The sequence below is a fragment of the Coffea arabica genome, chromosome 9c (genome assembly GCF_036785885.1).
Source record: "Coffea arabica cultivar ET-39 chromosome 9c, Coffea Arabica ET-39 HiFi, whole genome shotgun sequence".
Classification (NCBI taxonomy): Eukaryota; Viridiplantae; Streptophyta; class Magnoliopsida; order Gentianales; family Rubiaceae; genus Coffea; species Coffea arabica.
The window spans coordinates 41,431,202-41,492,149 of NC_092326.1; the positions used below are offsets into that span (position 1 = coordinate 41,431,202).

General features: G+C 35.9%; 7 protein-coding genes across 10 annotated transcripts; 4 read left to right on the forward strand and 3 right to left on the reverse strand.

The window, feature by feature from the left end:
• Positions 1-1,725: 1,725 nt before the first annotated feature.
• On the forward strand, positions 1,726-3,672 carry LOC113708532 (caffeoylshikimate esterase-like). The gene is made up of 2 exons (XM_027230996.2): positions 1,726-2,518; positions 3,155-3,672. The coding sequence occupies exons 1-2, from the start codon at positions 1,880-1,882 to the stop codon at positions 3,506-3,508; spliced, it is 993 nt and encodes a 330-aa protein (XP_027086797.2). The 5' UTR covers positions 1,726-1,879; the 3' UTR covers positions 3,509-3,672.
• Positions 3,673-13,511: 9,839 nt separating this feature from the next.
• LOC113708531 (caffeoylshikimate esterase-like) lies at positions 13,512-17,541 on the forward strand. Of its 2 annotated transcripts, none has more exons than XM_072065301.1 (2): positions 13,512-14,636; positions 16,971-17,541. In XM_072065301.1, exons 1-2 carry the CDS (start codon positions 13,998-14,000, stop codon positions 17,358-17,360), a joined length of 1,029 nt encoding a protein of 342 aa, XP_071921402.1. In that variant the 5' UTR covers positions 13,512-13,997; the 3' UTR covers positions 17,361-17,541. The 2 variants fall into 2 exon arrangements, with proteins under 2 accessions (XP_071921402.1, XP_027086796.1); XM_027230995.2 differs by lacking the exon at positions 16,971-17,541 and adding an exon at positions 15,187-15,753 and having other exon boundaries at positions 13,534-14,636.
• Positions 17,542-19,715: 2,174 nt separating this feature from the next.
• Positions 19,716-23,187, reverse strand: LOC113709028 (uncharacterized). The gene is made up of 4 exons (XM_072064695.1): positions 23,045-23,187; positions 22,323-22,848; positions 20,556-20,649; positions 19,716-19,849 (listed from the first exon to the last, which is right to left on the reverse strand). The coding sequence occupies exons 1-4, from the start codon at positions 23,185-23,187 to the stop codon at positions 19,716-19,718; spliced, it is 897 nt and encodes a 298-aa protein (XP_071920796.1).
• A 16,929-nt stretch (positions 23,188-40,116) lies between these two features.
• On the forward strand, positions 40,117-44,909 carry LOC113708575 (protein disulfide isomerase-like 1-4). The gene is made up of 12 exons (XM_027231053.2): positions 40,117-40,822; positions 41,377-41,506; positions 41,951-42,116; positions 42,192-42,310; positions 42,394-42,474; positions 43,076-43,162; positions 43,247-43,321; positions 43,461-43,529; positions 43,613-43,693; positions 43,801-43,935; positions 44,294-44,350; positions 44,464-44,909. Exons 1-12 carry the CDS (start codon positions 40,251-40,253, stop codon positions 44,629-44,631), a joined length of 1,740 nt encoding a protein of 579 aa, XP_027086854.2. The 5' UTR covers positions 40,117-40,250; the 3' UTR covers positions 44,632-44,909.
• Positions 44,910-45,060: 151 nt separating this feature from the next.
• LOC113708574 (uncharacterized) lies at positions 45,061-49,847 on the reverse strand. Its single transcript, XM_027231049.2, has 5 exons — positions 49,428-49,847; positions 46,715-49,334; positions 46,557-46,623; positions 45,938-46,202; positions 45,061-45,712 (listed from the first exon to the last, which is right to left on the reverse strand). Exon 2 carries the CDS (start codon positions 49,008-49,010, stop codon positions 46,842-46,844), a length of 2,169 nt encoding a protein of 722 aa, XP_027086850.2. The 5' UTR covers positions 49,011-49,334; positions 49,428-49,847; the 3' UTR covers positions 45,061-45,712; positions 45,938-46,202; positions 46,557-46,623; positions 46,715-46,841.
• A 622-nt stretch (positions 49,848-50,469) lies between these two features.
• LOC113707931 (mediator of RNA polymerase II transcription subunit 7a) lies at positions 50,470-53,373 on the reverse strand. Of its 2 annotated transcripts, none has more exons than XM_027230332.2 (5): positions 53,074-53,373; positions 52,816-52,885; positions 51,806-51,972; positions 51,622-51,717; positions 50,470-50,888 (listed from the first exon to the last, which is right to left on the reverse strand). In XM_027230332.2, exons 1-4 carry the CDS (start codon positions 53,206-53,208, stop codon positions 51,646-51,648), a joined length of 444 nt encoding a protein of 147 aa, XP_027086133.1. In that variant the 5' UTR covers positions 53,209-53,373; the 3' UTR covers positions 50,470-50,888; positions 51,622-51,645. The 2 variants fall into 2 exon arrangements, with proteins under 2 accessions (XP_027086133.1, XP_027086132.1); XM_027230331.2 differs by having other exon boundaries at positions 51,622-51,695; positions 53,074-53,358.
• Positions 53,374-54,217: 844 nt separating this feature from the next.
• On the forward strand, positions 54,218-58,242 carry LOC113708850 (uncharacterized). Of its 2 annotated transcripts, none has more exons than XM_027231507.2 (3): positions 54,218-54,748; positions 55,704-56,635; positions 57,354-58,242. In XM_027231507.2, exons 2-3 carry the CDS (start codon positions 55,712-55,714, stop codon positions 57,816-57,818), a joined length of 1,389 nt encoding a protein of 462 aa, XP_027087308.1. In that variant the 5' UTR covers positions 54,218-54,748; positions 55,704-55,711; the 3' UTR covers positions 57,819-58,242. The 2 variants fall into 2 exon arrangements, with proteins under 2 accessions (XP_027087308.1, XP_027087307.1); XM_027231506.2 differs by having other exon boundaries at positions 54,218-54,514.
• Positions 58,243-60,948: the final 2,706 nt, after the last annotated feature.

Below are 60,948 nucleotides of genomic sequence, written 5' to 3' on the forward strand. Positions count from 1 at the left end.
GCTTCTTGTTCCGTTTCTTCTTGGTAGTACTGGAAAGAGCACCAGATTTATCTCTTTTTCCTTTTGAAAACTGGACTGTTGCTGAGATCGGTGGATGGTTTAAGGTTATCAGCTTTATTCACTTCACCATTGCTTCCCACCTTGCAGCCTCAGTGCATCTTTGACAAAAAAATTTAGCCTCCACAACAGAAAAAAGTTCTGTTAATTGTGAAACATGAAGGAACAGAATGCTCGAGGGGGAAAAACAAGTGTCAAATTCAGTAGTCACCAAGGCATCTACATCAAGCTCCAAGTCCTCATCTCTCAGCACAAAGTTCAGAGTGAATCTTAACCACATTATGTCTTTTTTTTTTAAGATTGACAGAGTTATGTGTCAATGTCATAATGATAAGTGGCGTTGAGGATAAACAAGAATCATGTGCTTTTCACATGTAAGCAGAGATATATCTTCTACAGAAAACTCGTGGTGCATTTTGTCCAATCAGCATTTCCAAATTGACGGAGAACTAGCACCATTTTCAGGGTTATGAGACCAAATCCCTGTCGTAGTCTTTGCCTTGTACTCTCAAAATGCATTCTTTTGTTCTTGCATTGCCTAAAACTGCCTACGGACACACAGCATTTCTTGAGGAATATGAGTCCATTCCGAAGACTTTTGTATTGTTTAAAGAAAACAGCATAAAAAGAAAGCATGAAGTCTAATGACACAGGCTGCAAAATGTTTATAAAAAAAAAAACAAAAAGCATGAATCTGTAGGGGGGAAAAAAAAAGGGCATTTGCAGCAGAGTTTTATAAAGGCGAGAGACAGAGCGAGGGGCGTTGGCGGGTAAGAACCTTTTCTATTTTGGTCAACCAATAGGCAATAAAATTGGTGGATCCTCATTATTTCCAGGTAGGCTCCAAAACACCAGATCTGACCCTTCCCCCTCAACAGCTAGCATATCGTAGAGGAACTATTCGTCCAGTCCCTAAATTATTCATTTTGCAAGATTTTTACCACTCAATCATAAATTGTCTCAAACAATTCCTTAAACAAAAGAAAATGTCAAGTTTAAGGGCTTCTGTCAATTTTCTATGCTACTGGTGGCTGAATGAGGGGCAAAATCGACTGAACACAAAAATCAATAGTACTCCAAAAATAATACTTTTTCTATTCTATTGAAAGTGTCATACTTTTCTTTTTTGACTGTTACAAAATATTTGTTATGTTTGACATTTCTAATTATTTTATACTTTAAAATTTTCCCTATACCCTTCATTAATGACGCATAAAGACAAATGTAACGGAATTATTTTTTATTTTTTACTTTGATCAACACATGATTAAAGGTAAAAGTGGAACAAAAGAAAAAAATTTTTGATAGAGTGTACTATGCATAATATTTTCAAATATGACTAAATATATGGAACCGAGTATAAGGACTACAACAGTGCTATAGCATTAGTTTAGGAGCTACAATAATGCTCTAAAAATATTTGACTCATTTCTTGGGTTGCCTTCTTCTATTCGGTCGAGTTTCCCCCTTATTCCGTCACCACTAGTGCATAAATTTGACAAAAGTTGTAAACTTAAACTTAGCTTCTTCTTTTTTTTTTTGTTCAAGAGCATTTTAAAGACAATTCATGGTTGAGGGGCCAAATCGTGTAAAGCAAAAAATTTAAGGGCTGGCTGATTGTTTCCTCCTTATAGTAAGCAATAATTATACAACTATAAGTAGTGGCAAATAATGCCTGAGCTGATCACACCGATTCTGCCCATCCCCAACTCCCTAAGTTCCCCACCAGCTTAGCATATAATACTCCACGCCCCACGCTCAACGCCCAGAAACCTCCGTCCCCTACAAAATAATCATCAAAAGAAAGCAAGAAACTAAGATAATGTCCTTGCACCCAGTTGCGGAAGCTAACGAGAAGAGCCCATTTGGGTCGTTGACTCCGGAGGAATTCTACGCTCGCCATAAGGTCACTCATGGCACCGAGTTCATCACGAATCCTCGTGGCCTTAAACTATTTACTCAATGGTGGATCCCACTTCCCGATTCTGGCGAGCCCCTGATCGGCGTCGTCTGCGTCGTCCATGGCTTCACCGGCGAGTCCAGTTGGTTCGTGCAGCTCACCTCCGTCCATCTCGCCAAACAGGGATTCGCGGTCTGCGCTATCGACCACCAGGGCCACGGTTTCTCTGAGGGTCTCCAGGCTCACATTCCCGACATCAATCCCGTCGTCGACGACTGCGTAGCCTTCTTTGATGACTTCCGTGAACGCCACGTGCCTCCCAATTTGCCGGCGTTTCTGTACTCGGAGTCGCTTGGTGGGGCGATTGCGCTCTTGATTACCCTCCGGAAGGACTTGAAACGGCCGTACGACGGCGTCGTTTTAAATGGAGCTATGTGTGGCGTCAGCGACAAGTTTAAGCCGCCGTGGCCGCTGGAGCATTTTCTTTCCATCGTTGCCGCTGTGGTTCCCACTTGGCAAGTGATCCCCACTCGCGGGAGGATTCCTGAGGTCTCCTTCAAGGTCGGATTCTTACGTGAAAACTTTTTAGAGCAACTGTTTAACTACTCCCTAGTAATTTTGATGCCTTTTCAGCAATTCTTTTCTAGCAACTATTTCTCTTTTACCTCATCGGAGTAATTATTGTTAGTTTTTGGCATGATATATTGTGTTCCTTTTGGTGATTAGGTACATTGATCATTTCTGTGCAAGAAAAAAAAATAGACGCATGCTATTACGAGTACAAAGTGATATTTTATGAATTAGACCTGCATAATTAGGCTATAAACAACTCCAAATTATAACGTTAAAGCTTGATTTGATTCTGTTAATGATTTTTTTTAAGCGCATCGGAGTCTGACTTAATTGTCGTTCCAACGAGTCTTAACAAGTCGAACACACCCAATCGAGAGTAGCTTCATTCGTTTCCCAATTGAGTGGCTTCATTCGTTTGTAGGTAAATTTGAAACTTATTTAGTACCCTTTTTATGAAGTTAATAACTTTAACAAATCTTGTTCGGCATGCTCTGATTGGTTCATATGATCGTACGAGCTATATGAAAAAGAAATGGGTTTCATTGAAAATGCCGATTTGGCATGAAATTTTTCAAGTAATCGAATTATTCATCACCTATTTCTTGTTCATTTTGGTTATCAAAGGTGGAGTGGAAGAGGAAGTTAGCAATGGCAAGCCCAAGAAGGCCATTGGCTAGGCCGCGCGCTGCCACTGCGCAGGGACTGCTGAGGTTGAGCGGGGAATTGCAAGACAGGTTTGGGGAGGTGACGGTGCCACTTCTGATAGTGCACGGTGGTGATGACGTAATATGCGACCCGGCGTCTGCGGAGGATTTGTACAAACGCGCTGCCAGTAAGGATAAGACCATCCACATATATCCCGGCATGTGGCACCAGCTGGTTGGTGAGTCTGATGAGGATGTCGAGCGCGTGTTTGGAGACATTGTGGAGTGGCTTCGGACTAGAGCTGAACGCGCCGCCTCTTCTTCCTATTCCTAGTTAGATGACGAGAAATGAGAGGGGCGGAATGCCGCCGGAGAATGGTGGTTAGAGTAAATAATAATAAAGCGGTAGAAAACCCAGTCGGTGGGTGGTACTGGATGTAACGTGTGGGTACGCATTAATGATTGAACGCAGGTAGCTGCTAACCACTGCATTACTCACATCTGCAATTGCAAAGTTTACGTGCGTCTAAAAATTGAGGCTATTTAGTGTTTGGATTTTGACAAGAGGGGACTGTGTGGTTGAGTGACGATGAGGGCAATGTGCAGTCGCACGTAACAGCCCAGCCAATGTGGCCCTTAACCTGAATTTGGACAATAGCGACGGTTCGTGAAGGGTTCACCGTCTTGATTGACGGACAAAAAAAAATGTATGATTTAGTTTACAAGATACATATTGATTTTAATATATGCCGTGCATATTAAAAATAAAGGCAAAATGGCCGGTGACCCTCAAATTATTAAGAAATTCAACTTTTAACCCTCAAATTATTAACTAATAAGTTTTAGTTCTCAAACTAATTAAAATATATAACTATAATCCTTCCATCAACTTGAGTGGCTATGTTGAGTGGTTATGTTTAACAGAGAAAAAGGATTTATGAGATGCTAATGGCTCTCAAACTATTATAAAACTCAACTTTTGACCCTACAATTATTAATGGATAAGTTCTAACCCTCCAACTAATTAAAACGTATAATTCTAGTCTTTTCCGTCAACTTGAGTTGTTATGTCGAATAGAAATATCTATTAATAAAGAATTTGGGATGTGTCTAACCGAGTGTTTGATAAATTAAGAAAGTTTAGATATAGTGATGTAAAGTTTGGAGGAATTTTACTAGAGAATTGATTATTTGAGAGATTTAAAATGTTCAAACTTGGAGGTGAACCAAGACTTGATGGAATATTCCTAGAAAATGAATTGTGTGCCATATTTATGTCATTAAGAGAAGCAAGTGAATCCAATGAATTTGGAACAATACCGAAAAATGAGTTAATTTCCCTATCAACTCAATTAATTCAAGTTGCCTATCCTTAATAAAATTTCTCTATTTAGGGTTTTGGGTTTCAATTGATTTTGGTCATGTTCAGCAATTGGAGATTTGGTAAATTAATTTTTTCAGTCAAAAAAATAATTTTACCCTAGTACATGTCCTGCGAAAACGAAAACATCCCTCAATTATTGCCTTACCATGCATGTGGTGATGTTTCTGCATGATATAACGATTCAAATTGATGGAAGGGTTAAAATTATATGTTTTAATTAGTTGGAGGCATAAAATTGATCAGTTAATAATTGGAGGGTCAAAAGTTAAATTTTATAATAGTTTGAGGGCTATTGCTGCGCATGTCCTACTATTTTTGTTAAACATAATGGCTTAAGTTGACAGAAAGGTTAGAATTATATGTTTTAATAAATTGGAGGGCTAAAACTTATCAATTAATAATTAGAAGGTCAAAAATTTAATTTTATAATAGTTTTAGGGCTGCTAGGACATTTTGCCCAAAAAACGTGCTACTAATTTGTATTGTTTTCGAGTTGATTTACATGTTGCTGTACCATCCCACCCTCAAATTCCATTAATCTGGGCCATTAATGACACCTTTTCATGCCAAAGCTTGCTGCAATCTAAAAAATTCTGACTCCGTTTGGATTAGCTGCTTTTGGGAGTATTTTTGAAATATTTTACTGTAATAATATATGTGAAAAACTTTTACTATAGATGTTTTTAATGGTGTTTTTGGGGTGCTTTTGAAAATATATTTTGGGTATTTTTAAGATTTAAAATTTAAATGAGGTATTTTTAAAATTGCATAAAATCTTACCACACCCCCTCCCCCCTCCCTCCTCATCCCTCATCCCTTCCCCTATTTTTGGTGGTATTTTTTTGATGTTTTTTGGGGATATTTGGGATGTATTTTAGGATATTTTTATAATTTAAAACATGTTTGGATATTTTTAAAAAAATTTACACCACTCACCACCATCCCTCATCTCCACCAGGGCCTCCCTCCTTCCTTTTCCCTTTCTTTCTCCTTCATCCCCTCCCCTTCCATTCTCCCCCTCCTTATCCCTCTCTTTCTCCTCCTTCCCTACTTCTCTTCCACTCCCCGTAGATCCATCCTGAAATTGCTGACTTGACCTTCCTCCGGATCAAGTTGCGATCAGAAGGTTGCGACTAGTGCGACCAAAAGGTCACAGCTGGAGCTACTGCTAATTCTTGGGGGAGAAGAGGAGAGGAAGGAGGAAGGAGGAGGAAAACAAGGAAGAGAAGGAAGGAGGGGGAAAAAGGGAGGGGGAGGAGCAACGGTGGGGAAGGGAGGGAGTGGTAGATGATGGTGATGGGTAGTGGTGATTAGAGGAAGAAGAAAAGGTGATTAGATTTATTCTTATTTTTTAAGTTGTATTTGAAATATAAGGAGTGTTTTTTAATGGTATTTTTGGAGTGTACTATTGTAGATTTGTATATGAAAAACAAGTATTTTAAAAACTCTCAAATCTATATTATGGTGAATAGGTGATATTCAACCATTTCAAGTATGTCAAAATAGGAGTGATTTGATTTTCCATTCCTAGTGTATTAGGAAACTGACCTCACAACCCTTGGTACATGGTAGATTATTTGAAATAATTGGTATAATACTTTCTATGATGCGATACATCTGAAAAAATATGTGATTGAAAAGATAAAAGAATTCTTGTAAAGCGTATTTGTGGCACAAGCAAATAATTATTTACAAATAAAATCCAAATATAATTATTAAACTCGTCCGGTTAATCACTCAACCCGATGAACCAATCACCAGGCCAGATCGGGTCACTAATTTGATTGGATAAGAAGCCAAACCAGTCAAATCTGGTGCAATCCACTTGATTCAGTAGTTCACCGAGGAATCCAAATGGATTCTCAATAATTGGTTGATTTTTTTTTTTTTCATTTTTGGGCCAAATGTCAAAGTTTGATCCTTGAATCTCATCCTTATTGACGAAACGTTCGTTCAGATGTATTTATTTACTTTTTTATTGTATAACGAATCCAACTTTCATACTAAAAGTGTTCGTATTATTATGTAAAAATGGTTGATAATTAAAGAAATAATTTTTTAGGTAAAGTATTAAAATTTTTTTAATTCTATTTCATTCAAAGTTTGTTATTTTACTAAATAAAATAATTTTTTTGAATACATGTTTTTGTTTGTAAAGGATGATATAAGAAAATTGAATCATTTATTAATGTTTATATATTTCTAATACATCTTTCTAGATGTAATAATTAGTAATATTCATAAGTTCTACATATATTAAGCTAACTAATATATTACAAGTATTTATAAATATTGTTTTAGCGATCCATTGGTTTAACCACCAACTTGCCTATTGAACCAATGACTCATCCATCCGCTCAGTCCTTTTGCAGTGTTCCTTGCCATGCAAAGTTCAATAAATATGCTCAATATGCCAAAAAAACATTGGAAAGATTTTATTTTCTTCATCCAAAAGAAAAATAGGGAAGAAAAAGGAAAAGTTGAGCTGAAGCCAAACCATAATAACCCATTGGTAGCCATTGATTCTAATGGAATAAGAAATGGTTTTCCTACAATTTTTTTTATGGTGATAGTATGCATTGAAGTTATTTTTACTAGTATTAGAGATTTATCTCATTATCTTTAAAATACCATAACAAGTGAATGTGTATGAGCCCTCAAACACCCCAAATGTTGGAGTAGGAACCTGAACCTAGAGTTAGCACAATGAACACTACAGGCAATTTGGTAAGCTAGAACTAGTTTCCCAGAAAATGTATTAATAACAATATCCCTCTTCTTCTTCTTCTTCCTACTTTTTCTTTGACTTCTTGGATTTTTTAGACATAAAACAGAAGAGACCGAAGGGGATAATGCCAAATCGTGTGCAGTAGTACATGTCATCCTCCAAAAAATGTCAAGTGGCTCAGTCCCTTGGCCCTTGTAACAGGCAAGAACAGGTCCTCCTCAAGTCTCCATCTTTTTTGGAGACTAACCAAGTTAAACACTCTTCTCTTCCTCACTCTATGTTTCTTAGCCCACAAAGTGATACTACAAGATTTGTTTCTTCTTTTGGAGACCTATTTAATTGTCCTTGTACTATTCAATTTTAACATATAATATATTTTATATACCGTGCTAATGAAATAATTAATGTAGTTGTGAACTTGGTCAAGAATTATTCCGGTCCCTTTTTCTAATTTTAAGAATGGATGTCCTCTTTGAAGAAATCAATTGCAGGTCGAAGTCAAACTCAATAGTGATGAGGCTTTTGAGATCTGCTATGGATGAAGCACATGAAAAAGTTCAATCTCAAAATGGACCTATTGAATTTCTTCAGAGATCAAAATTTTATGAATTGGCAGCAATTCTAGTGGATGGTAGTCTCAACATTGTTGAAGAAGAGGAAGATATTCAAGAAACAAACCGCAAGAAAATGCTCTCTGACTTGACAGAAATCAAACACTGGCTCCAGAGACGCATTGCAGAAATGAGGATTTTGATAATTGAGAAAGACAAGGAACTAATGGAGAGGGTAGAGAATGAGTTGAAGCTTCGGCGTGCAGCGGAGTTAAATGCAAGAGACTTGGCTTATTTACGGGAGAAACTAGAGACTGAGAGAACAAAGGGTGCAGACCTATGTTTTCAGACTCGGACCGGGTATAGAGTCGGTCGAGTTCAGGGGTCAATGGGTTCGACCGAATTTGATCGGGTCGAGCTCATAATTTTATATTGTATATAAAATACCTAAAAGTATGGTAATATTAATAAAAGTATATTCATATATATATTTGATGTTTTAAATATATTTAACAAGAAAATACAAAGAAATTAGAATGATCAAGTTGTAATTTATATTATTTAATGAACATTAACAAGTTTAGAATTAAAATTATGGATTTGATTGAAAAATAACATCAAATTTTAGGACAACATTTATAAAGTATGAAATATTTGAGATATATTAATAAGTTTTAATAATTTAGGAGTCAAAACATAATATTGAAAAAGTTTGATCTTTTTTTAAAAAATGCTCTGGTTGAACCGATTTTCCGATTTTTTTCTGGCCAAACCTGGTTTTTGACTAGATTTGACTGGATTTTTAGTTTTTCGGTTTTGAAGAACAACTCGGACCGAATGCCTGACCGATTTTCGGTTCGATCGGTCAGACCAGCCGATCCAGTCCGATTTTAAAAACAGAGGTGCTGACCTCCCGGATTATATTCCAAGCAGTGAAGAAATTGAGGATGACCGAGCCCAAGGTGGTGATATTTGTGAATTGAAGAGTTCCGTGGATCAGCAAGTTTTGAATATCAAGCAAAAATTGGAGGATGAGCACCAAATTTTGACAAGAAGGATTAGAGGTAGAAGTTCCAGGTATTTCGATAATGAACTTTATTCCAAACTCTTCGACGAGGATACACATACAGGTTCTGGATGGATAGAAGACAAGGTTTTGGGCACGACCATGTTTCAAGATTCAAGTTTATGGGGAGAAACATCTCGAAAGAATCCATCAAAGAGTTCAATATGTAAGTTCGGGACTCAATCATGACCCAAAAATTTAAATTATTATGTTTCAGATCCTTACTTACATATTATCCGATCTACCTTTATCTTTTGGACCAATGTAGGACATTATCTTTTACTCATGAATCTAACAAATCTTGCATTCATACGTAACCCCTCACATTAAACGAAAATTTATAAGTCCTTCTTCGAACCCACTTTAATACTTAACACAAGGTCACGTAATGTCATATCTTATTCCAAACATAAGAATCGAAATTAATTTTAGTTAATTTTGTTTTAATATTTCTTCTTAACTAAACGGTTTCCTTTAGAGGTTATATCTAATGATACAACTCATACAACCATTAAGTGTCTATTCATTTTAAAAAGGTGTCTATTCATGAAGAAATATGTTTCCAAAAGACATGACATTTCTTTTAGGCTCTTTTTCAACATCCAAACTGTATTTTGGACCCTTACCAACCTTTGGCTCTTTGATCTAACACCAACTGGACCCCTGCCAAATCCATGGCGTACCTAGTCCAGTACTAGCCAAACTCCTTAACACTTTGACACTTCGATCCATCATCAAGAAGAGAATTTTTATCTGTCCAACTCCTAAAAGAATCCACTTGTCCATGAGTAGCTCAATCTTGCAATCTGAAACTCTGATATCAATTTGATGGAGAAAAACACCTCGTAAGAATCCACCAAAGAGCCCAATATATAAGTCAGAAACCCAACTCTTTTCCAAAAGTTTAAACTATTAAGTTTCGGATCATTACTTACATATTAACTGCTCTATCTCTATCTTTTGGATCAATATGAGACATAATCCTTTAATTATGAACCTAACACAAGTCGCTGAAAAATTTAATAAACCCTAGAAAGAACAATGTGATGATTTAGCAGATGAGTTTTGAGATAGATATTCTGAAAGGAACATTAGATCTCGCCTTTAAGATGTTGCAAAGTGCTGAGGTGTTTCCATTAGAGAAGCAGTGGACGTGAAGCATTGAGAAAGATGTAATGTGATTTCAGTTAAGGGCTTCATAAATGACATTCAAAAAAATTTTAAAATAGGATTTGAGAAGAGAGGCTAGTCTCCTCCTGTTGGCTTCAGCAGGGAGAAATGGACAGAATTGATCAATGATGCAAGAGCCTTGCACGATGAACTAAGTGCCTTGTGCAGCCAGGGTAAGATAGAGGAGAAAAGATTCGAAATGCATGAGCTTTCCCGTTTCCCATCATCAATCAAGCGAACAACCAGTAAGCCTTTACCAGAAGTTTTGTGTAAGGTTCCTGAGAAGGATTCAGATCAAGGAGGAAGCCACTATGTTTCAAAGATGGTAAAGAATCATGAGTCCTTTATTCAGAAACAGCGTGAATGTGAAGAGTGGAATTGGCTAGCAAGAGAAGTTCTTCGAAGGAAGGGGACCTCATCTATTAAGAGAGACAAGGATCCTGATGAACTGGAAAGTAGAATACGGAAAGTTATTGAGAGACTGGACAATCTTATGATGTGGGACGGTTATCTAGGATATAATAAAGGATTTTGTGATAAGACAACTGTTTTGGAGGCAAGTTTGACAAAGATTGATAGAACAGCTAATGAGAACATAAATGCAGGAAGTGGTGTAGACTTGAGTAATAAAATAAGGAAACTCGAGCAAGAAAGGGATGATCTGAAATTGCAGAGCTTCTTCATTGACGAAATCTACTTATTAATTCTTGTATGTTTTGCAAAAAGCTTAGACCTTGCTCTCTTGAATGAAAACAACAAGAGCCTCATTAGAGGTGATAGTCATAATCTGTCATTGAATGATTCCGAAGATCATCATGGAGTCAAAATAGACGATCTTCAAATTCAGAAGGTAGGCGAATCTGAAGAAGAAACTGCATGCGAAATTTTGCAGGATTACCCGGAAAGCTCTATTAGGGAGAATGTATATTCAGTCTACTTTCAGGAAACAGTTATTGAATTGGATACGAACATTAAACAAAATGCTGATGATTACCTTCTGAAGCAAGAGCTGATGGAAGTCGTCTTTGGTGAGACATTGCAATGTATTGAGAGGAGCGGCAATTTGGTTATAAGGCAACTTCAAATAGAAATTGAAGGTTTTGAAACCTTGATTGATAACCTCCACAGCAGTGACATGGTACCAGAGACTGTAGGCAGCCTATTAAAAGAGGACTTTATATAGTGTACTTTGGAGAGCTTTTCAATACATTGAGAACAGGAAGAGATGCTTATAACATTGAGATACTAGTAAAAGAGGAGATATATCAGTTTGTCTTGGTTGAATTGGTGAAAGAATTTTGTGTTACCATTGGACAATCCAAAACATGGAACCGGATGCAAATTTCTAAAGATTTTCCTTCTACAAAATTGGATATGTATGAAGAGCAAAACCTAATTGAAAAGCCTGACTCCTATTTTAGGAACTGCAATAAAGAGGAAATTGTGAACACAAGTAATCAGACAAAGGAACTCAGAGATCGCTGTGTTGAGGTGGCTGAGCATTACAGTATGGAATTACTGTCATATGATGTTGAGAGAACTTTCAGTACAGAGAGCGAATTATTATAAATATCATCAGATAAACTGCTTGAAAGCAAGGCATCGGTACTACATATGGAGAATAGTTCAGGCTTGATAGCTAAAGACCAAAAAGAAGATGATCATCAAGCCCTGATATATCCTACAAAGGTGGTTGACTCCACAGGACAATACGCCTATGAAGTTGAAGAAAATGAAGTGCTTCAACAAAATCGATCTGTTTTCTCCCCTGTCGTGGGATTTCAGCAACTAGTAGTGGATTTTGAGCAAATGGTGTACCAAAAGTTAGAATCGTATTGTTTGAGGTATCGAACTCTTATCTTTAAAATTTTCAACCAGTATCCCGGTACTCTACTATATAGAGTTATTGCTAGCAGTTGGGTGGTTGCAGCAGCGGCGGAGTCAGAAAAAATTCTTAATGGGGACAAAAGCAACTTTAAAATTTTTTGCCTATTTTTTTTTCTAATCTTTTAAGCCAAAAAAAAATTTCACGAACAAGTGCAAATGATGTATATATTCCATAAAAGACTTAAAAAGACAAACTCAAAATTATTAATATAATAATAATTTTATTTCAAAAAGTAAACTAAACCATTTACAATTGTTCACGACGAATTTTCATATTTTAATAACGGTTTACAACCTTCTCATTTTAAACTTCACAAAATACATTTTATCAATATAAGCAACTAAACAATCGTTAATACAAGTGTCTCCCTTTCTATTTTATAACAGATTCTTCACTATATTTATAATTGAAAAAGTCCTTTCTACGGTAACTGTAGCAACAAGCAAAATCAAAACCAACTTTAGGAACATATAAACCAAAGGATACACAAAATTTCAGGAGATACACTTGAAATTATATTAAAGTTCTATGGCTACTATAGAAATTTAAGGGCCCCCAGTGCCCCCACCGTAGACCCGCCCCTGGGTTGCATGCGGTGATAAATAATTATACCAAAACAGCGTGTTTATTTATCTGAACAAAGAATTCTAAAACTTGTGCATTGTTGCACCCTTCCCTTTGAGCCAAGGAAGAAGGATCAATCTCTTATTTGGTGTCTGCAAATATTTTTGTCTTTAGGTAAATTGATTCTTCTGCTGGAAAGCATTTGTATCTTAGGATCATAAGAAAGCTTATGAGACTTTAAAAACCCGTTTCCAGGGTGGTGAAGCTGAAGCATCAAACAAATGGATTAGCTCAGTAAGAAAAAAGAAGCCGCTTTACAAGAAGGCTTTCATAACTAGGTCCCACAATTTGCAATTAACTGAAACTGAGGTAGCTGAAAGCACAAGTGAATTTTTCATAACCAGCTGCTACTTGACTTGAAACAGAACTTACTTCCTGCTCACTAGGTTTTGGACATGTTAAAATTGATCAAGAAGGAGTCAGCTGAATTGCCAAATGTGGTTTCATAGCTGGTGATTTTGTGTGATGTGTCACACGTATATATGTTGTGGAATTCGTTTTCTTTGACAAAGTCTATACCGTCGTCAGCAACATGCATATGGGAACAATATAAATTAAATAATTAATTAACCAGTTAAAAAACTAATTAATCAGTTTAACTGATTAAAATTTTTTTGAAATAATACTGCAATAATTCTTTTTCCAAGTCATAGAGGTGGTTAAAATTTTTTCCAAGTCAAGTGCTAAAGTCCTTCAAGAATATTGAAAATGACCAATTGGCCCTGGCGATGGAGCTAAAGCTTAGATTCAAGCTCGATGATGAGTTAAACTGGGTCTGGGGTATAGAAATTATTGCCTTTTTCTTTAGAAAACTCTACAACACTGGCTTATCAACTTTAAGATGTTCTCAAGGGTCCACCCACACAAAGCTGTACTATTTATTACCAGGGCATCTTTATCTTTGCTCCAAAACATGGACGGTGCAAAGTCCCGTCAATAATTGTGGGAGATATGAAAAAAAGCATTTTCTCATCAATTTTCGCCCTTCCTGTTCTTATTCTCAAAAAGAAAAAAGTGCCTTCCTGTTCTTAGTCTGAATTTTCCTCCTTTGCGCGTCATCGAGAAATGACTGTTATGGCTTCCCAGAACTAGTTGTCCTGCCGTCCTCTTTTTGGTAGCTTGTGATGCTGGGCCAACTTTTATGCATGATTCCGTTCCCATCAAAATTCTTCCAACAATGGCTGTCAAATCAGCTCTGGGTTTCTCAATTCTACGCTTCATGTTTAAGCATGCATCAGTGGGAAAAAAAAAGGGCATTTGCAGCAGAGTTTCCAGGCAACTGAGAGAGAGAGAGAGAGGGGGGCGGGGGGAAGCGTTGGCTTAGCATATAATACTCCACGCCCCACGCTCAACGCCCAGAAACCTCCGTCCCCTACAAAATAATCATCAAAAGAAAGCAAGAAACTAAGATAATGTCCTTGCACCCGGTTGCGGAAGCTAACGAGAAGAGCCCATTTGGGTCGTTGACTCCGGAGGAATTCTACGCCCGCCATAAGGTCACTCATGGCGCCGAGTTCATCACGAATGCTCGTGGCCTTAAACTATTTACTCAATGGTGGATCCCACTTCCCGATTCTGGCAAGCCCCTATTCGGCATCGTCTGCGTCGTCCATGGCTTCACCTGCGAGTCCAGCTGGTTCGTGCAGCTCACCTCCGTCCATCTCGCCAAACAGGGATTCGCTGTCTGCGCTATCGACCACCAGGGCCACGGGTTCTCGGAGGGTCTCCAGGCTCACATTCCCGACATCAATCCCGTCGTCGACGACTGCGTAGCCTTCTTTGATGACTTCCGTGAACGCCATGCGCCTCCCGATTGGCCGACGTTTCTGTACTCGGAGTCGCTTGGTGGGGCGATTGCGCTCTTGATTACCCTCCGGAAGGACTTGAAAAGGCCGTACGACGGCATCGTTTTGAATGGAGCTATGTGTGGCGTCAGCGACAAGTTTAAGCCGCCGTGGCCGCTGGAGCATTTTCTTCCCATCGTTGCCGCTGCGGTTCCCACTTGGCCAGTGATCCCCACTCGCGGGAGGATTCCTGAGGTCTCCTTCAAGGTCAGATTCTTACGTGAAATCTTTTCGACCTACTGTTTTACTACTCCTAGTAATTTTGATTCCTTTTTTAGCTAGCAACTATTTCTCTTTAACTTCATCGGAGTAATTGTTCGTTTTTCGCATGATATTGTGTTCCTTTTGGTGATTAGGTACATTGATCATTTCTGTGCAAGAAAAAAAATAGACGCACGCTATTACGAGTACAAAGTGATATTTTATGAATTAGACCTGCATAATTAGGTTATAAACAACTCTAAACTTTAACGTTAAAGCTTGATTTGATTCTGTTAATGATTTTTAAGCATATCGGAGTCTGACTTAATTGTCGTTCCAACGAGTCTTAACAAGTCGAACACACTTATTTAGTACCCTTTTTATGAAGTTAATAACAAGCAACAAATCTTGTCCGGCATGCTCTTATTGGTTCATATGATCATACGAGCTATATGAAAAAGAAATGGGTTTCATTGAAAATGCCGATTTGGCATAAAATTTTTAAAGCAATCGAAGTTTTCATCACGTATTTCTTGTTCATTTTGGTTAATCAAAGGTGGAGTGGAAGAGGAAGTTAGCAGTGGCAAGCCCAAAAAGGCCATTGGCTATGCCACGGGCTGCCACGGCGCAGGAACTGCTGAGGTTGAGCAGGGAATTGCAAGGCAGGTTTGAGGAGGTGACGGTGCCACTTCTGATAGTGCACGGTGGTGATAACAAAATATGCGACCCGGCGTGTGCGGAGGATTTGTACAAACGCGCTGCCAGTAAGGATAAGACCATCCACATATATCCCGGCATGTGGCACCAGCTGGTTGGTGAGTCTGATGAGGATGTCGAGCGCGTGTTTGGAGACATTGTGGAGTGGCTTCGGACTAGAGCTGAACGAGACATTGAGAACGGCAGCGGAGATGGTTGTTAGAGTCATTAGGTTAGATTAGGTTGTAAGAATTTTATATCAAAAAAAAAAAAAAGCAATCCGATGCCGCGCAAGATTTGTGCCAGCTCATCTTTGAAAAAATTGTATTTTGTTCTATTATGAGTGTTATATGAATATTAGTAATTGACTATGGATATACAAAGGTTGGGAAAGAAGATCATTAATGTTTAATATAAATTTAATGAATGAATGTCGTATATGAATATAAGTGGTGAATAAATTGTGCATTTTGTATGTTGTAAGCATGTATAACTCTGTATGATAAAAAGAAAGTATTAATAGTATGTAGAATAAATGTAGTAAATTCTATTGTAATAAAACTTAGGTTAATGAATAATAGTTAAAGTGGATAATATTTTTTTGGAAATAAGATACCTATACTTAGTAATGTTTAGATAAAACAAGATTTTTAATTTTTTTGTTTGGAAATTTGCATTGTTGTATAATTGTATTTTATACCAAAGCATTTGGAATAGGATTTTTTTGACAAGTATTAATCTTGTTATAAATTACTTATTAAAGGCATATTAAACTAAGTGTTTACTTATGGATATAAACATAGAATGGGAGAGTTTGTTCATAATTAAACATTCATAATGCAAAATAGAAAAAACTTGAATCTCAAATTTTAATTTAGTTTTGGAATATGAAATTAAGAGAAGAGAGATGGATTTGAATTAAGGTTTGAATTTTTTTAAATATAAATCCAATGTTTTGTATAAATATTGTAATATGTAGTTGTTTTGAGTTTAATTAGTATGGATGGATATTTGAAATGTAAAAGAAAGAGAATTGATTAGAACAAAAAAAATGGCAATAGATCATTAAGATATCTAAAATTAATGTAATATATTATTTTCTTATACATTATATTTGTTATTTGTGTGACTTATCTATTGGTAAATATATTGATAACTAAGATGTTTACGAAATTAATTGGCTAATTAAGGTCTATATTTAGAGGATAGAGTGAAATAAGCATTTAATGAATAGGTTAAAATTATAGCTTATTTAAACATATTTTTTCTTTGATAGTAGTTAAATAACGTAAGGTTGTCTTTAATTGTGTTGCATTGACACATCATTTTTTTATTAGAGTTTTGGTTGTGTTTCGCATGAAGAATCCTATGGATAAAAATTTGCCATCCAATTTGTGTTTATTGAAGTTAGATGGCACTGGAAGTTTGCTTTTAAGATTCACATGTGCACAGTAGAAATATGTTATCTTTTACTTTTGACAGCATTAATCTTGGTATGACATGTTTGTATTAAAGGTAGCAAAATATATATTTGATGTGAGTTCTAGATAAGAGGTAAGGATCTTATGCTTAGATATTTAGGTCTTTGTTGGTTGATGAGCTTTTTTTGAAACTAACGTTTTTGTACGGTTTATTTGTATTTAGATGGCAGCTGCAAGTCAAGGGTTTCCAAATGTTCAAGATGATTATCTAGAGTTGGAGGAAGAATTGAATAGATTGACAATTCTTGGTGGTGCTTGTTTTCCTATGGGTAATAGTTGTCACAATCGGCAAGCAGAACCTCTTGCACGAGCTCAAGCAAATAGTATTCTGCTAAAAAATGAGATCTATGATTTGTTCAAGCAATTTTATAGGCATGAATGTTGGGGATTTGTTTTGGACAGTGCTTTAGTAAGTGGTAGAAGTCTGCCTATGATGCAACTAATTGCTTCAAGAATGAAGGCAAATGTTGAAGAGCAAATGCTGTGGCAACCAATATCACCTTCCCTTGAGAGTTCTCATAGTTTTGGTAGTTTCTATAGTCAAAATGACTAAAAAACTTGCTGTAATTGGTGTGTGATAGATGTTGGAGTTATTACTTTATAGCTTGCAGCTAATAGCTTATGTGTTATGGTATTATTAAATAAGTAGTTGCTTATTTGTCTAATAATTTGTTGTTAATGTTCATGTGTATCTATGCAGATTATTGGATAAAGTTTTGATGTTTATTGCAGTATATGACTTGGTAAATGAAAAGGTGACAAATTAAAAAGGAAAAATCTGTTGGTGCTATCTGATAAAGAAGGAAAAGCAAAGTAAATAAAATTAAACTGTTATAGCACATAAATGTTAGTAAGAATCTATATTGTCATACAATTGACAAAAGACATTAGTGATTCTTACTTAAAGAAAAGATGAATTATTTGTTCATAGTTAGCATCTGAAAGGAATCTACAAATAAGAATACACATAATACTTGATACCTAGGAAAAAGTTTCTCAACTCCATTTGGTTTGTAAATCTAGATTGTAAAGCTATTAATGGACTATGGGATGAAGACCAAAGTCTCGCCTAGTTCCAACTCATGTGTTTTGATGAAGATTTCTTAGTAGCTTGTGAATTGCCTTCCTTGCATTCCAACTTAAAAAGCTTTATATCCAGTTCTTAAAGTGACAACTGGAGTTTTATTGCTATGTATGATATGTTCGAGAAACTTTGGAATTTTCTAATGAAAAAGGCAGGGAAAAATAGTTCATGTGTGTAAAGTAGTGTATAAGAGATTAGTTAAGGAAATGATAAAAGGACTGAGCACATAGACTTACAAATTTGTCTCTATTTTTCTTGTTATAAACTTGATAAAAAGCTATAGAATCTGCTTCATCTTGAACTATGTTTGGCTTTATTGATGAGCAAACATGTTGATATAAGATGTATTTAGCCTTTTTATCTGGTATAAGTGATAAATAATAAAATTTGTGTGATATGACTATGTAGCTAATCTTTTTGGATTTGGTAGAAAAGGATTTGAGCTTAACATACCATTGCTTCCTGGAACATGTTGCTTTAGTATATCAGAGAGTGGGACTGTCCAAGGGAATTTTGTGTTCATCTTGAGCTTTGTCAATAACATTAGATCAAACTTCAAGTCTCCATTGTGTCGAAGAAGTATTTTGCTATCTGTATGGATCAGGTTGTCTTTTCTAAATTCCAACCATCCAGATGCAAAGTTGCCATTATCAATCTCAAGGTTCCATGACTTGAAGCTCTGTACAATTGTAATATTGCATTTTTTATAATGCTCCAATAGAAAGATGAATTCAGTTGAAAGGCTCTACAGCATATTTTTTTTGTTAAAGATTGAGTTGAGTGAAACAATATGTAGTATATGATTAATTAAAAAGCTATAGAGTATTGAAAGTAAATATGAAGACCTTTTGTTTGTTGCTGCATTTTAGCAAAAAACAACATTTTGTGACATTGTCCATTGGTATTGATGGTACGAATGAACTTGCAAAATCAGTGTTTATAGCCATGGCAGAGCAATGAAGGCCTTTGTAGTAGCTAGCAGGAAGCAGTGTAAGTTGAGTTTTAGTATGAATGTAGTAGACAAAAGGTTAATATAGAAATAAAACAAGGATGAGAATAGGAATGAAAGAGGTGAATAAATTTTTACCTGGAACTTAGTTGTTCAAGGATGAAAGCTTTTTGACCTGATGAAGAAACATAACTCCTTACGTAAAGGGAGAAAGCCACTTATAAAAACTGTAAATGGAGGAAGTTGGTAAGTTTGTAGTAAAGAACAAGTGTAACTGTTTAAATAGGAGGACATTGAAGAGCATAAAATTTAATTATAGTACAAAAACCTGATGTATAGCTAACAACAAGTTTTCCTTGAGACCAAGTAGGAAAGATGCACAAGTTATGATAGCTGGCGATAAGACTTGGAAAAGAATCAGTTATAGGCTGCCAAAATTTGACATGAAAAAGCTGTTCTACTAAAGTTGAAGTGAACTAACTACAGCAAATTTACCAAATTCTAATATAAGAGGAAAAGTTTAGTTGGTTTTTAATATTGAATACGAGTTTGAGATCAACAAGTTACTATAGGAATGGAATATATGCTAAGTTATATAGGAAGTGTAAATAGTTAAGAGTAAATAGCTGGCTTGGTCTGAAACAATTGCAAGCTGTTTTGTAATAGCTTCAATAAGAGCTAAACAAAAGGATTTTAACATAGTTAGGTAGCATTGCTCTTACATAATAGATACATTTTTGAAATGGATAAACATCATATGGAGACTAGAAATCCGGCCATTTCTCATATTACAAAAGTTACATAATGAGATTCTAGTTATGAGTTTAAAAGCAAGAATAGTCTGATTGTAGATACAAGTAAAGAGATGGAGAGCATTAAGCTAGTTTTGTCTTTTTAGATGCAAAGATAACTTCAGAGCTAGTCTCTGGGCTGTTTGCTTGAGATGTGGCTGCTTCATCAAATCTGCTTGCCAGATTAATGCGAACACTTGTGATAGGGCTTCGCACATCTGTGTCAGAAGAATATAAGCAAAAAGAACCAGTAACATCGATGTTATATGCCAAATTAATGGGAATTCTATAATAAAACCAGCATACAGTTGAATAACTTTGGAATTTATGGAAAAATACCTTGTGTTTCAGCAGTAGGATTTTGCAAGGAAGATTCTAGTAAGAAAAATCGGGAGATTCAATAGTTTGTTGTGTTGAAATTTTAGCAAAATTTGACTCATAGCAATGAAGAATTGTATAGCACTGCTGAAGATCTCCATAATGGTTCGCAGCTGGTTGAATTTGAACTGCAAATTCTTTAGTCCGTAAAGCTTCATGAACATGCATTAATGGAAGCTCAATATTCTAGGGAAAAATCAAGAATCAATAGAATGTTATTATTGAAGTGCATTTCAGAAAATAAAAGTTGTATAAGTACTATATATGTAATGAAGAAATCACTTTATGAAAGTACTACATTGCATCCAAGGTAGAATAAGTTAAAAGTTTTTCAGCTAAATCACCAAACAAAGTTGCAGTTACTCTTCCACTTTTATCAGAAAAGATAACATCAAATCGACACCTGTTTTAGAATGCATTTTCTAATATTAGTGATGATAGCAAATTGGTCCAAATAAGAGTAAGTTAACAACTATAATCATAATAAACCTTGGAGTAGCTTTTTGATACTCCGAACACTTATTGCATGAGTATGAATATCCATACAAAACATCTGTTGCTTTGAAGCATTTTTACACGCCATATACCCATAGCGCTGGAAAATGTTCTCAAATGACATAGAAGCTCTCACCCATGCAAACTAAATCAAGAAAATTGTAAAGATCAGGAATATAAATATGACAAAGGGTGATGAGTATAAATTCGTATGTTGTTACCTTTTGAGTTGATTGGAGAAAGTAAATAAGCGTGAACTTCTGAGATAAATGAGTAAAAAGGTCAGGATTATATCAAGCATAGGATTTATCTTTGATGAATTATACAAACAACATTGCATTTTCTGTAGCCCTGTGATAATTTCTTTATTGTTAGGACCTAAAATTTAAAAAAGAAAAGTCTCTCAATAACTATTCCAGTAAAAAGTAGAGATTACCAATTTTTTAGTTGCATAACCTCCTGAATAGGTGGATCAATCAACATAGCTAAGTCTTTCCTAATAGACAGAGCAATTCTTTTGCAAAAAAAGTATATAGTAGTAATCTTAGTTAAGAGTAAGAGGTAGGATGATACAGTTGTAAGATAAAGGATAGTGTGTAAATGTATAATAAGATAGCTGGCATAACTACCATTCAAAGGCTTGACCTTTAACCGTTTAAAAACTATAACTGGAAAATTGTTCATGTTCTCGCCAATTTTCTAGCCTTCATTATCGATGAACTCATTAAATAGTGATAGTTGGAGAGCTAACTTCCTGTTGTTTTTTAGTGAGAATAGAATTTATTACCGATTAGTTAATAAGATAAAGAGATGCATTTTTAAAGGAAATATAAAATAAAAAGAATATTTGTAGATTTACTAACTCTTCATCAACGACTACAAACTTTTGTATGCTTCCAATTCCAAATTCATTTATGAAAGAAGTCACTGGTGATACAAAAATAACCATAGTTAGGATATCTAAGAAATGAAACAAGCAATAATTAGCAGTTAAGATAGGAAAAAGATATTCTCGAAATATATAAATGACGTATTGTTACTAACCAACAAATTGGTTTTTTGCTCTATAAACTGTGTGAGATCTTTGAACATAGTATAGGAGAATCTTGTAGGCATTATATCAGTATCATCAAGTAGCTCTTCCATAATAATTTTGGTAGAAATGATCCATTGAGTAGTTAAGCTATCAGTTTTGTATTTTTCATCAACAAGCCGAATTTTAGCATTTGAGATTTTGTATCTTTTGAAAATAGTAAGATGTGGCCCCATAACTTGAATGATATGATTAAAGAGAATTCTTTCAACTCAAGATCCCTACAATTGTATCAATATCAATAAAATATTATGCAACTAATTACAAGGCTGAATAAAAAGAAAATGCAATAATTTTCAAGAGAGTAAGTTATTTTAGAAATAAGCTTTTAACTATTGCATCAACCAAGATTAATTTCTGATATCTAGTCGATGAAGCACTTGTTGTAGCAGGATGATGTTTTTCTTGTACAATTATTTTCGCTGACCAAGACTTCATTCTTGGTTGAATTTCTTCGATTGATAAGCAATCATCCATTCTATGGGAAAATAAATGATGCAATGAGGTTGGTTAAAAGATATTAATATAATAGCAAACTCAAGTTAGTTATAAAGGCAAGTAAAAGGACAATAGAATATGGACTAAATGCAATAACACTTGTGTTCATACATATATAGATGGTAATATTGCTATGCTTTGGACAGGTTTAGAATTTCTTGATAGACTACATTCCTAGTTTTACAATTTTTTTTGGTATCACTAAAAGTTTCTGGCACAATCAATACTTTAACTGAGTCAGAAGCCTTAGCTCTAGAAAGAGCAAAGTATAACTGACCATGAGAAAAAGTAGGTTCTCTAAGATATATTCCCATATAATCAAGCGTTTGTTCTTGAACTTTGTTAATAGTCATTGCAAAGCAAAGCCTAACAGGAAATTGAATCCTCTTAAAAGGAATGCCATTCTTGTCATTGTCAGGAGTCTGCAGCGGAATTCTAGGCAGTAGAACCTGTTTCCACTTGTGAGGACTAGCAGCAATTTTAGCAGAGATAGTGTTTGGTTTCAATTCTCTACAAATTAAACAAGTTCCATTGCAAAGGCCTTCGGTTGGATTGAGACCGCTTAAAAGTATTAGAGGACAGCTCTTTTTAAGGACCAAATTGTAGGGTAGAAGGCCCTTTGGATTTTGGGAATTAAGGAAATCCTTATAGTCTCCTTGATAGCATTCATCAAGTGTTCTATCTGTACTTGTATAAGCATGCGCTTCACCTGGGAAGTGGTTTGTCATAATATTGTTTATGTCATCTACAGATCTGTTAGTAGACGATAAAATACATTTGTTTATCAACTTATATGGATCTTCTGAATAGAGATGCTAGTCGGAATAAACAGAATTGAGTAAGCTATTGAGAAAATATGATTGTTAGGAGGAAATGTTAATTTATTCACAAGAACAATAATATAAAATAAGAAAAACCAAAGGTGCTACTGCATTGCATCAGTTCTTACCTTTGTAGTGAGGTTTCTTTACTACCAAATGGAATAACCATATCATTTGGTAGAGTGATTTTTCTAATTTCATCCATTGGTTCAGTACCTTCTCCAATTCTCAATAAAAATTCAAAGAAAGCTGGATCATAAAATGCTCTCATATTTCTTATAAGTTTTAGTTTATGAAAAGAGCTCCAAAAAGGTGAGTTTACTGACCTTGCTTGAATCTGCACCTCTTTTGGTGCATTGTCAATAACAGGCAACGTTAGTTGGAAATTCCCACAAAAAACAACTACCTTACCGTCAAAGGGCTATTAACTTTTCATGGTATCTTTTAACAGGAAATCAAATGCTTCTATTGTTTCACATTTAGCCATACAAATTTCGTCCCAAAGAATGAGCTTAGCTTGTTGAATCAATTTTGCCATACTACTTTGTTTGTTAAGTTGACAGGTTTTTACAGCAGATAAATCCTGAGATATTTAAACCTTGAATGTGCAGTCCTACCTCCTGGAAGGATTGATGTAGCTACTCCCGATGTAGCTATAGCAAGAACTATATAGCTCTGTGATCTTAGTGTAGCAAGAAGTGATAGATACAAAAAAGTTTTACCGGTCCCATTGGGATCATCAATAAAGAAAGCGTGTCCAGCATTTGAAAAGGCGCTATTGAGTATAATATCATAGGCTTTTTTCTGTCTAGCATTTAATTTCGAAACAAGAAACAAGTCTGTATTTGGGAAGCAAACATTCTACTCAGCTAAAATTTCTTTTGTAAAATTCTCTGGGTGGGTAAGACTTGAAAATGCTGGTATTAAATTATACTCATTAAGTGACTTCCCCATTTGCTCTAGGAATCTATTAATGTCATGAAGAACTTAAGACTTAATTTGTTCTGATGTGTAACAGTATATGTTCGAGACTGTTAAAATCTTGTGAAAAATTTGGTTCAAAGTTTTTCCAAAGAAGCTTAGAATTGTTAGGCGAGCAGAATGCAAGTAAAACATCAAATAAAAATGTGAGAGCAGAAGGCATTTGGTAAAGTGCAACTTCTTCAAATGTATCTTTTATATAACTATTAGAGATCAAGAGACCCAATTGTAAAGCAGCTTCTCTATAAAAAGCAAGTTGGAAGCCTTTAACAATCACCAGTCTTCAAATGAGGTTGGCCCTGCAATATGCGAGAGAAGGAGTTTAAGATAATAGCTAACTGTAGCAAGTCTTCTAATGACTATAGCACACTTTCTTTCAGTCATTTGGTTGGAACTGAATCTAATGAAAATAGTTTTTGCTGACCTCTATTTCCTTTTTTTGATGCTGGGAGAAAATAAAAGAGATTCAAAGGAAAACAAAACTTTAGTATTGTTAAACCATGGCTGCTACAAATGACTAACAGAAGGAAAAAATAGAATAGCAACCTATTTTGCGTGGATGTTTATTCACTGCAGCAGACTGGAATGATTTGGGTACTGGTGAAGGAAGGGCATTTTGGAAGATTATTAAAAGGTAAAAGGAGAAAGCTAGGAAAATTGGAGGTTTATCAGAAAGCTAAATAATCTATAACACCTAATGTGGAAGACTGTGTTGCTTTTCCAGAATTTTGATCACCCCCAACTCTATTAGCTGTAGAAGAGGAGGAATTCTCTAGCACATTCCTAGTTTTGATTAAGAAATGCTGCAATGTCTTAAATTTTGATGAAGAAGCACCCGAGATTGTTACAAAGAATGAACATTTATACAATAGAAAAATTGTGTGAAGATAAAAATTATAAAAAAGAAAAGAAAAGAAAAAACCAGTAGTTTATTGGTGTATACGTAAAAAGGAGATTGTGAGGAAATTTTATTACATGTGTGTAGCACAGGAAGGATCTAAAATCCATTGATGAGCAAGGATTTAAAAAAAAGAAATTATATTTTACCTCTAGAATTAGAAATGTGCATGCGATCTACAGATGTAGGAACTTGTTCCGGATTAAAAGAGGTGTCAGGATTTGAAGTAGGCTGATCAGTATCAAGTTTGTTGAGGATTTATTCAAAGAGTTGAGTTAATTGCAAATCATCTAAACAAGGAGTGTTTTGAAAACAAGAGGACTAATCCTTAGAGTTTGTGGCAAAAGTAGTGGTAGCAGAAACAAAAGTCTCAGCATTATAATAACTATTATCGATTTCAACTTGTTTTTGCTGACATTGAGCCTCAAACTTAGGTTCTGGAAAGCAAATTCCAGTTTTAACATGGCCTAAACCTGTCCTACTAATATAGTGTTTTTTATTCTTCTTGCAGGTAGGTGCTCTAGTAGGAGCAGCAGAGGATCAAGCCATATTTAGCAAGTTCATTTCTTTGTTGCATAAGCCTCTAGTCAGTATCGAAACAATGCATCCTTTTCAATAAATGGCATTTCTGCATAACGTTTACGCCGACAAGCATTCCTATCCATCTAATTGATCAACAGATTCTATTTAGAAATGTTACAAGTAATAGATATAGTAGCAGATAATTGAATAGCATAGATAATAAAACAGGACTATGTTACTGTATTAAAGCATGAGAAATGTATGCTGCACAACCATTAAAGCATAAACATCAAATGAAAATAAAAAAAGGCAAAAAACTGGAACTAAAAATAAATAATAAATGAACATTCACGAGACAAAGTACTTATAACATTTATTTACTCTGTTTAGTTTTCATTCCTTAATTTATGTTAGTCTCTTGTTAGTCGAAGGAGTTTTCAAGAGTTAAGGGATTTTTTTTTATATTTTTCTACGTCATATAGAGTAATTGTATGATATTTTTTGATACGCATGTTAAACTTCTCAGGGTTCAATTTATGCACTCTCTCTCTACTTCTGATACATTCGATAAATTGATTTATGCGGTGGGTATATACCACCAATGGTGAAGGTGGTAGGAAGGATCCATAGAATGTTATTAGCTCATCAATTAAGTATTCCAACTGTATACTTTTTAATAAGGTTTAACTTATGTGGACATATAGCATTATGTTCATGGACTAATTAGATAATGATTATTTTTAGTCTTAAAATGAAAGAGACATGCTCTGTATAGTTTTTTTTTTTTTTTTTGAAAAAGCATTTTAGATTGAAATACTGGAAGATGTTGCAATATCTTCTTTGCATCTATTTTGCACCTAAGGAAAGTGGTGGTAATTGAATTAAATATTTTGTGACCTGTAATATTGTATTTGGAATTTGAACATCACTCAATCCAACCTAGAGGTCCTTATTTTTTGCACTGATATATGTTTTTGAGATTGCATATTTTATTCTTTGCTAGAGATTTGTTCTAAGTTTATTGAAAAAGATTGCATATCTTACTCTTTTGAGATTGCATCTTTTGCACTAATAATGTCCATTTTTCCCTAAGCTTAAAAATAAAAAAGAATTAAGATTCTTCTTCATTTGAAAAAGATTATTCATATATAGTGTTGAAAGAGGGTATGAAATATGCTTAGAATTGCTATCTTTATTAATGGATGGTATTTATGCTGCCACTGAATGAAGTCTTATCTATCAAAAAATTTAGCAATTTTTCATTTATTTTTGAGATTATTATTTGCATAGATGAACAACTCCGCTCAGTATTCCTATTAAGTTTCATATTCTTGCAGACTTAATATTTAAAGAAGGTAAAGGTGTCTGTTTTGTGATTTAATAATTACTAACTCTTGCCTTATGAACTATGTATAGATTTATGTTCTTAGATTTATTCTCTATAATGAAAAGGCAATATTTTTTTGTTGATTCTTTCATGGATGTATGGCTACTATTGTTTTGAGTTAGTGGTTGTATTTTAATCCCTGCTTCTTATAGCCTGTCTTAAGCCATAGATACCTATGGAGTATACACCAAATATTAGAGAAAAAATAAATAAACAGAAAAGATTGAGGGAAACGATAAAGAAAACAAACAATTGATACAGAATAAAAGACACAAGAAATGCATAAAACAAAAAAAAAAGTCAAAAAGCTTACAATTTATATAATCGATGGAAAAAAGAGAACAAGCATACCTTGCACAAATTTCCAACCACTACAAAGAACACACAGAAAGCTGGGAGACAGAAAAAACTACATGTCAAATAGCAGTAGAAAAGAATAACTCTTATAGAAAACATACTTTGGCAAATTAGTTGACTAGTAAAGTCAGCATGGATAAAATTTGATCTTTTCTAGAAGAATAATTTTGAAGAAAAAATAAGCTCACTCAATCGGAAGGTAAAATAACATTTAAATTTTGTAAAGGATAAATAGACTAAATCTAAGAAAAGAAAGGGCAACGAGTTGGCAAAAGTCCGAAGCTAATAAACAAAAACCAGATACTATTTCACTTATTAGTAACATTAACTATTAATCTTCTTTCTTGCCTTTTTTTTGTTTTTATTCTTGGATTAGTATCAGGATTTGACAAATGTGAAATGACAACTATAGCAATAAAAGCAATCATCAAAAAATACGTCTAATCTCTCTAGTTCTCAAGGCCCAACTCCAGCCTTTGAGGATTCAATACTAGCTTTGATTTAAAACATGTAAGACATATATTGCTAATTTTAGAGAGGATAACTTGACCAATGCACAACGATGAAGAGCATTCCTAAAGTAAACAAATATATTATATATGGAGCAAGAATATCTAATTTGAATGATGGCCAATCAAAAAGTGATTAGAAGACATTTTTGTAGTATGGTGCAAAGTTTTGTTTAATTAATGCAATAGTATTCTGAAAAAACGATTTTACAAGAACCTATTCATATATAGCATGAGATTTACAAGCTACAAGAAAATTGATAAGGTTTAGACTTCGCTAAATAGCAAAAGAGCAAAATGTTAGAAAAAACAGGTTATGCAAGGTATCATATATAGATCTATGTTTTGAAACTCGGACCGGCTATCGACTCGGTCGAGATCAGGGGTCAACGGGTTCGACCGGCGTCTAACCCATTCAAGAACTAGATGACGTCATAAATATATTTAATTTTAAAAATTAATATATTATATAAATTTTCTAAAAACATATTAATACTAAGAAATGCAGGTTCAATGCATATTTGATATTTCTAAGATACTTTACAAGAAAATACAAATAAGGTAGTATAATTAAATAGCAATTTATGCAATTTACAATTTAGTGCATATTCAACAGGTTTAGAACCAAATTGGAGGGCTTATTACAAGAATTTAGGGCTATAGCTATAAGTTCTAAAATGTTTTTAGGTGTAATAATAGTTTTCTAGTACTCTAAGGGTCAAATCATAAAATCGATAAAATATTTCTAGGTGAATTTTTTATTTTTATTTTTAATGTTTTATCCCTTTTTTTAACTTAGATCTTCCATTGGAGTTGTTTGAGAGAGATTTACGGTAGGATATGTGAAGAGATTTGAGAGTAATTAAAAGAAAGAATCAAAAAAGGAAAACAAAAAGGGTAAAACAGGAAAAGACTAAAAAAATTAAAAAGCTCAGAATACAGCAACGGTCAACGGTCAGAAACAGCACACAAGATAAAGATGTTAATTCTTGGTAGCAATTATGCACAACACATGCCCCATGGCTTTAGTTTTTAAGTGGTCCCCACACCATCCGTCTTTACTCTTCTTTAGACCTTAGACTCCAGTTGAAGCGGTTCTTCCGATCAAACCTGGGTTTTTGTTTCCCGATTTTTTAAAGCAACTTGAACCGAATGCCTACCCGGTTCTCAGTTCAATCGGTTGAACCGGCCGGTCCGGTCCGAGTTTCAAAACACAGATATAGATTAAGGAACTCAGCGTGAAAAGATTAAATAAGTGACAATAATAGATTGATAACAGTAGGGCTTTTCTCATCCCATATGTGCACTGCCTAATAGCTTGTGCTAAAGACAAGAAGCAAAAAGAATACAAAAACTCAATATATTTGTAGTCTTGAATATAATCGTAATCATACATGGTTTCTGCTCCATAATCAGAAAGGACAATTAAGCCAAAATAATACAGATGCAAATATATTTAAATTATTGACAGTAGATTGCAAATGCAAAACAAGCTAGTATAAAAAATCTTGACTTTTCAAGTTGTCCACATCTTTGCTTTTGAATAGCACTACAGGCATAGTACGTAGTATATAAATATATAAATGTATTGTATAATATATAGCATATGCGTGTATAGATTAAATTGTCTATATAACATAGCTTTTATTTAGAGTTACCTCAAGAGATACAGAGTCAGATGATATTATCTCCAAAGGTAGTGATTAACAAGTCAAAATATTCAAGTTTTCCATAGAAGCAGAGCAATTTTAATGTTTGTCTTACTAAGAATTGGGTCCACACAATGAAAATTACCTAAAGAGTATCTAGGATTTATTGGAAATCTGGAATGAGAAACACTTAATTTTCACCAAAAACAGAAAGGAAAAATAGTAGAGCTCTGATTATAAAACATCATCAAATGACTGAAATTTCCCATTTTGTTTGCAGTGATACCTACAAACAAAAGAGATTCTGAAGGAATGGAGCTGAGAATGTAATCCACTTTTTCCGTAGGATCAGTTCAATTGTGTTTATAATTTTATAAAATACATGTATCCTTCTTTCTCAAGAGGGATTATTATGTTGTCATTTTCACCACTAGATTAGGAGTTTCCTAGTTTGAAATGCCAGATATGACTGCTAGTTCCTAGCTTCCTGTACTCAGTGTTTCTTTCTCGATTTTCATTCGGCTCCAGTCATTTGATTTTCACAGCATAACAAACTAGATGTTGACAATAAAAATGCATATACTTATGATGGTTTTCAATGTCCATGTTTTACTTTATTGTGGTTGCACTTGCCATTAAACTTCTCCCTATCTACATCACGTTTATGATACACCAGGGCAAAAGCAATTGATTTAGATGCAATTGTGCAAGAATATTGTACTTCCTACATGTTTTAGTATTTATTTACACCAAATGTTGTATGTCAATGTACAACAAAAATTTATAAAGAATACAACAACTAGACACAATTGCACCAACCCAATAAGCTACTACTCAAGAATATATTAGTAGAGAATAAGATCTCAAGCATGCATGGATCAATCATTCCTCTATGGCTAGTATGTTTTTAACATTTTGTATGTATATCCACTAGTTTTAAGAGCATTAGGAGACCACACTCGTTGTTCAAATATGACCTATTCCTCAAATCCAATTGGCAAACGAAACGAGTACAGATATGTCTATATACACTTGCATAAGAGTAATCATCAATGAGTTTGTTAGGCTTGGATTTTATCCTACCAACTATTATTTTGTTGGATTTGGATTTTATCTCATCAAGCCCAACAAAATAATAGTTGGTGGGATAAAACCCAAACCCAACAGGGTTGAATATAGAAACAAACATGACAACCTCAATAACAGAAATAGAACTCCATTATTTCTTAATCACTGGCCCTAAAACTAAGTTGATTATGCTTCACATTTGGTCCAAAATTTTTCTGTTCTCAATCTTTCAATTTTTTCAAGTTGACCGTAAAACAGGGCACTAACATATCTTGTACACACTTTGCAATGGCCACTGAACAAAGGCATATGAGAAATAGCAGCAGAAATAAAAACATCAATACAAGCGGAAAAACAAATACTGACTGAGACAAAACCAATAAAAATAAAGACTGAACATAATATGAAAAATGCTATATTAACACTGGTAAATAATAAATAAAGGTATTATTAACGAAGAGCTCTGAACTAAATAGCAAAAGCATAGCCTTTAAAAAATTCAAAGACTTATGAAAGGCATAAAAAGAGGGCGAAAAACAAAATAGCATCCACAAAGAACTTATTTTCTCTTGTTTTTAAGAACACATACAAACAAATGCCATGCTTGCAAAGACAAAACAATATATATATATATATATTTTTTTTGATGGGAGTGAATTGTGGTCAAGCAATAACTAATAGAGACCATTTAGCACAACATAAAAAAACACTTTAAAGACTTTCAGAGTGAGAATGAAAGAACCTTTTTTTAGGAGGGGGCAAGGAAAGGAAAATTAAATGGTGGGAAACATACTTTAGCAGGCTAAATAGTGGCAAAGAAAGAATCATGTATAAAAGGGCATCACCGAAACAAATCGTAAATTCCTATAATATCCTCGTAAAATTTTGATATAATTTCAAGTGTGCCCCCGGAGTTTTAAGGAAGTGAAAGAAGTATATGGTCCTTTAAAGTGGTTAATGAACTAATATTCTAAAAGGATATATGGGTCATAAAGTTCCATTTGAAGTAAGCTAAAAAAGGTTTTTCATTTTAACTTGTTGGTGAATATTTTTTTTGCTTAAAAAACTAAAAAAAGAGTCGGTAAAAAATTTTAGGATTACTTTTGCCCCCATTGAAAATTTTTTCTGGCTCCGCCACTGTATAAGAAGGCATCACCGAAACAAACATACATTAAATATAAATCAACAAAGAGTGGTAAAATCATAGACATAATAGTAATAAAAAGCCAATCAAAAGCAGAACAAGAAACAATATGCAATATAAAAAGGAGGAAAGGAAAAATCCAGTAAATTACCAGCAATATAAATAGAAAATAGAGGAATCTGATGTAGGCAAGCCACTAGAAGGACTAATAATAAAAACAAGCGAAACAACAATAGCAAAAGAAGGAGGAAGGCTGAAGAATAATGATAGCAAGAGCAACAACAAAGCTAGAGGAAGCATGAAGAATGAACGACCAAAAGAGCACTTCAATGATTAACATATAGTCAAAAGAGAGCTTGAATTAGCAATAGCTACCTCTGACACAAAAACGTTTACTTCAACTAAACCAGCCATCAGCAATCAACCCAGACAGTAGGCACACAAGTAGGGAAATAGCTTGTTCTGTAAACCTGCTCTAAGCTTTATCATTACATTTGGATCAAATTACCTATATAACCCCACCCAAGGATGAATGTTGAAAATATAACAAACAAACGAGGAAAAATTCACCATCTAGGGGTAATTGAAGGAAACCCCAATAGCATGGATTTTGTCGTACAACCAGAAGGAGAGGGACAAGGTTTGACATTGGAAAGTTGGTAGGAAAAAGATATGTACAAGAAAACTATTACCTAATAATCTGGGTGTGGTTGTCACAAAAGGAAAACTATGTTTTGTTTGCAATGCATCAGCTGCAAGGGCCTGAATCCGAGGATGTTTGTAGGCTAAAATAAAGTGGCATTGCCTGTCAACACGCAATCTTTTAAAACAAGAGCTAAACCACATAGTCAAAGTGCAACCAGCAAACGTCTTTACAGAATAACCGTGCTTCCTTAGTAAAAGATTCAATCACGTGAGATACGCATGCAAGGGACAACGAAACTCCAAGAGGCCCAAGGCTCTTTTGTCTATATGTTAATAATAATAATAATAAAATAGTAGAAAACCCTGTAGGTAGGTAGTACTGGATGTAATGTGTGGGTACGCATCATTGATTGAATGCAGGTAGCTACTAACCACTGCATTATCTCACATCTGCAATTGCAAAGTTTATGTATGTCTAAAAATTGAGGCTATTTAGTGTTTGGATTTTGACAAGGGGATTGTGGGGTTGAGTGACGATGTGGGCAATGTGCAATTGTAGGTGACAGCCTAGCCAATATGGCCCTTAATTTGAATTTGGACATTAGCAAGGGTTCGTGAAAGGTTCGTGGTCTTGATTGATGAAAAAAGGGTAAAATATAGTAAATCTTCCTATGATTTGTGAAATGGTCAAGAAACCTCCCTATTATTTGAAAACACCCAAAAGACCATCTTATAGTTTGGACTAATTTGGAAAATCGACGAAAAACATCCAAATTGATGGAAAGACGTAAAGTTACAATGTTAACCCTATTTTTAAACTATATTAAAAATTAGTTTAGGACTACATTAAAATTTTAAAAATTTTTCTTCAATTGTTTAAGGAAAAAATTGGGGGGCAAAACTAAAATTTCAAAACATTCTTCATCTGCTCTGGCAATAAAGCAGTTTTCATTATTTTTCTACTGCTGTCGTCACATCCATCATCGTATTTGTGGATTTACAAACAGACTTTATGAGTAAAGGTGAAAATTTTCAAAGTTGCTCTTCTTCTCTGCCTATTATTATTGTTTGCAGAGCTTGCGCCAGCGACGGTAGGGAGCAGCGCCACCAGTAGCTACCACCAGTGGTGGAATTTAACAAAAATTACATCCTAAAATCCAATTTCAACGTAGATCATGCTTATGATATCATATTTGACCAAAATCAAGTAAAGAGTAAACAAATATATGCATGAACAATGATAGACAAATCTATTAATTTCAGTCCAAAAACAAAGCAAAACCAACAAGTTACTATATAAAAGCAATTCTTTGGACCAATAAAATGGTTATATGACAACAATTATACACTTAAAGCTAGATATTTGCATGGATCAAAAGAAATTTTGTGAGGTTGCCTTGATTCATATCTCAAATCCATCTTGGTTTCAGTCCACCTTTCATATGGCGGTAAATCTGGTTGCCAAAGAATGGGTTAAAGGCAATTACTTAAGAGATTAAAAGTGTTGTTGTAAGGAGAGTTCTATTGGAGAAGAAGCCAAAGTTTGACATGAATTTTCTTAAGAATCCTCTGGTGCTACAATAAAAGATAAATACAAGAAGAAAAAAGAGTAGTCGCGGTGGTCGTGGTGGTGAGGGGCATGGCATTTTGATGCATTTGCAGTCTCTATTTTGATTGCAGGAGGAGGAAAGAGACGAAACGAAAGAAAAGAAAAAAGGATATAAGGCAACCTTTCTGATTTTGGGAAAAGGAAAGCAAAAGAAAGTAAAAAAAGAAAGAAAAGGAAGAGGGTATAATTGGAAGAAAAAATCAGTTTTTATACAACGTGATCAATCTTACTCATGTATTAGGTGAGTGTGACTCACTCTCCGTTAATTTGGATGTTTTTCATCCAAATTCCAGATTAATCCATGGTATAAGGAGGTTCAATAGGTGTTTTTAAATGATAAGGAGGTTTCTTAACCATTTCACAAACCACATGGAGGTTTATTATATTTTACCCAAAAACAAAGTATGATTTAGTTTACGAGATACAAGTTGATTTTAATATATGCCATGTATATTTAAAAAATGTGCTACTAATTTGTATTGTTTTCAAGGTGATTTACATGTTGCTGAACCATTCCAGCCTCGAATTCCATTAATCTAGGCCATTAATGACGCTAATTCAACTGTCATACTAAAACTGTTTGTATTATTATGTAACAGGAGTTGATAATTAAAGAATATTTTTTTAGGCAAAGTATTAAAAAAATTTTAATTCTATTTCCTTAAAAGCTTGTTGTTTTACTAAATAAAATAATTTTTTTGAATACATGATTTGTGTTTGTAAAGGATGATATAAGAAAATTGAGTCCTTTATTAATGTTTATATATTTCTAATATATCTTTCTAGATGTAATAATTAGTAATATTTAAAAGTACTTTATTTATAAGTTCTACATATATTAAGCTAACTGATATATAGTACATGTATTTATATAAATATTGTTTTAATGGCTCGCTAGTTTAACCACCAACTCGCCCATTGAACCAATGACTCATCTGCTCAGTCCTTTTGCAATATTTCTTGCCATGCAAGGTTTAATAAATATGCTCAGTACGTCAGAAAAGCATTGGAAAGATCTTATTTTCTTCACCCCAAAAGAAAAATGGGGAAGAAAAAGGAAAAGTTGAGCTGAAGCGAAACCATAATAACCCATTGGCAGCCATTGATTCTAATGGAATGAGAAAGAAAAGATGGTTTTCCTACAAACTTTAATGGTAATAGGCTGCTAGTATGCATTGAAGTTATTTTTACTAGCATTAGAGATTTATCTCATCAGCTTTTGAAAACCGTAACAAGTGAATGTGCATGCCAAATCGTGCGGAATAGTACATGTCATCCATATATTCTTGTCCAAGCGACAAAAAAATGTGGAGTGGCTCAGTCCCTTGGCCCTTGTAACACGCAAGAACAGGTCCTTCTCAAATCTCTATCTTTTTTTGGGAGACTAACCAAGTTAAGCACTCTTCTCTTCCTCATTCTAAGTTTCTTAGCCCACAAAGTGATACTACAAGATTTGTTTCTCCTTTTGGAGACCCATTTAATTGCCCTTGTACAGTTCAATTTTAACATATACTATGTGTTATATACCGTGCTAAAGAAATAATTAATGTAGCTGTGAACTTGCTCAAGAATTATTCCGGTCTCTTTTTCTAATTTTAAGAATGGATGACCTCTTTGAAGAAATCAATTGCAGGTCGAAGTCAGACTCAATAGTGATGAGGCTTTTGAGATCTGCTATGGATGAAGCGCATGAAAAAGTTCAGTCTCAAAATGGACCTATTGAATTTCTTCACGAGAGATCAAAATTTTATGAATTGGCAGCAATTCTTGTGGATGGTAGTCTCAACATTGTTGAAGAAGAGGAAGATATTCAAGAAACAAACCGCGAGGAAATGCTTTCTGACTTGACAGAAATCAAACACTGGCTCCAGAGACGCATTGCAGAAATGAGGATTTTGATAATTGAGAAAGACAAGGAACTAATGGAGAGGGTAGAGAATGAGTTGAAGCTTCGGCGTGCAGCGGAGTTAAATGCCAGAGAGTTGGCTTACTTACGGGAGAAACTAGAGACTGAGAGAACAAAGGGTGCAGACCTCCCGGATTATATTCCAAGCAGTGAAGAAATTGAGGATGATCGAGCCCAAGGTGGTGATATTCGTGAATTGAAGAGTTCCGTGGATCAGCAAGTTTTGAATATCAAGCAGAAATTGGAGGATGAGCGAAAAACTTTGACAAGAAGGATTAGAGGTAGAAGTTCCAGGTCTTTCGACAGTGAACTTTATTCCAAACTCTTCGACGAGGATATACATACAGGTTCTGGATGGATGAAAGACAAGGTTTTCGGGCACGACCATGTTTCAGGATTCAAGTCACTGAAAAATTCAATAAACCCTGGAAAGAACAACGTGATGATTCAGCAGATGAGTTCTGACATAGATATTCTGAAAGGAACTTTGGATCTCGCCTTTGGGAGGATGCGAAATGCTGAGGTGTTTCCACTAGAGAAGCAGTGGACGTGGAGCATTGAGAAAGATGTAATTGTGATTTCAGTTAAGGGCTTCATAAATGACATTCAACAAAATTTTAAAACAGGATTTGAGAAGAGAGGCTGGTCTCTTCCTGTTGGCTTCAGCAGGGAGAAATGGACAGAATTGATCAATAATGCAAGAGCCTTGCACGATGAACTAAGTGCCTTGTGCAGTCAGGGTAGGATAGAGGAGAAAGGACTCGAAATGCATGAGCTTTCGGGTTTCCCATCATCAATCAAGCGAACAACCAGTGAGCCTTTACCAGAAGTTTCGCCTAAGGTTCCTGAGAAGGATTCAGATCCAGGAGGAAGCCACTATGTTGCAAAGATGGTAAAGAATCATGAGTCCTTTATTCAGAAACAGCGTAAATGTGAAGAGTGGAATTGGCTAGCAAGAGAAGTTCTACGAAGGCAGGGGCCCTCATCAATTAAGAGAGACAAGGATCCTGATGAACTGGAAAGCAGAATACGGAAAGTTATTGAAAGACTGGACAATCTTATGATGTGGGATGGTAATCCAGGATATAATAAAGGATTTTGTGATAAGACAGCTGTTTTGGAGACAAGTTTGACAAAGATTGATAGAACAGCTAATGAGAACATAAATGCAGGAAGTGGTGTAGACTTGAGTAATGAAATAAGGAAACTCGAGCAAGAAAGGGACGATCTGAAATTGCAGAGCTTCATCATTGAGGAAATCTTCTTATTAATTCTTGTAGGTTTTGCAAAAAGCTTATACCTTGAGTTGTTGAATGAAAACAACGAGAGCCTCATTAGAGGTGATAGTCATAATCTGTCAGTGAATGATTCCGAAGATCATCATGGAGTCAAAATAGACGATCTTCAAATTCAGAAGGCAGGCGAATCTGAAGAAGAAACTGCATGTGAAATTTTGCAGCATTACCTGGAAAGCTCTATAAGGGAGAATGTATATGCAGTCTACTTTCAGCAAACAGTTATTGAATTGGATACGAACATCAAACAAAATGCTGATGATTACCTTGTGAAGCAAGAGCTGATGGAAGTCGTCTTTGGGGAGACATTGCAATGTATTGAGAAGAGCGGCAATTTGGTTATAAGGCAACTTCAAATAGAAATTGAAGGTTTTGAAACCTTGATTGATAACCTCCACAGCAGTGACAAGGTACCAGAGACTGTAGGCAGCCTATTAAAAGAGGACATTTATATCGTGTACTTTAGAGAGCTTTTCAATAGGCTGAGAACAGAAATAGATGCTTATAACATTGAGATACTTATTAAAGACGAGATATATCAGTTTGTCTTGGTTGCATTGGTGAAAGAATTCTTTGTTACCATTGGACAATCTGAAACATGGAACCAGGTGCAAATTTCTAAAGATTTTCCTCCTACAAAATTGGATATGCATCCAGAGCAAACCCTGATTGAAAAGCCTGACTCCTACTCTAGGAACTGCAACATAGAGGAAATTGTGAACACGAGTAATCAGACAAAGGAACTCAGAGATCACTGTGTTGAGGTGGCTGAGGATGACAGTATGGAATTACTGTCATATGATGTTGAGAGAACTTTCGGTACAGAGAGCGAATTATTAGAAATATCATCAGATAAATTGCTTGAAAGCAAGGCATCGGTACCACATATGGAGAATAGTTCAGGCTCCATAGCCAAAGACCAAAAAGAAGATGATCATCAAGCCCTGATACATCCTACAGAGGGGGTTGACTCCGAAGGACAGTACGCCTATGAAGAAGAAAATCAACAAAATCGATCTGTTTTCTCGCCTGTCGTGGGATTTCAGCGACTAGTAGTGGATTTTGAGCAAATGGTGCACAAAAAGTTAGAATCGTATTGTTTGAGGTATCTAACTCTTATCTTCAAAATTTTCAACCAGTATCATGGTACTCTACTACTATTTAGAGTTATTGCAAATATTTTTGTCTTTAGGTAAATTGATTCTTCTGCTGGAAAGCATTTGTATCTTAGGATCATGAGAAAGCTTATGAGACTTTAAAAATCTGTTTCCAGGGTGGAGACGCTGAAGCGTCAAACAAATGGATTAGCTCACCTTGCGGCCTCGATAAGAAAAAAGAAGTCGCTTTACAAGAAGGCTTTCATAACTAGATCCCGCAATTTGCAATTAGCTGAAACTGAGGTAGCTGAAAGCACAAGTGAATTTTTCAAAAACTGGCTGCTGCTTGACTTGAAACAGAACTTACTTCTTGTTCACTATATTGTGCTATAATCGAATATATCATTAGAATTTTACAAAAAAAAGCCTCAAGATTACAATGAGCCTTGAATGTTTTGTACTCTTAACAGACCAGCGAATTCTTCATTTGTACAGGTTGATTTACTTGGGAATCAAGTGGACAGACTTCTATGCCTACTGGAGAACATATACCTGATACTACGCCAAAATTCAACAGTTCTGTCTCCATATTTTGGGGTGAGCAGAATTATGTTTTGCATAAATGCTGGGCTTTGTAAGATACTGAAACACTACATAAGGCTTACTTCACTCCTGCACTGCTTTCTTTTGCCTCTTTTTCCTCTCCTGCAAGTTTTACTTAGCGTCTGTCGTCTAAATGACTGCACCATGCAGGTTTTGGACATGTTAAAAACGATCAAGAAAGAGTTAGCTGAGGGAGCTGCTTGATTGTCAACTGCAGTTTCATAGCTGGTGATTTTTGAAACTTACTCTGGAGCCTGTGCCCTGTTGCAAAGCGTGCACCCCCTGCTAAAGCTGAGACATAACAGTTGATCTCTTTTTCTTTCTTTCCCTCAGAATTCTGGGGAAAGTATGGGTCTAATTGATGTCCGGACCCAAAGTTGTACCCAAAAACTATTCCGTGAATTCTTTGAAGACGAGGGTTCCAATGAATCTAATATGTCAGCTGTGATTCTGATAACCTGATTCTTGCCATGAATTCAGCAATCTATTTTGCCTTTCTCTCCACCATGGAATTCTTCAACTATTTAACCCAGTCATCATGTCAAAATGCAGACGATTCATCTCATATCCCCAAGACTTTAATTCGTTGATGGGATGGTTCCTTAAATTCCTTTCAACCAATGTGGATTAAATATTTTTATTGATTTTGAAAGAAATTGCTGCACATCAAAGATTCATGAACTAAACTTCTAGGAGATGTGTTAAAGAAATATTTTCAAAAAATCCAAAATAAAATCACAAAAGGATAACAGTAGTTTTTGTCAAGATTTTGTAAAAAAAAAATGTCCACATTTTATTTTTTACTATGCCTGATTATTAGTTTTTATTTGATAAGCAGGAAGTCTTTAACTCAGTTTGCAGTTTTTCACAACAGAAATTTTTTTATCTTCTTTATGAACACATTTGTCAATAACTTTTTTTATTTTACATACATTGAATAATATTATGAGTGCTTTGATAAAGATTAATATTACTTTGATAAGTAGGAAGTCTTTAATTTTTGTAGTTTTCCATAAAAGAAATCATTTTATCTTTTTTTTGACGATAATTTTTTATTTTTTTTATGAACACATTTTTTAATAATTTTTTTTACTTTACTTACGAGCACTTAAGTGAGTTTTTTGGCAAACGAGTTTGGCAAATGAGTTTTTTTGGATGTTTATCTAAAATTTTATTATAATTTATTATAAAAATTAAAAAAAAATTGAAACATGTAAATTTTTTAATGTTTTAAAATATATACTTTAAAAGTTTTTTGACCAAAAATTTGCTTCCCAATCAACGCCTACATCTACTAAAATTCCAATCCCACTAAAGTAAAAGTCAACCCAACAATACAACAACAATGGCAAAACGCCAGTGACTCATCTTGCCGACTTGTCATGTCCCCATTCCTCTTCTGCTGGTCCCCAACCAGTTATCTTTAGCCACGTCACTCTAACGGCCCCACGTCCCACAAAATCCGCCAACTCCACCGTTTAATCTCTTGCTGTAATAATTAATAAATACACACACTCACACGCTACCAACCTCTGTCTCCGTTTACTTTGCACAAATGAGAAATCTCTTGTAGAGTTGTAGTACTACAATCTTCACTGCTCCCACCCTCACAGTCACAGTCTCAGTCTCCGTCCCCATCAAAATTTTCAAAATTCTCCCCAACAATGGCTGTCAAATCAGCTCTGGTTTTCTCAATTCTCCTTCTTCTCTTCGTTAGCGTTCTAACAACGTCGTTTGCTTCAGAAACGGTGGAGAAAGGAAAAGGCTCTGAAGTAGAAGAAGACGAGGATCTCAGTTTTCTGGAAGAAGACGACGCCGCTTCGTCGTCCCATCACGATCCCTATGCTCAGTACCACAACTACGAGAACTACGACGATCTCGAAGACAACGATTCAGGTGCTGCCGAGGACGGCGGTTACGAGGCGTACACGCCGCCTGCGGTTGACGAGGCGGACGTCGTGGTGTTAAAGGAGTCCAATTTCAGTGATTTTATAGCGAAGAATAAGTACGTCATGGTGGAGTTTTACGCGCCTTGGTGCGGTCATTGCCAGGCTCTGGCGCCGGAGTACGCAGCCGCGGCAACGGAGCTGAAGCAGGAGGAGGAGAAGGTGGTGCTGGCTAAGGTGGATGCTACGGAGGAGAGCGATTTAGGGCAGAAGTATGATATTCAGGGCTTTCCTACAGTTTACTTCTTCGTCGACGGCATTCACACGCCTTACCCCGGTCAACGTACCAAGTAAGCGTCTTTCTTTTTTGAATTTCTGGAGTTTCTTAGTTAGCATTTATTCTTTGATATCCCGATGGTGAAATTATTGGAAAAGTGCCCTGTTATTAGGTTAGCAATTCTGTCGATTAAAGTGTAGCTGATAATTTGATCAATGGAAGTAGTTGGAGACTTTTGAGTTCTTGAATCATCATTTGGTTTGATGATTACCTATAGTAACAAGCATGCAGATTTAGTCAATGTAATAGCAGTCCTCATCAACCCGGCTAATGCTCTGATGGGTCCTGCTTGGGGAAGTACCTGGCTTCTAGCTTCGAGACTCTCCTAACGTTGATTCGGTTTTGCCTGGTCCATTCCTGGTCCCTGATGATTCTAATTGTACATGAAAATCATTGTTTTTTATCAATAATGTAGTGAAGACTAGAAAATGCAGTGTGGTGGTGTTCTTTAATTCATTGGAATGTCATGGTCAAGAGTGCAGAAGAACGCAAATCATTTGTAATCCCATTGTTCTTTTTGTTTATGTGAATATCCAGATGGTCTCTTACCTGAAATTTGTGATCCAGAGAAGCTATTGTGACTTGGGTGAAGAAGAAGATTGGCCCTGGTTTAAACAACATTACAACAGTCGAGGAAGCAGAACAAATTTTGGCTACTGAGTCAAAGTTGGTTTTGGGATTTTTGGATGCCTTTGTGGTAATTTCACTAGTTAGCCTTGCAAATCCTCAGTTTTTGTTTTCTAGTTTGCTTTTTTATTCACCAATTTTATTGCGTGAGTTTGCTTTTTGGAATTTGACAAGGTTTTAGTAATTTTGAGAACTTTCTTTTTCCTTTTTACGGAATGTGCTACCTATCTCAATCCCTTTCTTTATGTTCGAATTTTCAAGTTGACATTTAGGATTTGAAATTTGAAGGGTTAATTTGGAAAGTCACATATTACCCATAATTAGCAAGTGAGCTTCCAACTTTGCTTGTTAGTTTCAGGTTATTCATAAGCTTCTATGCTCTGATTCCTCATTTTAATTTGCAATTTTGCTTGATTTCTTAAGGTTTTGAATTTTTTAAAATTAAGGATATCAATGGCTAATTCTGGTCAATTATTTGTTATCTTATTGACAATGCCTTTGATATAATTTTCAGGGTGCAGCCAGTGAAGAATTAGCTGCAGCTTCAAAACTTGAAGAGGATGTCAATTTCTACCAGACTACCAGCTCTGACGTAGCAAAACTTTTCCAAATTGATCCCCAAGTCAAACGCCCAGCTTTGGTGATCATCAAGAAAGAGGATGAAAAAATAAATCACTTCAGTCAGTTTCTAGACTTTTCTTTTTTGAAAATTAAGAGTGAGTGTGTAATTCCTTTCACTGAGTTTCTTTCTACAGGTGGTCAGTTTACTAAATCAGCAATAAGTGAATTTGTTTACAAGAATAAGCTTCCCCTGGTCACAAACTTTACTCGGGATAGTGCCCCACTGATATTTGAAAATCCAATCAAGAATCAGGTGATACATTTGCTCGTGCTAGTTTTCCATATATGGATTTTTACTACTACGCTTTTGATCACTTGATGTATTTTTGTTTCTAGTTGTTACTTTTTGCAACTGCAAATGATTCAGAGAAGTTCCTACCCACATTCCAAGAGGCTGCAAAAGCTTTTAAAGGAAAGGTAATTTGCTTAATAAATTTTGATGATATACCATAAGCATCTGGTGACACATAGTTTGTGAAAGTTTGGAAGTGCACTTGCCTCAGATAAAACTGTTCAATCGATGACATTGGATGTACGATTTCATCATATTTCTTTTTGTCTTAACAGCGTTGGGGCATCCCCTTCTGGTTAATTATTTAGTAAAAATGCTGTCAGATCTCAAGGCCCTTTAAAAATTGAAACTAAAATTGTAACAGCAGAGAATATATTGATCGTGTTAAATTCATTTTCATGCAAATTTTAACATCTTATGTTTGTTAGTCATTTTTTATCATGGTTTTTATGAGTAGCGTTTGGGTATATTTGCAACATTTCTGATAGAGGAAAGCATCAAAATTACCATTTGGTGTGATAAACATTGAAAACTTCACACTTCAAAAAGATTTTGCTACTTGCGGCTCTACCCATTATTGGATCTAAGCAATTTCTTTCATGTCACAAGTTCTAGGCTCGTTCTTTTCCCCATTTACATCTGATTGTATTATCACCTCATGCTTATTGATTTCCTGTTGAAAACTTGTCTTGGCAATTTTAAATGGAATGACTACTTGCTCTGCAGCTCCTATGTGTTTACGTAGAAATGGACAACAAGGATGTTGGGAAGCCTGTTTCGGACTATTTTGGTGTGCAAGGAGATGCACCAAGAGTAAGCCTCCCTCCAGTGTATTTTGGTTCCTGTCATTTCCTGACAGAATTAGTTGATCATTTTTAAAGTGAGACTTGAATACAGGTTCTCGCATACACAGGAAATGAGGATGCCAGGAAATTTTTATTGGAAGGTGATTTGACTCTAAGCAACATTAAGGTTTGTTAACTCGTTCATGAAATTCTTAAGATGAATATATTGGTTTGGCAATAAATTGTTCGATACATTAAATCCTTAATTTCAACAGATAAGCATTTGCATTCCATAGTTTATTCTTTTATGCTGTATGAGCATGCAGTTATTCGGGGAGAAGTTCTTGGAAGACGATCTTAAGCCTTTCTACAAATCAGATCCAGTTCCAGAAAAAGTAAGTTTTTTCACTCAGATTGCCATAAACTTGCATATTATTTAGAATATCTAGTTTAATCTCTCATTTTACCATTGATGCAGAATGATGGGGATGTCAAAATTGTGGTTGGCAAGAACTTTGATGAAATTGTTCTCGACGAGTCCAAAGATGTTCTTTTAGAGGTATCAATTTCCCTCTATTGTCATGTTTTTTGAGCGAAAAAAAAAAAAAAAAAAACTGTTGACCTGTTCCAAAGGTCTCTTGTGATGACTTCTATATTCAAAACTAGATATACGCTCCCTGGTGTGGGCATTGCCAAACACTCGAGCCTATCTATAACAAGCTTGGCAAACATTTGAGGGGCATTGACTCGCTTGTTATTGCCAAGATGGATGGGACTACAAATGAGCACCACAGGGCGAAGGTATCATCTTAACAAACGTCTATCCTGTCTATATGTGGATCAGTGGGATTATTTCTTTCAAACTAACTTAAAGCTTTCCAGTAACAAAAAGACTTGGCGGAACAATCCCTCAAAATTTATGGATACGTGATAATACTATGGATTTTGACTGAGGTGTAGAATCATTTCATTTTTGTTCTCATTGTAGACCTTTCAAACTAATGTGTGGCTCTATGAATTCTTTTGGTTTGCTCGATTCTCTGTTCAAGCGTGACCAAACTTTCAGCTCAACAACCCATTGTGCATTTCAGTAACCGTATGTGAAACAGTTTATAGCAGTAGGCTTTGGGGATGGGATTTGATTATTCGTTGCTTGCAGGCTGATGGGTTCCCAACTCTTCTTTTCTTCCCAGCTGGCAATAAGAGCTTCGATCCGGTTAGTGCTTAGTTTAGGCTTTTGTTATGCTAATTTTAAAGTGTATTCTTACGTTGTTTTTCTTTCAACCATACATGCTAATAATGCTTGTATTCTACTCATGTTTTATGCAGATTACAGTTGATACAGATCGTACTGTGGTGGCTTTCTACAAGTTCCTAAAGAAGCACGCAACCAATCCTTTCAAGCTTCAGAAGCCAGCCTTATCTACCCAACCTAAGGGTTCTGATGCCACCACAAGTGACGACGGTAGCAGTAAAGATCTCAAAGATGAACTTTAAGGTTTCGTGCACGAGTTTGGTTTTGCTGAAGAGGATACAATATCATGGCACTGTAGAGCAAAAGATTAGAGAAAGAAGATGGAAAAAGCACATGTTAAGTCCTTTTATTAATGAAGACTAAAATTTTGTACCTTTTCCTAATTTTAAAAATTTTGTCTACAAATGTTTATTCTGTACCATACAGATGTTTATTCTGTACCATAACAGACGTGATAATGTTTCCAAAGATTATACGATCTCATCCGACTTAGGATGAGGCGAAAATCGTATCCCCGTCACAGCAATCCCTGATTCACTTGCAGGATTTTAAACGCTCAACTGCAATGCCATCAACATTCTTGAAAGAACTCAATAAATGGTTTTAGTTGTTAACGTCCCAATGAACTGGATAACCAATTTGAGAAATCTTAATCCTATGGACGTCGAAAAAACAAGAAAATCGCTGGATTCTTCTGGATTACTTTTCCTGGACGGATGAAAGTGAAGGCATCCAAAGGTTGTAGAAAGACAAATAAGTGTCAAGTTGTTCTCCAACCCAAGAACCTTTTTTTGGTTCGTCTTTTGGGAATCTGAATGACGGGTTACATTTCGCTCTCTGTGATTCTCAGATTGTTCCTCTTTTTTTTTTTTTTTTTTTTCTCCCCGATGGGATATTCGGCAAACTTTTGAAGATTGTACAGACGCATTGCTGCTCGTACAAGATTATAGCAAGCACTAAAGAGGTTTTAAAAGTTGAGGTGCAATTTCGCTAATGCTTTCCAGATAGATAATTCTTCCTAACATGGCGTCCAAAGGTAAATCTTGAAATTGTGTACTTTTATTTTCCCACCGGGGAGGGGAGGGGAGGGGAGGGTCATGAGCTGCAAACCTCACACTTTACTCTATAGGTAAGGCTTGGTACTAATGGCCAGTTCTCTTTGTGAGGTATATCTGAAAAGATTTCTCGATAGATGATTCGAAGATATCTCACCCGCTGTAAAATGTCACGCGGCTTCCAAACTGGCAAACAGAAGAGCATGCTTGGCTTTGTGCTCCATTGCAGGTTCATGTGTTGACCTCCATTGCAGGCTCATGTGTCTACCTGAAAATTAAACCAGATAGAACCTTACACCATATAACACAGAAGTGCTACAAACCCAACATAATCTGCATAGTGCATAAAAAGGAGAAAAATCTAACAACTATTAGTAAAACGTTAAATATGAAAAACCTTAGACCCAATTGATGGTTTCAGACTCTCAACAATTGCAATATAAAAAAGGAATCAGTTGAGCTAAAGCCACCACAAAATGCTCCAAGTACTCACACAGTGAAATTCATCGCTCTATTCCTGAAGTGAAGGAAGAGGAGTACTGAACTTCAAACTCCCTAGGCCACCATTCAGGCTCATCTGACTCTACCGCTTGGCCATGATCCTTGCCCACTCAATAGTATATCTGGACAAATATCTGTAGAATATACAAGGACATATCTCCCGGGCTTCAGAGTTTCAGAAAGCTTCCTAGCCACTGCATACGCAATCCCGTTTGGCTTTATTCCCTCTTGCTGGTTCACACAGGCTGCTAATTTACCTTAAGAGCAAACCAGAGAGAATCATAAACAATCTTACTCAGAGAAGATACCAGAGGAAACAACTTATAAAACTCACGAACAGATAACAAAACCTAATAACCTAACAAATTATTGCCAATTTCAACCACTCCAACATTTAATCTTTCGATCTTTTTTTTTTTATTTTTTTAATGAGATATTCAGCAGTCTTTCAAGCATGTATTTGTACTAATGTTATCAGGCCAAATATCACATTATAACTTTGAATAACTTGTATTCAAGGATTATTCTTATTACTATATGAGCAAAGTATTAAAAGTTCAAAACCATGAGACATGTCTGAACAGATTTCTCAAAAGATAACTTGAACATACTCAACAGCTATTAATTTTCTCAAAAGCTTTGAGCTCTGTCGTTGCTTCACAGGGTTGGACTGTTTACCTGAAGAAGAAAACCAGACAGAACCATAGTCCATGTTAGCTGAAGTATTATTAACCAGACAAACTATGCAATGCATGGAAAAGAGACAAACCTAACAACCACAGGGGAGGTGGTGAAGAAAACCAAATCATTGGTGCATCCAAAATTTCCATGTTCTGCAGGCCTGCGAAGGCGCCAGATTGTCGTGTTGTTGCATCCCATAATCGTTTTCCAATAATCTATTTCAGCGATATCCTTTGCAGCATAAAATCTGCAGCTTCTACTGGATTCTCTACCATCTTCTTTTCGTATCCCAAGATAAGTGCCTGATGAGTGCCTTCATCTGGACTGATACCCTGCTTGCCCATCCATTCTACTAACTTGCAGGCGTCATCAAGGTTGCCAACACTGCAAAAACCATGTATGAGTGTGTTATACAACACAAGATCTGGAACCAGCCCAATGTCGATCATTTTAGTAAAGAGAGCATTTGCTTCTGCCATCCTACGTGTCCTGCAGTACCCATTAAGGAGAGCACTGCACATTACAACATCAGGCTCCAAATTGTGCTCACTCATGTAATGCCACACAAAAAAAGCTTCTTCAAAGTTCCCTTTCTTCACATAACCGCTAGCAATGTTAGTAAAAGTTACAATATCAGGAGTAAATCCTCTTCTAGTGAGCTCATACAGTAAATCATGAGCCTCATTTACAAACCCTCTCACAGTAAGACTGTAAATGATTGTGTTATAGGTGATGTTATCAGGATAGACACCAGCAGACTTCATTATATCCAAAAGGCCAAAAACCTTGTGTAAGAGGCCCTCCTTTCCATAGCCATCCATTAGTGTGTTGTATGCAACAAGGTCAGGTGGCAAACCCTCTGTCATCATCTTCTGAAATAAGTTTTCCGCTACATGTACTTCTCCAGACCTACAGTAGTATTCAATAAGTGTTGTGTATGTGGCAACAGATGGTTCAACTCCACTCTTCACCATCTTTGCCAAAAAGATAAGGGCCATTTTCAGATCCTTCATCTTGCAGTACCCTGATATAATGGTGGTGTAAATAAAACAGTCAGGAACCAATCCCATCTCTGATATCTCGTAAAAAGTGCTAGAAGCAGCAGTCATGTTACTATCGTGACAGTACTTTGAAATAAAGCCATTGTAGACATAAATATTAGGTGGCAGTCTAAATATCTTCAAGATATTGAAAGCTTTCTCCACTTCCCCCACCTTGCAGAGGCCATCAATGACTGAACTAACTGAAATGGAATCAAGAGATATACCAATCAAACTCAATTTAAACAACAAAGAGATTGCTTCTCTCACCAGTGACATTTTAGAAAGGGAATCAATCAATGTTGAGTATGCAACAATATCAGGACTAAATCCATGTTGCTTCATTGTTACCAATAGTTGCCAACCTCTTTCAACATTGCCTTTCACACAGTATTTATGAATAAACAAAGTGATTACAGACACATTTAAGCCTAACCCTTGACTCTGCATCTCTTCCAGGAAATTCCATGCCAATTCGAATTGGTCCATATATAACAATGCCCCAAGAAGTGAATTACAAACCCCTGGTGAAGGAAAGAGTTTGATGTGTTTCATTTGACAAGCTAACTTGAGAGCCACATTTACCATATTTGCTCTGATATAACAGTCAATGAGTATGCTATATACAGTTTCTAGGACCGTTCTAATTGTATAGGTCTCGAGAAGGACTTGTAAAAGCAAGTTCGGCCACCAATCTTCCCCAGCATTCTTCCTTACAAGATAAAGTATTAAATCTATAGCTCTATAATTCATGTTCCCAGCAACCAAGATATGTATCATCACACATGTAGATCTAATTCCATGCTGTAAGTGCAGGTAATGCTCACACCATTGAAAGAAAGCTAGAGCTAGAGCAGCATCTCCACTGCCCTCAAACAGGTCATTCAGAATACACACTATGTTATATTCAGCCAAAGGTAACCTTTGGCAACTGTCTGGAGATCCTAAAACCCATCCTCGATTCCTAAGTATGACTTTCATTCTTCCAAGTCCATAAACATCCATATCAGTATTTTGAGGATTTTCACAAACCAAGGAACTATCTTCTTGAATGCCAAGATGGTAAATATCATAATCATCTCTGATCCCTTCAAAAGAAGAAGCAGACTTACTATTATGTTTTATGCTGTCACTCTGCATGCATTTAGTACTTGTTGTAAGTTCCTGAGCTTCTATATCGACCAGGCTTTCCTCAGGTATGATTGTTTCATCCTCAGAAGAAGACAAATGTGTAGCGGACAAAGCTAGGTTCCAAGATGACAAAAGTCTGAATCTTTTCTCTAGACCTGATACCAACTTGATAGCAGCAGTGCCAAAGTTGACTATGGACACTGATGCTCTCATGAGCAGTCATTAAAACACCAACTTTCAGATAAAGTGTAAAACTTATCTATCATTTCAGGCTTGAAAACAATTTTACTGAAAAAGGGCAAATCCCAGGATGCTCCCCACAAATATTACTGAAAACAAGAGGATTTAAATCAAGTAGTTCTTGAAACATCCTGTCCCATTTCGGATATGAAAACAACAAACATAGATGAACTACACACGCACCCCGGACGACAAATACCCGCTCCGATAATTCTTAATCGATTTTGGGATTGAAATGTCCTTAAGAAGCGAATTTATTGCAGCAATTCTTGGTCGGTAGAAATCAGAAGAGTCCAGCTTCAATGGAAGAAGAATAGAAATTTATCCCGAAACGAAAAAATAATTCCTTCCAACTTTGACAGTTATAAGCTATTCTATAGAGTGCAATACCTGAGCTAAAATTAGCCAGATTATCAAGAGTGTTGCTTAAGCACCAAAGCCCAAAAGCTGTTTCAGTAGCAGCAGGAGCAACGGCGACATTGGTGGATGTAGTTAAACTTGATACTGTAGTTTGAAAGAAAAAGTATGGTGGTGGTACCTATACAATTAACCTGATAGGGAGAGGGGAGAGAGAGAGAGAGAGAGAGAGAACTACGTCTCAGCCAAGGACCGATTAATATAGTGTTGCTGCTGCAGAGGGTTGATCTAAGAAATCTTCAGAGAATCAATGGAGCCAAGAACAGTAGAGTTTTTTCTGGGTTTGGGAGGACTGGGGCTGGGGGGGAGGAGGAGGAGGCTGGAAGGAGGGAAACGAAGGGATGCGCGAGACGCTGGTGGAGTCTTGAATGGAAAGCAAGTGCGTAAATTTAGAATAGACTCCCTAGGAATTTCTCACTATTATATCTGTGCCCCCTACAGTTTTTCCATGTCCCAAATTTTCATCTTATTTTCTTCTTCAACGTTTTTTTTTTTTTTTATTCTGTTTATATTTTAAATTTATTACCTCCTTTCTCTATAGTAGTCTTTTTTTTCTTTTGTCGAAACCGTAGTTTTATATATCATCGTAAAAACTTTACAGTATCTGGACAAAACTTTACAGCAATTCTTGAGTTTCTGTTTTTTTTTTTGGGTAAGAAAGAGGAATTAATTAATTAATAAGTAGCGATTACAAAACAAGGCAAACTGAGTTCTCTGCAATCATCCTCTAGCAGTTTCGAAATACAATTAGGGGCCAAAGAAAAATCTGCCATTTTTGCCAAAAAATCTGCGCTATATACCCAAATACAGAACCACACACGCAGCGCACTCATCAAATGTAGAACAGCAGAAGACCAGAAGTCTGCAACACTAGCCTCCAAGGTAAACTAACAATAATAATAATACCCCCAAAAAAAAATTCCCTTGCTCGTCCAAGGTAAACTAAAGTAGCATTGATCACCAACACTCAACAGATCTTTTGCCCTTATCGAAGAGTAAAACAGCCTCATTGACATTTCGCGAAAATTATCCTTATCATTCAGCAATGGTCAGAAAAGATACATCTGTTTCCAAATTGAGTGTCAATTGCTTCTTGCTAAATAAATCTCCTAAAACTCACACATTGGATGTAACTAGAAACTATTAAAAAGTATGTCTGGGTGAAAATCCCATGATCTCAAGCCTTCAAGTGTGGCCCTTGAAGTTTTCTTCCTCCAAATTCCCAACAGATGAGATATTACATCCCTACTCAAATAACTACATGTTTAAACATCAACATACTTCGAACTCTACTGGACATATGCTGATTCTCAAAGACTTGACGAACAACTTGGCAGCACTAGCTTTATAATGAAGATTTCCACCCAAGGTTATTACTGTCCATCTAAGGTGCCAAGAGCCTCCTTTAGAAGTCTCTGTGCTTCTTCCCTCCTCCTGAACAAGCAAAAGAAAATAAAATCAGGCAAGCACAGCACGTTCCACAGGAAGCAATCTTAGCTTACACGCGAACCACAAGACACCATCTGCAGCTTATGTAGATATCCTTGAACTACAAATTGGTTAGTGCACATATCGCTAAGTGAGTAGAATAACTGTACGGTACTTAAATTACAAAAGAGACCAAAAGATGTTTTAACTCATCTAACATAGTAATGCCTCCATGAGTTATCGGAAATGGGCAATGCATGAACAGAATGTGCATCATCTCAACTTAATGTACTATCAGCTAGTTTAAGCATTGTAATAAAGCTACGATGTTGCAAACTAAAAAAGGGGAACAAGTTTCCCCTTATCGAAATAGAAATCTAAACAAATCAGTGTCTGAATGTTATTTGCTGCAAAAAAAAAGGGCTGTAAAATGAAATGACAGCTATAACATCACATAACACTTTGACTGATATTGAAAGCACAACCAAGAGGACACGAATAAAATAAATTACTGACATCTTTTTTTTTTTTTTGGTTATTCTGAAAGAATTATAGGGGAAAAGAAAAGCATTCTCAAGTTCAGTAGACAACAGGGTCCCAGACGATCCCAGACACCACAGTTGATTCTCAAGTTCAGTAAAAGAAAAGCATTCTCAAGCATTTGAGCAAAAACAAGCCAAAAGACTTCATTCATTAGAAATCTTGGTAAAATATTCATACTTAAAGAGACTATGCGTACCTCTTGATGTCCTCAACAGCTTGCTTACGCCGCTGTATCTGAAGTTCCAGAATATGGATCAGTGTTGCTCTGGCCTGAGAAGCAGGAAGGACCCAGCTTGCAATTAAAATCAGGAATTGGCAGACAACTGTCAAAAAAGGAACCCGAAGAAAAGGGATGAAGTTTCACTAAAACATAATTTCACCTGATGGGGTCGCAGTGAATTGAGAAGGTGATGCAGGTTCTTGAATATGAGAGAGATATCTTCAACTCTCCTAGCATATTGTGATGGCCGCTCTATGAGAATATCAGCAAGCTCCAATATGTGCAGTTGGAGTTCTCTGTTAAGCGCCCTCAGTTCCTTTTTGAAGTCTGCCAGAAATCACCATCGGCTTAGATACTGAAACAACAAAAACTTGGCTGCTAAAGAATTAAAACACATCGTCCCAGACTAGGATCGTTTCCAACACATTGTACCAGACAGAACATTATTCATGCCCCCCCCCCCCCAAAAAAAATATTGCGTTTTGTAGTGCATAAATTGGCACCTTATGGTGCATCAACATGCTAATGAAAATGGAAATATGACTCCTAGATACAAATTCACCAATTAAGATCAATATCAAAGACCTTTAATCTACCAAGGAACACATTTGAATCCTTTTTCCTCCAGCTCAGTCAGTAAAGACACCCAATAAGATTCCCCTTGTTACTAAACTGGAGTCAAAACTCTCAGATCACTATGTAAAGGGACATTTGCAAAGCAATTTTCAAGTTTAAGTACCTTGAAGAAGCTAAGCCACGAAATAACCTCTAATGAACCTTTTTTTAAAAATTAAAAATAAAATAAAAAAGGGGTACTCCGAACAGCACATTTTTCCTATTTCGATTAGAGCATTCTGATTTCAGGCACGCCAATTATTCAAAGATCCAAAGGCATCAAAAGAATATACACTATGAACAACTAAACCCAAATATGAAAAGAACAACATAAACATAAACTAAACCCAAATAAGAAATAGACATGCCAAAAGAAAAAAGACAAAAAAGATTAAAAATCTGATATCTGTACAAAGTAAACATGATTAAAGCATACTCTTCAAATCATGCCATGTTAAAGTGGCAAGCAAAAGAGAAACCATAAAATGAACAATGACATCCAACCTCTCTACTATTTAAAAAAAAAATGCAGATAATAAAGGAAGCAGGTCGTACCAACATTCGGCCCTTTTGGGTACAATTGACGAACACCTTGTTCCTCCAGACTAGGAAGCACGTCATCAGTCTGCAAAAATAGGGAAGGAGAACTTGAAACGTGCATTTTGCAGCTAATTTTATCCACAGAAGCACAGAATATACAACATTCAAACAAAAAATGCAGCAGGAAGGAGGAAGGAAAAGTTAGAAAGCTAGAGAGGATAGAAATTTCTGTGATTATTCAAGGAAAAGAAAAACGAAAAATAAATTGCTCACAGTATAGGTGGCTCCAAACAGTTGGTAATTGCCTTCAATAGGGGGAGGAGGCTCCGGAGCAGATTTTGGATCCTCCGAATACTTCTTGTACAGCCTGTAGAACGGCGGCGGGGGTGGATACGTCGCCGTCGCCATTTTTTCCGATTTCACGACTCTTTCTAGTTTCTTCCCTCCTCTACGTTTACTTTAACTTCTTCTTTTTTTTATTTTCTTGAAGTAGTAAATTAACTAAGCTTTTGTACTCCTATTACATTAAAAAGAAAAGAAAAATCACTGACTCCAGAGTGGCAAGTGGCAACAGGACAAACCACCATCCCAAAACCAAACTGTAAGGGCAAAAGTGTGTTGTTTTAGGCTAACCCAATTCAATATTTTTATATTTTAATATATTCAGATTGTTTGATAATAAAAAGAATTAAATATTTAAATTAATTAAATGGTACTGAATTTTTTTAGATAAAATTTACTTTTAAAATTAAGTAATAAATCATTCACTTATTAACGAATGCGATATGTAATCAAATGTATTGAATTTAATACTTAACAATTCAATAATTTAATAAATTTAGAATTCAAATTTCAGATTTTAAACTTCAGTTTTCAGATTTTAATTTTATTAAACGCACTAATCTTAACAAAATTCTTTTGATCCTCCAATTTTACAAAGGAGCATTAAAATTAATCCTCCTGTTAAAGAATGTAGTCTTAATGCTAAAAATTAGCAAGCCATGTCATAAATTTTCATAAATTTTAACACCATAGAGCAAAATCAAAGTCAATTATTTTTAGGTAAATAAAAGGATTGCTTAAAATTTTCTAATTCAAGTAAAATATGAATCTTCTTGTTACTACTATGACATACAAATATTACAATTTTTGTGAATTTTTAAATATTTTTGGATAATATTCCTTAATACAATTTTTAATTATATTCTTATCTCAAATATATCACATTTCGAAAAGGATTATCCTCCCATTTTTTTTTAAAAAAAAAATCTCAAAAAACACAATCCAGACCAACTCTTAATTTCTTTTATATGTTTTTTTTTTTAGAATTTGATTAATCGACTCAAAATAGCCTTATTCACTCCATATCTTCCTAAGGAAAAGGCAATAATTTGAGCCAATACATCGATTTCTTTTTTTTTTCTCCATAAAATTCTTTGATCTTCGAAATGTAATTCTTGAGCACGTGAAATATTTGCCATTACTCAAGGGCCTAACACAAAAATACCGCAAACCAAAAGTAAATGCGGTTTGGGCGGCCAAATTTTGCAGTTTTTTGGCAAGTCAGAGGAGAGGAAGGGAGAGACGTCCAAAAGCAAACAGCAAATGATGACCATAAATATAAACAACGTACTAACAAGATGGGCCTTTTCCCCTCAAATCAGGGAATAGCTTAGAGGATTTTGCTAAGGCCACTGCTCAATCAAGCCTGCAGGTGTATTCGTATACTTTCCAATGATGATTTAGATATTATCATTTCCATGTGCACTCATTACCCATCAAATGTTCTTGTGTTTTTTCCACGTTGACATGACGAATTGGGTTCATTCCACATTTTTTCATGGGATCTTGTGGAATCGCATTACTTGATTTTGAGAATGCAAAGAACCCATTTTGTAGTATTTCTTTTTTTATCTGAATCTGTGGCAAACGGGCTAAGAAATTGAAGGTAATTTGAGTATCTCATTCTGTTCCAGCATATTCTTCTGACAATTGTCTTCTGGAGTCTTACGCGTTTTGATGTTGCGGATAAAGCATTTTATATTCTTGTAATTACATGTTTCTTTCTAAGTATTGCTACAACACGGTTCTTTGCAAATGATAAGTTATTTTCTCATGATTTATACGTTTATTTGCGACTTATAAAGTTTGTCATTTTGGGATGAACAATTTGAATCTTTTTTCTTGAATAATAGCTATATTGGTTGTTATTCTTACTGTAAGGCGTTTAAATTAGAAATTCTGGTGTCTAGATTTGATTAGCTCTGGACTACGCGTTACCTGGAAAGATTCCCACTTAATGTGATAATTGCATACTCTTTGTGCATCAAAATTGTTAGTTTCATCAGGTGAGCTTCATAATGATGTGTTGTAAGTATGATTAAAATTAGTCTGCACTCTGAAGGATGTGGTTTTTTTAGCTGAAATATAGATTAGGAAGATCATAGAAGTTTGAATTTTTTTTTTCTTTTACCCTTATTTGCTCGTGTATTATTACTTAATTTGAGCTCTTTTCTATGTGCGGATTTGTCTCTCCCATCCTTAGTTATATGGAGATACAGAGAGTTTCAGAATCTATATTTTATTTTGTTATGTAGTCCTTGCATTGGAATTAAGTATCAATAGATCAAGTTATAGCTTCAGAGAATCTTTTATCTTAGGCATGACATAGGTCACAGATATTGAGTAATTATTTTGCTTTTAGCTACTAAGATCCTTTTAGCATATGGGTCTTATCCATGTTAACATCATTATTCATTATGTTTTACAAGGATGGTATTTGTTCACAGTTTTTCCATTCACGTCGTGAAAATCTTGATGAGTTTCATTTGAATATGATATATGCCATACGGTATTATTCAAGTCTTGTTAATTTTTAATGCATTTGGATGTTTTGCATGCAGTTTGAACCATGGATCCACCTGCAAGTGATGATGAAGTCAAACCAGAAAACCTTGAAGAGGCAAAAGAGGGGGGTCCTTTGTTTCACTGTGATCTTCTTGATACCGAAATAGTTCACAAGATAGCACAAGCATTGCTTCCTGGATTAGCCTCCGCCTGTATTGACAACACAACGGGAGGTCTCTTTAGGACCCCTGCATCAGTGGCTGTTGATATTAGAAGGGACATGGTGGACTATCTGTTTCAAAGAAGTGAAAATTTTGTGGCAGAATCTGTGGTCCTGCAAGGTGGTCCAGATGCTGAAGTGTCTGACCACCCTTACGATATTATCTCAGAATTTATTGATGATTTTGTAAGTTCAAAAAGGAACTTTTTTAGCCGGGTGTCTGGATGGTTGCTCAGTGAGAGGAGAGAAGATAGGATAGATGATTTTGTGCAAGAAATGGAACTGAATGGGTTTTGGCTGATGGGGAGGAGGGAGGCAGTTGCGCAAACGTTGGTTAAGAATGTTGATGTCAAAAACACGTTCCACTGTGATATGAAATTTAAGTCTCCAGAAGAGCTTGCTGAGCATTTTTGCAATTGCCGTTTCAGGGAAATGGACTGCATGAATGAGGGGTGTAATTCCAGATTCAGTGCAGGTCAAGCAGATTACCATGACTCAGTTTGTCCTTTCAAAATACTTCCATGTGAGCAGAAGTGCTCAGCAAACATCATGAGGCGAGACATGGACCGGCACTGTATAACTGTCTGCCCAATGAAACTTGCAAAGTGTCCATTCTACACAGTAGGTTGTCAATTCACTGTTCCTCAGTCTACAATTGATCAACATCGTTCCGATTACCTCAATTCTCATTTGTTCTACATTCTCCAACCTGTTTATAAAGAAGCATCAGTAGAGGATCTAAACAGAAGGGTGGAGCAACTGGAGACGGTGAGTTTGAGGCTTATTTGATAATTAAGTGGGTTAATTTTGCTATTCTTGGTTTGTTGTTTAAACTCATTCCATGGAAATACTATTTGACAGCTGCTTAACTAAACTTTGGCAGACCAAAATTCTTTGCAGAAATATTGCATGTAATGAGCTTTTCAACCAGTCTTAAATGGTTAGAAGATATCTATTTTTATGTCTGTTAATACTAAGCCTGTGGCTGAAGATTAGTTGACGTGGAAATATCTGGAAGGAAACTAGCCAGAAATCTATGTCTGCATTGGTTTCTCTGCCAATGATCTCTCCAATGTTCTTTGTGGTTTTTAAGCTCTTTGCCTCTTCCAAGACACCCATTTCAAGTGCAAGGCAGTGCCTGGATCCTTTAGGAACGAGGTCTAAAATGTTGATGACACTAGAATGCTCTTTGTCCAGCTACTTTCACTGGTGCATGGGTTTGTTAGTGATAGGAGAAACTGAAGTCAATAGGTAAGTGCTAACAAAGTTAGCAAGTTCACATGATAGTGCATTCAGAAGATAAGCAATGACAGACTTTTGGTGCAGTGACAAGCCACTATAATTCTTTCTATCTTTTTTTTTTCATTTTGGGTGAGTCAATTCGGTCCCTTGTTGCCCTAAATTGAAATGAAATTGGCTGGTTTACATTCTAATTAGACAGTCATATCTGAGCTTGGAATGATCCCTGATTTATTTTGCATACCAGATATCATCTAGTAGGCGACTGGCAGCAGCTCGTGATCCAAGATCTTTAACATATCTAATCAGGGATCTTGAAGCAAAGCTGGGGCCTCTGCAAATTTCTTCAAAGGCCAAGGATTGTGAAGAAGGTGAAGAATTAAATGGCAAAAAGGAGGAATCCCCAAAAAAAGAGGAGTACATCAATCCACCAAAGGGAAAGGATGAGGGCTTAGAGTCACCCACTAAACATATTCAATGCATGGATCCATCACCCGAAAAAAGTGCAGCATCATCCCCCAAACACCAAGAGATTGGAAATGTGCTTGATGAAAAAGAAGAGCTGACTGGATCTTCCACACTAGAGGACAAGTGCCTAGAACCACCCATCGAAAGAGAGATCCTCAAGGAACAACCTGCTGGGAAAGAAGAAGAAAAAGAAGCAACTATGCCTAAAGTAGTGCATGTGGAGTCACCGACCAAGGGCAATTGATGTATCTAATCAACTTGCCAAGTAAGAATAGTGTACAGAATCACCCAAAGAAGATCACGTAGCAATTATCTTTTGTGACAGAATGTGCAACTGGAGCTAGATGTCAGTCAGCTAAGGAGAAAAGGGACGCTGGATCTTAAGTTTGAAAATCCGCAGACTGAAACAAGTCACAACTAATATCGGACCTAGCAATTTTTGTGTATTAATCATGAGAAATTACCTTAAAGAAATTTCAATCGTTAACGTAGATAACATGTTGGTTTGTCTCAATTTCTTCGTTCTTTGTATGCTGCTCTTTTGCGGCCTTTTACACATCCCTCTTTTTCTCTTTTTTGTTCCCAAGTCACTTCTTCTGTGCCTGGTGAAATGCTTTTGTCTTGAACAATGTTTACTTCATATGATTAATGGAGTCAAGTTCTTGCTACCTCATGTTTTCTCGGTGTTCCTGTGGATATTTGTCAGGGACTGCAATCCCTTGAGAATCAATTTAAGCTCCTTTTTCTTTATATTTTCTGTCTTGATGAAGCAAATGATAGAATGTGGACTGAACTAAAAGATGATGCCATCACTTTGAAGAGCCTAGAAAGGTTTCAATCTTTCAATGTACATGATGCAATTGGCTAAAGAGGCAACGCAGTGAATTTCTGGAGAGGAATCTTTTGTTTGTCAACTTCTTTATGGGACAACCCCTCCTACCCACTACCCGTGTTTTGGTTTCAATGTGGGAATAATAATAATAAGAGACAGAGATACGATTTTGCGCCTTTTCCTGACTATTTGGCTGCTAGTTTTCTTTTTAGATCAATATGTCTTAGTTTGAGGGTTGGTTGACAATGTCAAATCTTTTGCCTCACTGGAGATGATCCTCAAGTATCTCAGCTATAAAATGTAGAGCAGCAGATTGGATCATGGATAATGCTCGATTAGAACGAGAAAAAGGGGGGGGGGGGGTGGTTGCAGTTATAGCCAAGCAAGAGATGTTTGGCGGAAGAGTTTCAAGAAATCAGTCATCTCAATTTCTTTGAAATAATTGGAAGAAAAAAGTCATGTAAAACAAGCCAATTGGACCTTCCAGACAATCATTACAATCCAAAGCTTGCAGTAAAGTTCTGCCGAAATTACAATTACTAGTTAAGGATTAACCCTGGAAGAGAATGATCAAGATTGTTATATGCTGGCAGCTTCGAGCGAGCCAAAGAGAAGCAGAAAAATTGATCATCCAGAAAATGAGGACAGAAGAATGGAGCTTTACAAAACATGGTTAACTGGGAATATAAGACCCTATAGAATGCCAAATGGCCATCTAATTTTGGGATCTGGAACCGCACGCTAATATTGCAGCCTCAATCTGCCACACACAAGTGGAGGGATGCGACTTTGCTACGTTGCAGACTGCACGGAATAATTTCGAACCATTGGACGTGCCAATGCATATTTGAACTTCAAGCATCTTCATCGATCGCTAAACACTTGTATGCATTCTACTCAAGACCTCCAAGATTTCAGTTGCAATTTTGCACAAAGGTCGATTTAAATGTCATGCAATAGCTAGCATTTTGATGACACAAAGGACAACTAGAAGTAAAACCAGCTCTGGTTCTGAATTGCTATTCCTTCTGCCAAAGCTACAAAACACATAACAGCACTTTGCTAGTTACTTACTGTCAGCTATGATCTCAAGGCCAATATCCTCGCAAGTCAGACAACTTTAAACCGGCAAATGCAGTTGTTTTATGTCTCATCTGCTTGTCTATAACCACGCATCTCTACTATTTTAATCACACTGTCGTAGCAAACGATGTTTAGCTTCACAAGCCCACAAAACGTTTCCGCACATGAAATGATAACTGATCATGCTCCATATAGTTTCTGAAATTCTAATTGACAAGGGCTCTGAACTTCGTCCTGCTGTGTTGTGTTAGAATTAATTATTCCTTTGCATTCAGCATTGCTTCCATCGATGCTTTGTTAGTACCTAAATGGTTTCTCTCTACCACGCAATCACTTAGTAATGCTTCTGAAGCATCCTCACTGTATAAATGACAGACTTCAGATCATTTTTAACATAGCAGAGTTCTGCAAATCTAACAGTCACATTTAGTTAGTTTCCCCATAGAGAATCTGAATATTAGTAGTATTAGCTGGCCATGGAGGGTTTATTTAGGTTCCATCTTTTTTCTACTAATGGTAGTAACCTTAATAGAACTTAAAGTCCATGCAGATTCTCCGCCACCTCCAATTGATCAAAATGTACCAATATCACCAGATCCACCAAGTAACTTAACTCCCCCACCACCCGGCAACTTCACTTCACCACCACCGAGTCACTTCACGCCTCCACCACCTGGTGAGTTTCCTCCTCCCCCCCCCCCCCCCCCGGGGAGTTAACTTCACCCCTCCACCACCTGGCAACTTCACTCCACCGCCATCTGTTGACTTACCTTCTCCTCCTCCACCAGGAAACTTGAGTCCACCTCCCCCAAATAACTCTACTCCACCTCCACCAGGAAACTTGAGTCCACCTCCCCCAAATAACTCTACTCCACCTCCACCAGGTGACATAAGTCCATCAGCGCCAGCACCACCAGCATCTGAAAGCTCCTCAAAAGGACTAACTGGTGGACAGAGGGCGGGAACAGTAATAGGAGTTTTTGCTGACGTCGAAGTTATACGAGGAGGTCACGGTTTGGCTATGAAGCAAGGAGAAATCACCTCTGATCTGAGACTTAGTTACGACAAACAAAAGATTTCTCATGCAAGATACTTTGCACTTAAATTTATTCATGTTGAAGCTGATTTCTAAAAGTAAAATCAGAATGCTACATAGAATACCTTATCTACAAGTCATAGATGCTTTCTACTACAAGTCATTAGAGAAAAAACGACATGCATAATCTAAATAACCCAGAACCAAAATTGTTTGATTAGATGTAATGAAAATTAGTTCGATTTGCATATGAAATGTGTTTTTTCGTGGAATTTTTTGTTTTTCCAAATAAGTTTAAAAGGCAACGATTAGGGCCTCTTGCATTGAAAATCAAAACTCACCTTTTGATCTCTAGAATCCTATCTATCATGTTGGGACTATAAACTATTCACAGAGGAATGTTTACAAACCTAAGGCTGTTGG

Coding starts and splice junctions, on each gene's coding strand:
- LOC113708850 (XM_027231507.2), top strand. CDS start 55,712: ATGGATCCACCTGCAAGTGATGATGAAGTCAAACCAGAAAACCTTGAA. Junction 56,636..57,353: donor GGGTGGAGCAACTGGAGACG/GTGAGTTTGAGG, acceptor TTTGCATACCAG/ATATCATCTAGTAGGCGACT.
- LOC113708575 (XM_027231053.2), top strand. CDS start 40,251: ATGGCTGTCAAATCAGCTCTGGTTTTCTCAATTCTCCTTCTTCTCTTC. Junction 42,311..42,393: donor AAAATCCAATCAAGAATCAG/GTGATACATTTG, acceptor TTTTGTTTCTAG/TTGTTACTTTTTGCAACTGC. Junction 44,351..44,463: donor GCAATAAGAGCTTCGATCCG/GTTAGTGCTTAG, acceptor TGTTTTATGCAG/ATTACAGTTGATACAGATCG.
- LOC113709028 (XM_072064695.1), bottom strand. CDS start 23,187: ATGAGAGCATTTTATGATCCAGCTTTCTTTGAATTTTTATTGAGAATT. Junction 22,849..23,044: donor AAAGAAACCTCACTACAAAG/GTAAGAACTGAT, acceptor GTCTACTAACAG/ATCTGTAGATGACATAAACA. Junction 19,850..20,555: donor TTCAAAGCAACAGATGTTTT/GTATGGATATTC, acceptor CTTCTGACACAG/ATGTGCGAAGCCCTATCACA.
- LOC113708532 (XM_027230996.2), top strand. CDS start 1,880: ATGTCCTTGCACCCAGTTGCGGAAGCTAACGAGAAGAGCCCATTTGGG. Junction 2,519..3,154: donor TTCCTGAGGTCTCCTTCAAG/GTCGGATTCTTA, acceptor TGGTTATCAAAG/GTGGAGTGGAAGAGGAAGTT.
- LOC113708531 (XM_072065301.1), top strand. CDS start 13,998: ATGTCCTTGCACCCGGTTGCGGAAGCTAACGAGAAGAGCCCATTTGGG. Junction 14,637..16,970: donor TTCCTGAGGTCTCCTTCAAG/GTCAGATTCTTA, acceptor ATTTGTATTTAG/ATGGCAGCTGCAAGTCAAGG.
- LOC113707931 (XM_027230331.2), bottom strand. CDS start 53,208: ATGGCGACGGCGACGTATCCACCCCCGCCGCCGTTCTACAGGCTGTAC. Junction 51,973..52,815: donor CCCAAAAGGGCCGAATGTTG/GTACGACCTGCT, acceptor GATTTCTGGCAG/ACTTCAAAAAGGAACTGAGG. Junction 50,889..51,621: donor GCTGTTGAGGACATCAAGAG/GTACGCATAGTC, acceptor TTGCTTGTTCAG/GAGGAGGGAAGAAGCACAGA.
- LOC113708574 (XM_027231049.2), bottom strand. CDS start 49,010: ATGAGAGCATCAGTGTCCATAGTCAACTTTGGCACTGCTGCTATCAAG.